Raw genomic sequence first — 72089 nt, 5'->3', positions numbered from 1 at the left:
TATGGTATTTAGCAATTTTGTGTGGTATTGTGCTAAATATGGGAAACTCGGAAAAGTATTTCTGTGCTTTTCTTTTGAATCTACTCTGAAAGTTGGGCTGGGTGACAGCTAAGAAAGAGACCCATCAGCTTGGGAAGGGGCAATCGAGTTATGTACTCTAGAGGCTTCATTTTATTTGAAAAGCTTTTCTTTAGAACATGCCTAAATCAACTTCTTTTTTGCTCATGAAATTACATTCATGTCTCCAAGTCTCAAAATACCTAACACATGGAGTTGAATTTCTGCTGTATGGGAAGAAAGGGTGTTCTGATAGCTATAATCTTCTCCAGGAAAGGGCAGAATTGAGGTTGGGAGTGAAGATAAAGGTGAGAAATGAGACCTCTTTGTCACTCCTGGAAGTTTAAGCACAGGATGCTGCCTCACTAGGTAGAGCCCTGACTGTGAAAGCACTTCCTACCTTGTATGAACCAAGGATATAAAACTGGGAGAATTTGGAGCCTTTGGTTCCAAGGTTTACTCTGTCACTTAGTGAGAAAGAATTTGAAGGAAAAACACCATTCAGTGATCTATCACGGTCATTGTAATGTTAAGGTTCAAAGGTGCAATTATAAGTTTGATATGAAATGTTTCTCATTTTTGATACCAAATACCACTCTTTCAATATCTATGGCATTATAGTAGTTACAAAACCAGTTATATTTTGTCTAAAATCACGCAAAAATCACGCAAAACATTCAATATATTCCTTCCAAGATCACAAAGTATAGTAAACCCCACCTCCCACCATTTTCACTATGTTTGATTCTAAAAAACTTTTAATTATCTTTAAAACACAAGTTATCCAGAAAGTTCAAAGATTCACTCCTAAGTCTTTAAATGTACTCATCAATGAGTGTAATTTAGGTTTTTAAAAAACCTCAAGAAATGTTTTGACTTAAAAAAAAAAAAAAAACAGAATAAGAGAAATAGGAGCTTTGGTCTCAGATTGGAGCTCCATTGCCCATGGGCACAGCCAACTCCTAAACCAGCTACAGCCAGTTGGAGGCAAGTTACTTAGTTTTCTCATTTGTAAAATCACAATTACAATGCTGACCTCCTAGGGATGCTGTGAGATTAATGACAAAGCCTTCCTAACATGGGCCAAAATGTAGTAAGCACTCAATAAATGATAACAAACAGAAATGGCACAATTACCGTAAGTATATAATTGCCTAAGGCAGAGACTTTGAAGAAAAAGCTATTTGTTTAAATATGTAAGTTGTAGCATTTTGAGTAGACAGTTTTATTTATTTATGGCTAAGTTGATCATGAACTCACAGAAGTTATGTATTATGAAGTTACTTATCATGAAGAAGGAATCTGTATCAGTCAATGGTAACTAGAAAAGCATTTAATATAAGATATATATATATATATACACATACATACGTGACGTGTATAGATGTATATAATGCATGTATATATTCAAGGTAGGTTTGCAACGGTAGTCTGCAGAGTCAGCAATGGAAGAGTGCAAAAGGCCTGTCTATGTGCTGGAGATCTGAAGGATGCATTCAAAGTCCAAGGTCCAGAGCTCACTGCAGGGTCCCATGCAGTTGTGAATCAGGAAGCCAAAGGTCCCTGCTGCAAGACTAAAGAATCTGCACTCGAAGCCAGAAGATGAATGTGCAAGGTGAAAGCGAAGCTCCTTCCAAGAAATCGAAGCGAGTCCTTCTTCCACCTTCCCTTTTATATTTTTTGGGCTACAAGCCTCTTGGTTGGTGCCCCTCATACCAAGCATGGGTGTTTTGTCTTCAGTAAATCTATTCAGCCATACCCAAAACCATGCTAATCCAACTGGTTGGACATTTATTATTCAAGGTGACACAATAGTCAGTGACCACAGAAATGCTTAAGAACATTTCCCAAGACGGCCTTCTTTTCCGGATCCTGTATGTCAGTTCAGCAACAGTGATCAGCAGACTCATCAGCTCAATTTAATGTCCTTACTGTAATTGGCTTCATAGAGTGCCACCAAGTTGGCATGGCTCTTCCACTCCCAACGAAACTACTGAGAATAATGGAAATGCCATACAGATGTTCTCTTGATGGAATAATAGAAATAGCTAATATAACAGTAGACAGTGACCCTTCCCTTTGCCTTCTCTACTCTAAAGTTTCTAACCTTGACAGTATGCGACCTGCTCGGAGGTTGGGGGACAAGTTGGGAGCTCCTTCCCTGGAGGTTTCTTGTGCCTATGGCTGCGGCCTGCCCGTGTCCTGTCCCCCGGGTTCTCAGGACATGGAAAGACTGCTGGCTGCCCTGCATCTGGCACCCACCCATCTTCCCTGAATTATAAGCAGGGCCCACTTATTCTCAAGTGGCAGGGTCTTTGCATGCTTTTATTTCTTGATAATGGTCATCATCACTTTCATGGTCACCATTTATTTTTCCTGTCACCTTTATGACATTTCCTTTGCTGGTCAGTCTGTCAGTTCCAGTCTTCCCTCTACTCACCCCGTTCAGCCTCTGCCCATTCCTCTGTCTGGTGGCACACACTAAAGCTGTGTTTCCTGTTCGCTCAATGTCCACCATGCCTTGTGCCTTGCGATGTGAGTAAGGAAATACAGAAGCTCTGGGATGCAAAAGAGGTGAGAAAATAATTAGTTTTACCTCTAAACAACTTGGCATATTTTACAAAGGAGCTAATATTTGATAGAAAAGGAGAGAAGTTTCAGGAAGAAAGAATTAAAAATATCAAAGTCAAGTTGGCAAGAAAAATGTTCACTGTGAGTGTGGGATTGAATTCATGGGGGAGAATCAAGTAACTGGAGATAGGGCTGGGAAGGCAGGTTGGAGTCAAGCTACAGGGAGCTAAATAAGCCTCTGTCTGTCTATCTATCATCTATCTATCTATCACTCTATCCATTCATCCATTTTTCTGCCAATATATATGCACATAATGTATGTGTGAAGAGAAAGAGCAGAGAGACAGTTGGTGGGTTCACATTTATATAGTTGGTAAAGGGATATGTTAGACATGAAAATGATAGATATGTTTTAGCAGCATGAGGGAAAATTAGAAAGGAGAGAGTTTCAAGACAAGGACTTAGTCTAGAGGCATTTGAAAGACCAAGATAGCATATGGGTGTCAGGGAGGAAAGAGGAAAAGATTAAATCAAGAGACACTACAAAGAAGTGGTATGCACAAGATGTTATTTGCAACTGTGAAAACAGAAAAGGATAGTCAAAGATAATTCTGAGACATTTTTAAATTCCTGTGCTTTCTTTCTGTCAAGACAGACACACAGGCAGATCTTTACTCTCATTGGAACCTTTGTTAAGTTCCAAACGCCCACCTATACTCCACTGTATGACAAAGCATTCAGTAAATGCACAAGTCTAGATGTGCTTCAAGAAGCTCACTGTTTTCTCAGAAAAACTGGGCATCTGGAATAGGTTACAGGGAGGTTATGGAATTTTCTTCCCTGGAGGTCTTTTAAAACAAGCTAGATACCCATCTGTCCATGATGGCTTAGGTGTGGCCCTTCTGTAGCCTGGGAGGTGGCCTCCTGAGTTCGCATGATCCCTTCCAGGCTTACAATTCTATGCTTCTACATCATTTTATGGCTTAACCCCAAGGTATATTATTCACTTGATAAAATAAATAATGAGACGAAGCTGGAATGTTTCATGGACACTGTCATGGAATGCGTCCTGGAAATTCTTAAAATTAAACAATGAGTCTTCTGAATAAATTATGAATAATATTATGCATCAAGATTTCCCAAAGTGTGTTTGAGAAAACTAGTGTGGTAATCTTGTTGCTCCCCAAAATGAAAAGTGGTAGAAATTAAAAATATTACTAGCATATAAAAGCCCAGAGATGTTCTACAAAAAAGGTTTTAAAAATTTTGCCTAGAGTTTCTTAGATGTGTTATGATATATTTTGTTTAGATCTAAAATGTCCCCCAAAGTCTTCAGAGATGGAGGTTTTGGAAGGTGAGTAGATCACATAGGTTCTAATTTTATCAGTGGATTAATCCACTGATGGGTTTATACTTTGATGGCCTTACTGAGAGGCGACAGGCTTAAGACATGGCCATCAGTTAAAGGAAGTAAGTCATGAGCGTGTGATCTTGTCCCTGGACCCTCTCTTTTTGGTCATTTTGCTCTTTTTTCTGCTTTCTGGCTGACATCAGTTGAGCAGTTTTATTATGCCATGCTGTTCCACCATGATGCTTCTGCCTCTCTACAGGCCTAAACGAATGGAGTCAGCTGACTATGGACCAATAGTTCGGTTCCTGGTTCTGAAACCAGGAACCAAAACAAATCTTTCCTCTAAATTTGTTTTTTCAGGTATTCACAGCAATGCAAAGGTGCCTAACATACTATCAATCTGTATCTGTCTACCCAGGTATTAACACCTTTCATCAATCAACCAACTGATTAATCATCTATTTTTTAACTTCTTGCAGAAGTAGGATTTCTTAAAATACATTTTGGTAAATATCTTTTTGACTTACTTTTCATATCATAAGAAAATCTAGATTAGGGATAACACCAGTAATAGCTAAACTTGCCCAAGGATGATCTTTGGTTAACTTGATAAAGTTACTTTAGAATTACGGTTTGTGAGCAGAAGCCATGCGGGGTCTGGGAGGAGCACTTTAAGAAGCCAGCTCACCCTTCTGATAAACTGCACAAACCATGCGGGGCCCAGGAAGAGAGAAGCTGGGCCTCCTGTGAGCCAGGGGCTGAGAATCAGGAATGGCTCCCACTCTAAGCTGGCTGGACTGAGCTGATAGCAACTAATGTACAAAAACAACAGAGTGGCTTGTGTTGTTTGATTGACTTTGCAGGCCTAAGGCTGGTAGTCTGAGCATCTATTAGAAGGATGGCAGTATGCAATATAACAAATATGGGGATTTCCTTCTGCCTTGTTTTTGAAACCCAATATTGTTCTCACTGTTTTATTTTATTCCAATTTATTGTTTTATTTTATTAAATGTTCTGTTTTAATTGATTTTATTCTATTTTGTTTTATTTGATTTTACTGTGTCTGATGGAATGGACAACTATTTTGATGCTAATAAAATATATTATGGTAGACATTGTAGATTTCTTATTATCCTGTTTCAAAGTTCTGTACCACTTTCACTGCTTTGTTTTGATTGGCTTTCCTCTGTTTTGTCTTGGGTTTTATTCTCTTTAAAATAACATAAAAATAAAATAAAATTACAATTTGCTTCTCTATAGAATGGAGATAATGACATCTACTTCACATGCTATTACAAGGATAAACTAAAATAAAATGTATAAAACACCGGGCATAGAGACCTGAGGCTTTGTACAGGTTCCAAAAATATCAGCTTCTACTGTCTGCTTTTCTATTAAGCTTTGGAATGTAATGCATTTTACAAATAAATTAAATAGTTTAGCTGCAGATGCTTAGGCAGTTAAAACCTTTGGTCTTTTCTAAGAAACATTCTCTTCTGTTAAATTAAAATGCAGAAGGTAGAGTGATCAGCCTTCAGGAATCACAACCACACACAAATACATATACATGTGCCCAAGAGCCACTAAAGAAAAATAAGCATATTTGTAGTAAGTGGTGGGATCTTAAGTACTTTGTTCCACTTGGAAAACAAATAGTCTTATTTATGAGCATGGTTTTGGATGGATAACGCAACTGAATGGAAGCATAGAGAGTTCCTGCCTCCTCCCTCCCTCCCTCCATCCACAGACCCAAGCACCAGCGCGGTGCATTTGTTACCATCAGTGAACCAACAATGGCACGTCATCATCAAGCAAAGTCCATGGTTGACCTTATCGTTCCTTCTGAGTACTGTGCATCCTGTGAGTTTGCGCAAATGTAGAATGACAGGTATCTACCATCGCATTGTAATCTGGAATTGCACAGAAGTGTTTCGCGGCCTCAAAAATCCCCCATGCTCCATCTATTCATTTCCCATGACCTCTGAACCCATCCCAGTGGCTGAGCATTTTATTGGCCCAACAGTTTCGTCTTTTGCAATAGTACATCTATTTGTATTTGTACACCATGTGGGATTTCAAACTGACTTCTTTCACTTCAGCAGGTACCCTTAAGCTGCCTCCATGTCTTTCTATAACTATCCTACTATGAAATACAGTATTGTAAATATGGAAAAATGTCTTGAGACCACATCAAGTGAAATGAATAGAACATAGAAAAGTTAAATATCACATGTTTTCTCACATATGAGAAACCCAAAGTCTGAAGAATTTAAAGAATCAAAAGATTAGGGAACAAGGAGATAGACTCTGTGGAGAAGGGCTTGTAGGGATGGGAGGTGGAGGAAAGGATTACGAAGTAAAATGAATCAAGATTGCCTCCTGTCGAGGAAGGGTCTGAGAATCCCAGGTACCAGAAGACACCAAGGGTGATATCAGCTTTTCTCCTCTCCCGGATCTTGTCTGTGGTTCTGACCACACTTCATCTCAGGAAAAAGTTGGAGAAGCTTGTGTACCCCTCTGTTTTATTCTCAGAGTAAAACTGTACTCAACATATTCTGAGAAACACAGAAGCTAAAAAATAGTATCAATGTTACATCTATATTGTGATTTTCTGAATTTGATATTTAAAATATAGGCTTTAAACATATTAGGCATTTTTTTATTGTTTGTCTCTTGTTTCTTGTTTTTCTTGTATTTTTGTTTTGTTTTGATTTTCCCTCTTTAAAATACAATTTTTAAAAACAGGTGTTTTTCAAAACAATTTGTGTATACTGAAATTTATCATTTTCATTTTAAAAATTCAGAAGAATTTTGAATGTGTTAATAGTCATGAATCTGCCATTATAATAAAGATATAAAATATTTCCATCAATTTTACAATTTTTTCCTAGTAATAATGTGACCTTTCAATGTCAAACATTTTCTCTCAGCATAGCAAACCAGTCCCTCAACATTTTTACATGCTGTGTTTTGATATGTAGCTTAATATTGTATTATGCTGTTTAATTCTATAAATTGTTATGCCTTATATATTAAATATATATAAAATTATGTACATTATATAGTATTTATTATTAGCAAAACACAGTTCAGTTCAAACAGTATACTATGTTTTCTAGTGTAACAACCTTTCAAAACATAGTTCCAATTTCCATATCCTGAAGAAACATAGTGTTATCAGATATTCTAATGCTACATGACATATTCTGCCATTATACATTTTTATTATTTTCTTTTAAATTTTAAATTGTATTTTAAAGAGATCAAAAATAAGGAGAAAGTATCTTGTTAAAAAATTTGTCTACATAATTCCTTTTTTATCCTTCTTCATTCTATTGTTTAAATCTAAACGCCCACATCATGTTGAGGTTTATAGAATGTATTTTAACATTTCTTCTAGTGCGGTCTGTTGTTGATTAAGTCCATTGTTATTTGTTTGACTTTTTTCTCCTAGATCTTCCAAAACCATTTTCCCTGGGTACAGAATTTGAGGTATATAGCTTATTTTTTCTAATGAGGAAGACATCATGCCATTGCTTTTCAGTCTTTGCAATTTATAAATGAGAAGTCTGCCTCAGTCCTTTTTCCACGCTGTATAACACATCCTCTTTCCTCTGGTAACTTGTAAGTTTTTAAAAATCGCTCTTTAATAACTTTGGTTATGATATGCCTTTATATTATTTTCTTTGTTTTTCCACTAGGTTATACTGAGATTCCAGTATCTCTAATTTATAGGTTATAACCCAAATAATTGTAATGGTCACTATTGCTTCAAATTTTTCTTCTTGTGTTCTCTGCTCCCTTGTCTTTATTCTCTTTCTTGGACTCCAGCTATTTGTTAGATCATTTGATTTTGGACTTCTAATCATAGGATAGAATAATATGTTTTCTTTCTTCATTTTTAGTAGTTTTTATTGCTGCTTTCATGTTGACTATTTAATTCTTCAGCATCAGTGTCGTACACTGATTCCATTGAGTGTATTTTGTAACTGTACATGTTATATTTTTATCTCTAAAATTTGCATTTGGATGTTTAAAGATATTATTTACAGTTGTTAATATCTTGTGTTTTCCTGTATATTCTTGAGTACATGTTTTAAAAATATAGCTTTTTAGACTTCCGAGAGAACATGGTGGATAGATAACAGCAGCTATGGAGGCTCTCTGAGACAGCCAGCAAAGAATCCAGGAATGGTGCGGTGTGAGGAGTCCTAAGCAAGGGGAGATATACCCTGCTGACCCAGGAACAAACTAAGCTGAGAGAAGCCAACTGGAAATGCAATCCTAGTGCTATAACCGGAAAAGATAAAATCTTAGTGCAGAAGCTGGAACCTGCACCCTAGAAATTGCGATTTGAATTTCCTGCTGCCGCTGCTGTGTATGAATCAGCACAACAGGGAAAGAGACGTGCCAAAGCTCTGAGAGCAAGAATTGTTGAAAGGAGTTGACAGCAGGACTAGCAGGGAGCTCTGCATCGACCTGCAGTGAGTGAGAGGAACGGGTACCCTTCCATAGACTAGGAGGCTCCAACAGAGGACATTCTGGGACTGGGCAGATTAGCTTGAACAGGGCGCTGCAGTGACTTTAGTCACATATTCTCCTCTCAAGCGGGATTGGTGGAGAGCACTTGGCCTGGGTAAAGCTGCAGACTAAGACCCAGTAAGCTAGCCCAAACCAGGTCCCAGCGCCTGGCAATGCAACCTAGCAATGAAACCTTTAGTAGGTTGACCTGAAAAGGCAGGCCCAGCAGAGGCTGCCCAGGTCTGTGTCTCCCTAGCACACTGCAGTGGGCGTGAACACGCCAGCACAATTTAAGCAGACTATAATTGACGAAGAAACTGGGCTTCCTATATATGCTTGTATGGAAGGAACAAAAAGTATGGGAAGAGGGAGCAACAAGAAAGGGTCCTCAGTCCCCAATCCTGAGAACACTGATCCAGGAAAGATAATTGGAAACGAGAATGAGGACAGAAAACATGCAATATCAGACACAACAACAATAGACATAAAGTGATATCTCCAGAGCCTTAGAGATGAGTTCAAAAGAGAAGTATTTAATGAAGTAAGGCAAGATATAAGTAGAATAGTTAGAGAAATGCTAAACTACCCAAGAAAAACAGATGGTGGAATGGAAGAACAGAAAAAAAGGGGAGAATTGTTTGATGGAGAAAATATAGAATACATGAAGTAGGTTCAAAGAGATTACCAGGAAACTAAAAACTCTATTGAAAGCTGGCATAACAGCCTGAAAGAAACTAAGGATAGATTATCTGAACTGGAGGACAGATTTGTAAAGTGGGAGCATGAGATGAAAAACTTCTTAAAAATAACAAGGAAACAAACAGCAATAATACAAAGGCTAGAAGATGATAAGAGGATCTATAATGTAATAATTAAGAACGTAAAAGAAGAAGTAGGGACACAAAATACAAAGGCTATTCACAGAAATAATCCAGGAGAATTTCCCTAATTTAGTGAAAGGTAAAGATACTCAGATGTATGAGGCACACAGGACCCCAGCCACCTACAACCCAAACAGAGCTACACCCAGGCATATAATAATCAAAATTCCAGAAATCCAATATAAGAACAGAATATTAAAAGCTGTCAGAGAAAAGAAACAGATCCCTTACAAGGGAACACCCATCAGAATTACAGCAGACTTCTCAGCACAAACCATCAAATCATGAAGAGCGGGGGGGGGGGAATAATTCAAGCTTTGAAAGATAATAATCTCCAGCCAAGATTGATATATCCTGCATGACTGTCCCTAGAACTCGATGGAAAAACAAGGTGCTTCCAGGATAAAGAGGAAATAGGGGAATTTGCAACCACCAATTCAACTCTACAGAGAATACTGCAAGATATTCTAAAAAAGAAAAACACCAGGATTCCAGAAACAAAGGCAGAGGGGCCACAATGAATGGAGTAGAAATTGAAATGAAGAAGACAAACTGACAACTAATGACAGAAAAAGAGCTCAACAGAAATAAGGCAGAGAAGGTTAGATGGTAGGAACAGCTATTTTGGAGAAGACAAGACATCATAATAGCTAGTGCTGATTTAGTATCATCTTGTTTTGAAGTCCCATCAAGCTTTTGTTCTTCTGTCTCCATCCGTCTTAACATGTTGTATCTTACTGGATTTATATGTAATAATATAAACAAATACTTTTATAGATAAGGAGATTATACAGAAACCATCATTCATTTTCTATTAGTACCCTGTAATACTGTCATTCTCTTAAACAGTTTTACATTGTCTTGATATGTTTGGTGCTACAGTATATGAAGCTATACTCAAAGATTTCAAGGAAAGAGACACTATGGTAACTACTTTTATGTGAAGATTATCTTGTGATGAAACACTATTTTGCTTAAATGGTTATGTTTTGACCTGTGTTGTTTTGTTGTTATGCCCTCTTTTGTCTGAATCTCCTTTTTTAAAATTATTTACTTTTTCATTTTTATCTTTTAATTAAGGGAAAAATAAAAAATAGCAGGATATATTATAGTAATCCACTTTGATTTCCTATTAACTTGATTTGAAACCTGTATTGCTCTCACCATCTTATTTTGACTGATTTTCCTCTATTCTGTTTTGCTTGATAGGACCAAGTTCAAAAGTATAGGCAACAACTGTGAAGACAATAAGATTCATTATGATGCCCATTCTGGCTGACTATTATCTTCTTTTGAAGTCCTGTAATGTCTCCAATGTTTTGGCTTTATTGGTTTTGTTCTTTACTGTTTTGTTCGATTTTATTATAACTGATGATATAGGCAATTCTTTTTAAGATAGCAAGAGGTGTTATGGTAACCATTGTTGATCACCTTGTATTTTGTTTTTACATTATGTATTATGTCCATTATGTATTATGTCCCTTATGTATTATGTCCAGTTGATTTGACTGACTTTGTTGTTATGTTACATTTGGTTTTACTGTCTTCAAAAACAGTAATAAGAAATGTGGGAATAATTAAACCCAAAATGTGCAATTGTCATTATAAAAAAGAGAGGAAAAGAAAGTGCTCTAAAGGATATAACTGCATGTATATTTAAGTGTATAAGATAGATAACCATATTACTGAGTTTTGTTGGATCATTGAACAGAACTGTTTGTAGCCTCACTGTTTGAATGTCCACTTTATATGCTTTAATTTTGTAATGTGAACAACTATTTCTAAGATGACAGTATGTAATCTATCAACTAGTGATTTCCTACTGTTTATTTTTTCTGAAATTCTATATAACTTGTACTCTTTTTCTGTTTTTTTTTCTTTTTCTCCTTACATAAAATTTAAAATATATATAGCTTTTTCATACTGGTTTATTATTCTATACTAATTTCATAGTCTCTATTTTTCTGTATTTCTTTCAGTTGGTTGGTTTTTCTTCTGGTTTTGGATTGTATTTCCCTACTTGTTTGCGTGCTTTTAATTATATCCTTAATATTTGGAATTTGACATTCATTTATTTTGGTAAAGAATGTTGAATTTGTTCTAGTTTATGTTACCTATGAGTCTATTTGACTCCTTTTAATCTTGTTTCTATGCTTTGCTATAGCACGTATAGATCAACCTTCATTATGGGAATATTTATCCCAAAATTAATGCCCAATGCTTATGATAACTCTATTCATGCCCCCATTTTTGTGAAATCTTCCCACTTTCATTGGTGAAATTGTACACTAATCCTGTCTGAGAACTGTCTGGCATATTGTGTCACACTGATTTTTTTTCTAGCCTTGAGTAGTTTGCCTCCATGGATGTGCAAATAGTTCTCAGCCATCAACTCAATAAAGGACCCCTACATAATAAATTTGACAACACCAGGTATGGTTTATGTCTGGATGTCCCCCCAAAGCCTCATGAGGTCATGGAGGATGAGTTTTTCCAAACAGCTGAATGCAGAGTTTCTTACTGATTCATGATCCAGTGACAGGATTAAGGATGTTAGTGACACAACCACCCTAGGACAGATAGCCTGCATACAATGTAAGGAACAGAAAGAGATTTCTTTCTCTGCTCTCTTGTTGCTTTTACTGTCTTCTGCTACCTGAACTTTTGCCTCTCTGCCATGTGCCACTCTGCCTTGGAGCCCCCTGATTATGGACTGAAAAATTCAAAAACTGTGAGCTAAATAGCGCTTTCCTCCTTTAACCTTGGGTGCCAGGTATTTTGTCTCAGCAATGAGAAAAAAGATGACCAAGACACGCTACCACGCTCTACTATTTTGTTCCCTCTCCTTTTAGATCTTGGGCCTGACTAAGGGAGTCATGTTAATACTTATCCTCTCTATTCTCCTTCTTTCAAGAATTGTCATCCTGTAATATCTGTCATTCAACATCTGAAATCTGTTATTTCACGTATTTTTCTGGTTTCTAAATGTTTATACTAGAAGCAAAATGCCTACAAAATCCTTCATGTAAGGAAACTGATGTTTATATTATTTAGCTGTTGAATAGGTTGCTTATATTGTTATTTTTGTAATAATTTACTTTTGATAGCTCGATGTATTTTACCCAACTGTTACTGAAAAAAAATAAACCTTTTTATAAGATACTAAAGGTACAATCCATTGAAGTCAGAATTGGTAACTTGAACTACATTAAAATTAGAAAAATATCTGCTTTATGACTGACATGGTTGGAAAAAAAACTGGAAAGGGAAGGCACAGACTGGAGAAAACTATTTACTAAAGACCCATCTGAAAAAGGACTCCCCTAAAATGCACAATGAAGCCCTATAACTCTAAATTTTAAAAAGTAGACCAAAAGCCATAAAAGGTACCCATCAAAGAAGATACACAGATAAGAAAAACACATACAAAATTATATTTTACAAAAATTGTCATCAAAAAAATGAAAAGACACTAATGAGATACTACCAGATACACCTATTAGAGTGATCTACATCCAGAACTCTGGTGATAGCAAATGCTGACAAGAATCAAAGTAACAGGAACTTTCATTCATTGTGGTGGGAATGAACAATGACACACAACTACTTTGGAGGACAGTTTGATGGTTTTTAAAAATCTAGACATATTCCAATCACATAGCCTGGTAATCTCATGCCTAGGTATTCATGCATAGGAGCTGAAACTTGTCTCTGTACAGAAATACCTACAATATGAAGCTTATATTCATAATTGACAACATTTGAAACCAAATATATCATCCTTCAGTAGGTAAATGAATGATAACAAAATGGGTAATAATAATAAATAATGGGTAATAATAAACAATAAAGTGTACATATGAGACTTTTACTCATTGTTCAAGAGAAATGAACTATGTAACCATGAAAAGAGATAGAGAAGGCACAAATGCATATTACTAAGCGAAATAAACCAACGTGAAAGAGATGCATACTACATAATTCCAAGTTTGTGACACTCTGTAAAAGACAAAAATGTGGAGATAATGAAAAGATCAGTAGTTGCCAGAAGTTAGAGGAGCGAGGAGGGTAAATAAGTGGAACACAGTGAAAATACTCTGCATGACAATATGGTAGTGATATGTGTCACAGAGTTATTTAAACCCATAGAGGCATAACAATTGTGACCTCTAATGTAAACTCTGGACTACAGATCATCTTGTGTCAGGTTCACCAGTTGTAATAGATGAACCTCTTTAGTGGGGATTTTTGATAGAAAAGCTATCCATAGGCAAGGCAGCAGTTATGAGAAATCTCTATATCTTACTCTCAATTCTCCTACAAATCTAAAAGTACTCATTAAAGAAAAACTTTAAAAACATCTTGATTCCTAGAATATACGATTTCTTTTTTTTAAAGCTATCTTCCTGAAACAACTGTGACAATCTATATAGATGGTATTTAATATTTTATGTGATAAGTTAAAATACTGAAAACACTATAAAAATTATTTGATATTTTACTTGCTTATTTTAAGTGGTTTTGCCCAAGTCTTAAATCCCAGTCACGCCTATACAAAGGCAAAAGATGATAACAAAAAAATATCGGTTTATCAATGTTTGGTCATGATGGATACCATAAAGTCAGTTTTAATCAATTTTCTTGTTGCTAGGACAAAATAGCCACCACTCATAACTTTATGAGCTTTCTTTTGGCTAATGTTTAGTTCATAATTGGCTGGCTCCAAGTTTGGAAGGCATGGTCAAAGAGCTGGGCAGGAGTAAACAGTTCACCTCATGGCAGACTGGAAGCAGAAAGGTTAAGGGAAAAGCAGGGAGGGGCAAGAACCTTTCCTGGTCCAGCAACCTCCCTCTTCCAACCTGATCTCACCTCCTACCAGCAAGTCAGCTATAGCACCTCCATAATCCAGTTATTTTCAAACACAAAGCCTGGGGGGCACTTTAGGTCTAAACCATAACAGAGTTAGTTCTGCTCTGCAGCTATATAAAAATGATATCAAAGTATCTACCAAAGCCAGACTTCTGCCAATTAACCACCATTAGGCTTTTTTTTTTTTTTCAGATTAGTTTCTCCAGAAAGCAGAAGCCAAGGTGGAGTTAAGAGTACAAGAGATTTGGGAGACGTAAAATCACAAGGGATAAAGAGAGTGTTCGCAGAAGTAAGTGAGGAAAGCCACAGTCTGTTTTGTGGACTAGGAATGAAGATGGGATGGGAAGCATTGAGTAGGAGGAGGCCCACGCTGTGCTGGAGCTCGGAGTCTCAGAGAGCACCACAGGGAGCCCCAGTGCAAAAACTCACAGGAGTCCTGCATAGGCAGACACGACCAAGACCATGGTGATTGGCCAGCGCTTCCCCCAGAAAGTGTGGTCTCTGGGCAAATGCTTCTTCAGACCTTACAGGCACAGCATCTGGTAGCTATCACCTAAGTGCATTTGAGGCAGGTTTGCTCTTGAAGGAAAGTAGAGGAAAGCTTCTGTTCTAATGCATACGTGATGGTCCTGAGAAGGAACTAGCTCATACCATAAGATACAACCTGTCTCTGTTAAAGTCAAGAGATTTTATAGAAAATCTATGTATTTATCAATTAACATGGTCATCTCCTCTCTCTACATTTGAGTTTGTAATTGTATATTGGTATTAGTTCTTTTCCAAAGTAAGAACAAATGGAACTACCTTCCTCCAAGTAATAAGAAATATTCACAGGGACTCCTTTCCTTTTATTTATTTATTTGTACCTGCCACTAAGTTAATTCTTACATTGTGCTGCGATAGAATTATTTGGATTGCTTGTGGCCGCACTGTTGAAGTGTCCTTGGACTTCCTGTTTATGGTTAGTTCTCCAATAAAAATTTGCATCATAAGTCGTCAGCTTCATTAGCACTTAAGGTTTGTTGCTCTTCAGGTAAAAAATAGCTCCATCAGTTTTTCTAAAAGTTCACACTTTGGGTGTTCTAAATGTAAGCATCTCAGCATAGATCTTACAGGAGGAAGAAAGGTAGAATACACTAGGATGCTGGCTCATATGAGCATACAACTCCGTTTCAATCCAGATATAATCCACATTAGGATTTTGCTAAACTTTCATTGCAGAGAGGAAAGTTATTAAGACAAGCAAAAATACTATCTGCATGCCACTGTCCCAAGCTGTGGTTTGACTCAGGAGCAGGGTGACTTGGATTAAAGTTCAGCTCCAATCTCAAACCATGTTAGATTCTTCTACTGTAGTTGGAGGAATGCCTCTTCATTCCTTGGATTTAGTCTTGCAGACTCAGCAGGATTTGTAGGCAGGAGAATGGTAAAAATTCCCTGATGTGCCTATAAGAAAGACTAAGCAGCAGAAGCACATGTAAAAGGAGCCACATCAAAAGATGTGAACATCAAAAGATGTGAATGTGAAGACAAATCTTTTGGGAGGGAAATAAATATTTCTTTGCTAATCTGGGAAGGGAGGCACACTAGAAAGGGCGTGGGTCCCCAGGCTCTACCTGCTTTTGTTTCATTTCTTCCTTCTCTTCTTTTCCAAGCCTTTCCTTTTTTCTAGGAAATGTAAGTAGGATAAGGTCAAGAAGGTGGCTGCTCCCTGAATTGTTCCTTTCATCAGGATTGTTCCTGGGACTCTAAGCAATGGTATTTTCATTTCATGGAAGTCAAGAGCAATAGAACATTGGTCAAAGCTCAAGACTATGTCTCGTATTATTTAAGAAATGGCATAATTCAAAGCAGAAGGCTTAGTCCCCGCCTTCAGATAGCTTACTGTCTAACAAAAAGATAAGGATAAAACACATTAGAAACAAGAGTAAATGAAGTAAATCATTGATTGCTCTGTGAAATGTATTCCATTTTATTTGCTTCTCACAACTTCCTTACACATTCTCCTTGCTACCTAAGTGGATGCTATTAAGAAGTGAAGGCCAAACTTCACGCTTGATTTTACTTTTCTGCACTGTGCACTTTGTTGGCATTATTATATTATATTGCATTCTATCATAAATACTACATATTTAAAGTGGAAAAGACAAAGAAGAGATCAATAAAGATGAGGTAGTAAAGAAATTTAAAGAAAAAACATCTTGATATTAGAATGCTAGGAATTGGTGCATAAGGGCCCTCGATATACATGTTATGAATGAATGGTTTGAAGACAAAGTATTTCATCATAGAAACAACATTAGCAAAGAGAGGCAAGAGAATACATATTGATGGATTTGAGAGAGATTTAGGCAAAGTGAGTTGATGTTTGGTGGCATGAAATAACAAAAAGTAGGGATCAACAAGGTGGAAAACTCAGAAGCCTAATTTGAATGCCTGGAAAGTGGAGCCCTTTGAAGGTCTGGGGAATGAGAGTCTGAGAAAGGCAGGGTAGGGATGGCTCAGGAGGGAGAGGGAGGTGGCTTCACCTAGTCCAGCTGTGATCCCCTGCCAGCCACTCAGGTGTGAAGTGATGTTGGGGGAGGGCAGTGACGGAGAGGAAGGGATGTGGATAAGAAGCATTTCAAAGGAATACTCAGGAGGATTTAATAAACACTTTTCAGCAGATCAAAATCTCCAGGCTTACTGAGGCCTCAAGAGAAGAGATAAGAAAATGACTAACATTTGCAGAAGAAGCAAAAGATAGAGGACCAAGGAAATAGAAGCCAGGCCTGAAGTCAGCACCCCGTGACCTTGCCCAAGGCACTTGTTAATTCATTCCTTAAAATCAAGAGATTGCCTCCCCATGATGGAAACTCATCTAGCGTCTTGCATTCGGCCATTGCACTGGAAGTTTAAGATGCAGAGAGAAGAGATAGACCCCCTCCTTTGTCAATAGCAGGCTATCTGGAATTTTTTTGAAACCTGCCATTTCTCAAAGCAGGCTTCTTTTTTCTTCACTCAATCCTGTTCACCTGGCCATGCACCCTCTGTGTCTGTGCATATAATAAAACAAACACCAAGGAATCCTTTCACTGACTGAAAAATTTAGGTCCATGGAGAATATTAGCAGGTGATAAAGTTTTTTTTTTTTTTTTTTAATTTCAGCATTTAGAATACTCGATGTTGTATTTTGAAAGAATGAACTCAGTTGATCAAATACATTCTAGCATATACACACAAGGAAGTCAATACAATAAAGTAGGGGCACATTAATGTATAATGAAACCTAAAGGTATCTGGAAGGGAAGGGAAGGTTGGAGAAGGAAACCCAGTGGGAATCTATATAAGGACTTCAACCGTATTTGAAATGACTTGAGAGTTTCGTATGCTACATGTCTATCATTATATAATCCCTTAAACTGTTCTGTAGCTTTGAAATATTTAACAATACACTTTTTAAAGTCTTCAGTTCATTGCCTAAAAGGGGAAAGCCCATCTGGTACTGATCCTTTTCTACCAGAGAAGATTCACCCCCCTTTCTCAGTATGAAAGGAACCCACATATCCAGCATGGAGATAAAAGAAAAAGAGGACCTTGCACAAAATAATTTAACTATTAAAGAGGCAAACAACTTCCATTCATCACTCAGCGGTAAGCTTGGGAAAGTCTCTTTTCCTGCACAGAAGTTCCACGCCAGTAGGAGAGGGGAGGAGGAGGTGCATCATTTTTTCACATTTGTGCTAGGGAAAAGACTTGCTCTCATTACAGTGCTCGGGAAGCTAGTGTGCGAGAATCACTGGAAACGCCCAGATGCCTGAACCTTGCTGGCCCAAGAAAGGGGATTAGCAAAGCAACATTAACCCCATAATAAAAACACATCAGTTTCGAGCTTCTTTCATCCTCAATCCAGTTTATAAACACAACCTTATCACAGAGAGAGTGTTTATCTCCATGTGTTATAAATAGATTCCCCAAAAGCAACAATAGATAATGAAATCAAATATGACACTGAAAATTATATTTGCTCCTTCTAGCCAAAATGACACAGAGACCAGGGAAGCGAGAAGGTTGAAATATCTTTTCTGATTAATTTAGAAGTTTCATTAATAAGTCGAAGAAGGCCAGAGGTTTGAATCAAGGAATCTCCTACTTTTGTAACTATTTAAACCAAATTTTCCAAAGCAAGTCAGGAGATCAAGTTTCCTTATGGCTTTGCAGTACCAAAAGTTAAGACACATTCTAGTAATTTATGATTGTTTTATCGTGGAAGAGGTTGATGACAAAGGAAGTTTAATTATGATTTCCCTCTCTGCCTTCCAATTCCCAGGAGGTTGGGGGCTTTCCTGTTTGTGTCATTTATTTGTAAACTTACAAGGGCTAATTTAACTGAAGGCACTAACTAACCATGACTTTAAAGTTTCCTAAAGGATTAATAATATGTTTCTACGCCTGTCATCATTTTTCACTGGAGGTCACATGTGTTATGCATAATTGCTAATGAAGTGATTAAAAAAAAAGCAGAGAAATTGTGCAGATTGCCTTCCCCCAAAATGCTACTGTGCAGACTTGAAAGTATCTCCATCCTCAAACATCATTGCATACGACACTTGAAATTCCTCGTACAGAATATGGTATTTAAAATTCTTAACAATGTAAGAATCACAACTCTAGAAGCTTGAAATCAAAATGTAACTCACCACTCACTCCCCGCTTCTGCCTTCAACACACACACACACTTGTCCAAGGGTATGGGACTGGGGCAAGTCAATAGCTAAGGGAAGCACTTTGTAGTTTCTAAACCACAGTGTGGCACACGTGGTCTCTGAAGAACTCCTGTAGTCAGACCCATTAAGGAGACTATTTGAAATTAAGGCTCTTTTGCAATGTTTGGTTTCCAATATATGGTTCCCAATCTACTTTCCCAGTTTCCAATCCATCCATGAGAGGCTGGGATTGAAAGGGGAAGATCTGAAGGAGTACCGTGAATATCTGGTCTTACTGAGATACAAAATTTTCCCATTCCACTCTGGCATACACAGTCCAGTCTAAAGGGTGTTAGCCCAATCTGGATATTATGATCTCAGGCACTATCTGTTGCATTTGGTTACAGATAACCAAGGCCCTTACCCTTTTTCCCCCCGCCCCCCCATCCACCTCTTTAGAGGTTATCTAACTTCCTGGCAGACTCACACATTGTCTGGCACTGAGAAGCAAATATGTAGCACTGCCTGGCCTCTGCTTTGGGTCTCTCATTTTGCTTGATCTCTGAGTAGCAGCTTCTTCCCTTGTCATGACCCCTGCAGTGTAGACTCAGCCTGGTGTTTGGGAGCTCTCTCCAACACCCAGACTTTTCCATTAGTCTTGCCTGTCTCAGTAACTCTGGAGTCCTGTCTCAGATTGTTCCTGGCCCACTTAAGCCTTTTTCTTCCTGCCCTCCTTCTGGGCCTGAGAATTTTCAACTAATTTTTACTACTGGTATATACTAAGTAGGGTGTTGGAGACCATCTAGACTTACCTCCAAAGAACTTCCCTGAGACATGTTTTACCACTCTGATCTAATGAGCTGCATTTCTCTGAATGGCTAGCAGGTTTGCAAAGAAACCCCAGAATAAGTCCTGACATTCTCAGATTCCTTTCAAATCTATGTGATATGAAAAGAATGAAGACAATTAGGCAAGAGCTTAAAGACAGTAGTTGAATCGGGAAAACAATTATGTAGAATAGAGGATATTGAAAAAAAATGTATTGGTTCAGTTGTTTATCAATTCATTTCAAATACATGTGTTAAACACTGTAATCATTTAAAAAGAAGCAAGATTTAGTTCATGATTTTAAGGAACCAGTCCAGTGAAGTGTAGGCATGTTACTAGGTATTTGTGGGTGTGCTAGAAACATAAAAAATGCTAATAGTTATCTGTACAGAACAGTAAATTTGTGTGAGGAGTCAAAAAACTTTTCTTAGAAATGCTGATGCTCCAGTTAAGTCTTGAAGGACGATTAAGCTGTCATAAACAGTGGGAAAGAGCATTTTTGTCCATGAGAACAGTAGAAATAAAAATATGGATGCAAAGAAGAACATTAAAGTTATGAGTACAGTATGACTTACTGGAGCTGAAGCAAAGTATGTGAAGAGGGGAATAGTAAAAAGCAAAAAGAGAAGATGGTCAGAATAATCATGCAACTAAGGAGCTGGAGCTGTATTCATAAACACTGGGAAACTACTATGGCTTTCAATCAAGAAAAAGACATGACCTCATTCACTTGCAGAAAGATCATCCTGGCTGCAGCATAAGGGAGGGTCTCGAGTGGTCAAGACTGCAAGCAGGGAGGCTAAAACAGGAAATGAAGAGGTGAAAGTGTATTGAAGGGAACAACTGTAAAGAAAAGGAGGGAATGGTTATAAGTAATAGTTCATAAACAGAACTGAGGAGATTTGATTCTTTGTTAGTATTGGGGATGAAGGAAAAAAGAATTTAACGATGAAGTTTGGTTGGTAGATAGTGGTATCCTTTGCTGAGAAGCATACCATAAAAGGGACAGATTTGTTTTTCAAGCATAGATTGTTTACCTCAGTCTCTATGATACAAACTTTAAACAGATTTGAGATATCCAGATAGAGTTATTCCAGATAGGCAGCTGAAATGGTTAGGATCTCAGAGTCAAAGTCTGGGCTAAATATGTAGACTTGGAAGTCAAAGCACACAGACTCTACTGTCTATGGTAATCTTTGCATGCTTGTACAGCCTTTGTATTACACATAATAATTTGGTTGGACCTCAGATTCTAAATGGAAATTATCTCAAAGTATTTAATTCATATTCTAACATATGGGCTTATCAGTGAGCTGTCTAATTTCTATGTTAGCCTTACTCTTTTATAGCCAACTTGATTTTTCTCCCACTTTTCAGTGAGAGCCCTGAAACTATAAAAGAGAGAACAAGTAAGAAAACTTGATAACAGCATCTTTTTAAGGGTTAAGAAAATAGCACAGAATTTCATAAAACATCTTGGGGAAAAGCAGTTGAAGAATGAGGAAAATATCTAATATTTGTTGACAGCATATGAATGATTTTCAATGAAGGAATGGTCAAAAACTTTAAAAAGCTGAACCATCAATAAAACCACCCCGAATGGACTAGGTGAATTTGGCAAGCTGTGTAGTACAGATGACTCTCGCCTGTGAGTACTGATTTGAAAACTGAACGGGTGATTCCAGTTCAAAATGGCAGAGTGAGCGGCTACATCTGTTTCCTTCTCTTCCTCTTGAAAAAGCTGGAAGAGTTACAAAAGGGAATAACTCCATAAGAGTTAAGAAAATAGGGAGGAAAGGTCACAAGAATTTCAAATATTTGAAACATTTCTGGAGGGCAGCAGGTAAACAGGCTTTTGCTCTGTGGCTAACCAGAGCAAAGCAAGTCCAAAACCACAATATGCACAGAAAGCTGCAGGAAGCTGCTCTTGCTACAGGACCTGGGAAGTCTCTGAGATTGGATCAGAAGGCCAATTGCCAGTAAAACTCAGAGACTGATGAAAAGTATTGTCAATATACAGGCAAAAATGTGGAATGATGTGTAAGGGTGGCTGTATAATTCTCTAGTGAGCCAGGCTTATAGACATGCAGATTCTGATCAGAAGAACAACACGTTAGAGTGACTTGGTATGGTTTAATTGTTTGTATCACTGAAGATCACAAATGTCCAAAATAAAACTTCTTAAAATACAAAAGTTCCTCAGAGTAACGTAGGAAAAGAAATTGAAAAATGCATGGAGAGGACTTACTATTGCAGACTATTTACTCACTTTTTTAAAAAAATACGTCCTCTGAGAGGATTTAGGAGATTATTCTTTTATCAAGTCATTGGGAGCTAAATGGGTGAATCTTTGAAAGGGGTTACTGACACTGTTTTCTGTGAGCTGCATAAACAGGCTGCCGGGAGACACTGAAGTGAGTTCCTGGTTTTGGGGGTCAGGAACTTGTATGTTCTGAATTTTGCTTTACTTACAAGTTAACTGGTCAGCACACTAGCTGGCTATGCTTTTTTGAATACTAGTTGATGATATGAGTCCTAAATCAAAGGCAAGTGATATTTTATTCATGGCAGGGCAAAGAGCAGAAGCATCAGCATGCATTCAGCCACAAGATAGTGACATTTTGGTCGGTGGTGTACACAGGTATGACGGCAGTCCCAGGAGGTGATAATGTAGCTAAAATTTCCTATTCCCTAGTGACAACACAGCTGTCACAACATGAGGCCACAATGTATTCTGTGTGTTGATGGTGATGGAGGGGTAAACAAACACTGCACTGTCAGTCAAGTGAAAGGAAAGTACATAATGTTATATATAGTAGATAAAAATTGATAGCAATAATAAATGACCATGTTACTAGTTTATGGATTTATTCTGTGCTTATTATTTCAGAGTGCACTCCTATATGTACACCTGCTGAATAACTCTACTATCAACAGGACCCTAAGCAGCAGGATGAAATGAATCTGCAGCATTGATTGCAATCATACCCTCCAGGATCCTAAATCCAACCAGATCTGGGGTAGGGGAGCCCCACAAACCATCAGGAACTAGTTTAGAAAACCAGGTATCTTTCACCTTAAGTTTCTGTGCCAACTTTTCCACTAGACCTGATGAATTAATTTAGGTACATTATTATCAATTGTGTATCCTCTGTTCAACCATAACCAGGAAATGGAAGGTAATTTTATCAAACATAATGCCCCTGACTTGAGTTGAGAATGCCCTGAATCCATCTGTTCACAGTTTTCCACAGGTCATGTCATTGACTAGTTAGGTTCAACTACCAGTCTAGTATCACCTTCCCTCATTAGATGACTCCTGTACTAGGGATAATTGCTGATGGAGTGCAAACAAATAGTGACTCAACTATCCTTTTAGAAATTGATTAAACAAAAGTTGCCTCATTTAGGAGAAACCTTTGCAGCTACACAAGGTCCACATGATCTATTGATGTGATTTTCTTAAATGCCTGAAAATCTTTTAAGTTACTCGTAGGAAGAATGCAACCCACTCTTTTGAGGAAGAAGGAAAAATAATGACCAATTTCTACAAAAGAATATACTCCTGGTGACACACTTGGCATCCTGAGGTCTATGTAAATGTCTGCCTTTACCTACAGTTTGGGTAAGTGGGACCTACATCAATTTAGATACAGATTGGCTACCTCTAACAGAGTCTCCAAGTCAGTTGCTATGCATGAGGATTCTTAGTTTAGTGCTAATAATTGGGTCCAATTTTTGATTTTGGAAAGTCTGACTTGGGGAAGCAAGTTTAACCTATCATATGAATGCACTTCACCACTGGGTAGCATTCATCCACCTCCCTGAATGGCTGAGCAATGGTTCTGGCACAGCAGGTATAGAAGATAATCAGAGATAAGGCTGGGGATTTAGCTCAGCGGCATAAGCGCCTGCCTTGCAAGCAGGCAGTCGTGAGTTCGATCCCCGGTACCGATAAAAAAGAAAAAGACAAAAGAAGAGAAGATATTTGGAGATGATGCTAGGAGATTTTCATGGGAAGTACAGACCATGGGGTCATATGATCCTACTTCTGATGTACTTTTCAGTAAGGTTAAAGATAATGATGATGAAGTAATGGTCAGACCCTTCTGAGAGGGATGGAAGACCCACTACTGGACAATTAGTTTTAAGCTACCTGCACAATTTTGGAGAACTACATCCAAAGATTTTTAATTTTTTTATATTCTTTTTTAAAAAATTTATTTAAGAAGAAAAAGAAACAAAACAGAAAAAGGGTACAGGTTATACAGACGTTCAGAAAAAAATAAACAGTAGGAAATCACTAGTTAATAGATTACATACTGTCATCTAAAAATAGTTGTTCAAGTTACAAAATTAAAACATATAAAGTGCACATTTAAACAGTGAGACTGCAAACAGTTCTGTTCAATGATCCAACAAAACTCATATGATTATCTATCTTATACACTTAAATATACATACAGTTATATACTTTAGAGCACTTTCTTTTTCTCTCTTTTGTATAATGACAATTACACATTTGGGGTTTTATTAGTCCCACAGTTCTTATTACTTTTTTTGAAGAGAGTAAAACCAAATGTGACATAACAAAACAGAGTCAGTCAAATCAAAAGGATGGACATAATAGATAATGTAAAAACAAAATACAAGGTGATCAACTATGGTTACCATAATGCCTCTTGCTATCTTAAAAAGAATTGCCTATATCATCAATTATAATAAATTGAACAAAACAGTAAAGAACAAAACCAATAAAGCCAAAACATTGGAGACATTACAGGACTTCAAAAGAAGATAATAGTCAACCAGAATGGGCATCACAATGAATCTTATTGTCTTCACAGTTGTTGCCTATACTTTCGAACTTGGTACTATCAAGCAAAACAAAATAGAGGAAAATCAGTCAAAATAAGATGGTGAGAGCAATACAGGGTTTCAAATCAAGGTAATAGGAAATCAAAGTGGGTTACTATAATATATCCTGCTATTTTTTATTTATTTTTCCCTTAATTAAAAAGATAAAAATAAAAAGTAAAGAATAAAAAAAGGAGATTGAGATAAAAAGAAGGCATAACAACAAAACAGCACAGATCAAAACATAATCATTTAAGCAAAATAGTGTTTCACCACAAGATATCCCGACATAAAAGTAGTTACCATAGTGTCTCTTTCCTTGAAATCTTTGAGTATAACTTCGTATACTGTAGCATCAGACATATCAAGACAATGTAAAACCATTCAAGAGAGTGACAGTATTACAGGGTTACAGAAAATGAACAATGGTTTCTGTATAATCTCCTTGTCTATAAAAATTTTTGTTTATATTATCACATATAATAAAATCCAATAAGATACAACATGTTAAGATCGATGGAGACAGAAGAACAAAAGCTTGATGGGACTTCAAAACAAGATCATATTAAGTCAGCACTAGCTATTATGATGTCTTGTCTTCTCCAAAATAGCTGTTCCTACCATCCAACCTTCTCTGTCTCATTTCTGTTGAGCTCTTTTTCTGTCATTAGTTGTCAGTTTGTCTTCTTCATTTTGGTTTCTGCTCCATTCATTGTGGCCTCTCTGCCACTGTTTCTGGAATCTTGGTGTTTTTCTTTTTTAGAATACCCTGCAGTATTCTCTGTAGAGTTGAATTGGTGGTTGCAAATTCCCCTAGTTCCTCTTTATCCTGGAAGCACCTTGTTTTTCCATCGATTTCTAGGGACAGTCATGCAGGATATATCAATCTTGGCTGGAGATTATTATCTTTCAAAGCTTGAATTATCCCCCCCCCCCATGCTCTTCATGATTTGATGGTTTGTGCTGAGAAGTCTGCTGTAATTCTGATGGGTGTTCCCTTGTAAGTGATCTGTTTCTTGTCTCTGACAGCTTTTAATATTCTGTTCTTATATTGGATTTCTGGAATTTTGAATATTATATGCCTGGGTGTAGCTCTGTTTGGGTTGTAGGTGGCTGGGGTCCTATATGCCTCATATATGTGAGTAGCTTTACCTTTTGCTAAATCAGGGAAATTCTCCTAGATTATTTCTGTGAATAGCCTTTGTAGTTCATTTGTTTGTGTCCCTACTTCTTCTTTTACATTCTTAATTCTTATGCTATAGATCCTCTTCTAGCCTTTGTATTATTGCTGTTTGTTTCCTTGTTATTTTTAAGAAGTTTTTCATTTCATGCTCCCACTTTACAAATCTGTTCTCCAGTTCAGATAATCTATCCTTAGTTTCTTTCAAGCTGTTGTGCCAGCTTTCAAAAGAGTTTTTAGTTTCCTGGTAATCTCTTTTAACCTACTTCACATATTCTATGTTTTCTATATTTTTTCCATCAAACAATTCTCTCCTTTTTTTCTGTTATTCCATTCCACCATCTGTTTTTTCTTGGGCGGTGCTTAGCATTTCTCTAACTATTCTACTTATATCTTGCTTTGCTTCATTAAATACTTCACTTTTGAACTCGTCTATGAGGCTCCGCAGATATGGCTTTATGTCTATTGGTGCTGTGTCTGATATTGCATATTTTCTGTCCTCATTCTCCTTTGCCTTTTCCTTTCTGGATCAGTGTTCTCAGGATTGGGGACTGAGGACCCTTTCTTGTTGCTCCCTCTTCCCATACTTTTTCTTCCTTCCATACAAGCATATATAGGAAGTTTCTTTCTTTGTCAGTTACAGTTTGTTTGAATCTGCCGGCTAGGTGTTCCTGCCCACTACAGTGTACTAGGGAGACACAGACCTGGGCAGCCTCTGCTGGGCCCACCCCTCCAGGTCAACCTACTGAAGGCTTCACTGCTAGGGTGCACTGCCAGGCACTGGGAACTGGTTTGGGCTAGCCTACTGCGTCTTAGTCCACAGCATTACCCAGGCCAAGTGCTCCCCACCAATCCTGCTTGAGAGGGGAATATGCAACTATAGTCATTGCAGCATCCTGTTCCGGCTAGTCTGCCTGGCTCCAAAATGTCCTCTGTTGGAGCCTTCTACTCTATAAAAGGGTCCCTGTTCCTCTCACTCACTGCAGGTCGATGTAGGGCTCCCCGCCAGTCCCACTCTCAACTCTGTTCACAGATTCCTGCTCTCAGAGCTTTCGCGCCTCTCTCTCCCTGCTGTGCCAATTCAGATGCAGCAGCAGTGGCAGAAAAATCTAATCATGGTTTCCAGAGGCGCGGGTTTTATCTGTGCCAGTTATAGCACTGAGATTGCATTTCCAGTTAGTCTCTCTCAACTTAGTTCATTGTTGGCTCGGCAGGGTATATCTCCCTTTGCTTAGGACTCCTCACACTGCACCATTCGTGGATTCTAAGCTGGCTATCTCAGAGAGCCTCGATAGCTGCTGTTGTCTGTTCACCATGTTCTCCCGAAAGTCTCACTAATTTATATTCTAATGATCTTATAATCTTCCAGTCATTCTCTGTCCTTGCACGACATCACCCAGCAGGCCCTCAGCAGCCTCAGCGGCAGCACCCCCAACATCCTACAAGTGCATGACGTGAAGAGCCCAAAAGGGCCAGGCCGAGACACCCTCGGCTGGGCCAAGATTTTTAATTTTGAGGCTCTTGGTGTGACTTTGTTACATAAACAGTATTTCATTCTGTCCTTCTTCTATGCCATGAGGGTCTGAGATATTTCTTTCCCACATGTAAGGAAAGAAATTCCTTCTTTCATTGCCAAAAACTGGTGTGTCCTTTTTCAGTAGCCATAGCAGAAACTTTCAATATTTTTCCACTTATAATCTACTCTTCCATTAGAAGTGTCAGATTCAAGATGGACCATAATGTTTTTTGTAATTTATAGAAATCCTCACAGAACATCTTAGGAGTATTGAGCATGCATTATACTCATTATGATAGAGGGTCATGTCAATCCAATGAGAGAATTTATGTAGTAGTAGACTCAGAACTAAGCCATGTTTTTATTGGGCTGTCACCTGCATAGTACACTAATCAGTCTGTCTTGAAGTGACTACTGAGAGAAGAGACATCACACCCTGGTATTTTCTGTGCACTGAAGTTCAGCTTTATTCTGTTGCATGAGGACATCAAATTTCCCCAGCATTGTTTGTTGTTAATACTCTTTCCCCTATTGAACGGTCATGCTTTCTTATTTAAAATCATTTGACTACTCATATGAAAATTTCCTTCCAAGCCCTCCATTCTATTCCATTGGTCTAGATGACTTCATGCCAATACCACTCTTGATTACCATAGCTTTGTAGTGAGTTTTCAATAAGAAAGTGTAAGTCCTTCAGCTTTAGCCTACACTTTTTATTTTTGTTTTTTGCAAAAAAGTCATTACTGTTTTGATGAGGTTTGTGTCAAATCTGTAGATTATTTTGGATAGTTCGGCATCTAAACAATACTGGCTCTTCCAATTCATGAACATATTTTGTCTATCTATTTGTTAGTTACTTTTAACAATATTTTACAGTTTTCATTGTATGAGTCTTTCACCTTATCTGTTAATACCTAGTTGTTTTATTTTGGGATGTTATTATAAATTGAATTGTTTTCGATCACAATCTTTATTCACAGAAATGCAACTGATTTCTGTATAGTGATTATATATCCTATTTACTGAATTTACTAGTGTAACATTTTGTGGAATCTTTAGCTTCTTCTATTTATAAAATCATCTATCTGCAAACAGATAAAATTTTATTTTTATTTTCTTTTCCAATTTAGATACTTCCTATTTCTATACCTTACTTAATTGCTCTGGCTAGATCTTGCCATACTATGTTGAATATACAGGCCGAAAGTGAGGATCTTAATCTTGTTTCTGATTATGGAGGGAAAGTTTTCCGTTATTAACATTGAACACGATGTTTACTATGGGGTTTTTTGTTTGTTTATAGTTTTATTATGTTGAAGTAGTTCCCCTCTGTTTCAAATTTGCTTTTTTTAAAAACATGAAAATGTGTTAAATGCTTCTGTACCAGTTGGGATGATCATTTCCATCATTCAGTTAATACAAAGAATCAAGCCTTACAATGACTAAGGCCTAGCCTTGAATCATTTTGGTCCCTGATAGCTTTAAGCTATTTGTTGCTATTGAAACTGTCTGCCAAATTCAAGGAAAACTGTCTTTGGAAAAAGATAACATCATACAGATCCACATTCTAATCAAATAAAAGTTGAATCAAGCAGAAAAGTATAGATAGCCAAGGGTCCAAATATTAAAGTTATGAGATATTGACATTAAACAAATTGTGACTAATATATAGTAGAAGATAAAGGGCAAGCAGTAAACTTTTTCCCAGATCCATCCTTGTTTTTTGAAAAAAGAAAATGGCATTAACAAATAGAAAAAATGAAATTATGAATATTATCAGTGGATATAACAATAGCAGGTAAAATATAGGAAAGAAAGAAAAGTAATGATGTAGTAAATCGGTCCTTTAAAATATTATCCATATTGAAACCGGGTATAAGAAAGAATGAACACTATGGTGGAGGGCAGAAAGATCTAACACATGTGCAATTAGAGTTGCTAAAGAGGAAAGAAAAAGTGTTGCAGATGAAATATTTGGATAACAGTAAAGAATTTTCCAAAGTGAACATAAATCACAGCTTTAGAGTCTCTATGAAATCCATGTAGGATAAACACAAAGAAAATCACAAGTTGATAAATCACAGTAAAGCTGCTAAAAAATAATCTAAAGGTAAGGAAACCTTCCAGGAAGCCAAAGAGGGATGAGAAGCTGTATTTACTACAAAGAGCAAAGGGAACAGAAATAATAAAAGCCAGAAAACAAAAGGATAACTTCTTTTAAAGTGTTTAAATAATAACCATCATCTGGGAATTCTATGCAGAGTGAGGATGTTCTTCAAAATTGAGCATCAAAGAAAAAGTTCCATAAAATAAAAGATGCAAGAATTTCTCACTCACATATTTCCAATGAAATGGGTTTTTAAGGAAAAGAAAATTCAGGAAAGCAAAATGCTTAAGAATATGGAAAGAAATAAAGAACAAGAAATGGGGAAATTATGTTGGTACATCTAAATTGAATATTGATTCTTTCAAACCAATAAACTAATAGTAAAATATAACCAATAAACTAATAGTAACCAACAAACTAATAGTAACCAACAAACTAATAGTAAAATATAATAATGAATTTTAAAAATACTGTGCTATCAAAAATGGAAAGATAGAAAAAAAGTTATGGAATGAACAGACTAGAAAACACATAGTACAATGTTAGATATAAACCCTAATATATAAGTAATTGCATTAAAAGTAAAATAACTCAGTAATCTAATTAAAGATAATAAGATTATAGTAAGTCAATAAAAGCCTAAATATGTTACTTTTAAAAGTATATTTCAAATATAAGAGAAGTATAATTGAAAGTAAAAGAATGAAAAAATAGAGATATAATGGTAACATTAAAGAAAGTTTTTATTGCTGTAGCACTTAGAAAATAGACAAGAAAAATGAATAATGATTACATAGATAAAATGGAAAACTCACTATATGATAAAATAGATCCACAAGTGTCTTAGTCACTTTCTTGCTACTGGACTAAATATATGACACCCACGAATTAAGGGAAGAAGTATTGATTTTGGCTCACGGTTTTGCAGTATGAGTCCATAGTTGGCTGGCTCCAGGGAAAAAGGCATGGCGAGAGGATCTGGTGAGGAAAGATACTCACATCATGATGGTCAAGAAGCAGAGAGAAGCACTCTTCTTCCATGTCAGGTCCCCAGTGACCCTCCTCTTCTTTCCTGACCCCACTCTTTATACCATGTTTTGCTCCAAAAAACTTCACTGCATGAATCCACTAATGAGTACACTGCATCCCAACATCCAGTCATCTCCCAAAAGTGTACCCTCTGCATACCTAAGGCTTTTGGTAGGTACTGTAGGTCTAAACCATAACATCAAGGAAGATATAACAGTTCCAGGTTTATTTGTGCATAAAACCACAGCTGCAAAATGTGTAAAGAAAAACATTCTAAAATTAAAAAACAAATAGACAAATTCACAATCATAGTGGCATATTTCAATATAACTGACTCAGTACTAAGAGTACAGAGGGTAAAGATTATTAAAAATGTAGAAAATCCAGAACAAATTCGATCTATAATATTGCATCTCATAGATCAAATGCATTTTTTGTTAAAACATGTGAAACATTTGCCAACACTGACAACTGCTGACAACTGTGACCACAAAACAAGTTCTAACATTTTTTGAAAGACTGAAATCAATAGAATATATTCTTTGATCAATTGTTAACTGGAATTGTCATAAGTCAGTAACAAAAAGATAACAGGAAATTAAGTTATGAAGTGAAATTAAGTTACGTTAGTAACAAATGTTTGGAAGTTGAGCAGTATACTTACAAATAACCTACAGATGCAATACTTTTAATTTAGTTCAAAATATTTTCTAATTTCCATAAGATAATAGGACCACAATGTAGTAGATGTATGAGGTATCTTGCGATGAAATGAAACTTGTAATCTTTATGTTGGCTTAATCTACAACAATAATACTATAAACATTAAAAAGATAATGTATTAATATAAACAAATATCGGAAAATCCATTTGAATACTAATTAAACATAGTTTCTTAGGGAAAAAGGTTATCCTACTAAACACAAGCAGAATTTCAAAAGTATAAATAGCTCTCATATACTGAAGTAGAATCTATATATTAAAATTTTATATTAATATATATTAAAATCTATATATTAAAATATATTAAAATTAAAATCTATATATTAAAATGAGACAAAAGTTACCAGGTCCAGATCTCATCCTTAATGAATTCTAATATTTAGGGAAGAAATAGCCTTAGTCTCCAAAGCTTAGATAATATACTATAGGGCCAGGGATTTAGCTCAGCAGCACAAGTGCCTGTCTGGCAAGTGCAAAGTTGTCAGTTTGATCCCCAGTACAAAAAAAAATCTAATAGATTATTGCAACATCTCTAAATAGACTAAGGAAACAATAAACACTGTTGCAAATAACGTAATATTGACTTGAATTTTATTTTTTCCTTACCACATTATGTGTACATTTCTATTTTCAAAACAATTTTTCTTGCCCTCTCTTTTCTCCTTCTACTACAGAGTAAATTGGTTGAAGTCACCTGGTAATCTGCAGATCACATGATGTACAAACAGGATCGTGGCAGCACAGAAAGCAGGCTTGTTGCTGAATACAACACAGTAGCTGAGGATCCACCGTGAAAGCAACTGAGTAGAAGGTAAATCCTGGCCCAGACACTGGATTCTTCACTGTTGGGTTTAAGTTCCTCTTCTTCTGTGATGCATCCAAAGCTCCATCGAAGGCCCATTGGGACCACTGGGTGCTAAGAGTCCAAACTGGAGACTTACATCACCATCATAGAGTAGTGGGTGATATCCACAGCAAGAGAAAATGGAGCCTAGAGCGAGCTCCCTCGGATCCCTGAGGTTCACACCCGGAGGCCACACATCTGAGTCATGCCTCCTGAATAAAGCACACAGCTCAGTGCTGTTGCTGGACTGCAGCCTACTAAAGATGTTGGATTTTGATAGTGATCACGATGACACATCGCAGATAACTGAGTGAACAAATGGATCAACATCACACTGCAAGCATGAGCCCAAAAACATGTTGGAAAACAGCTGCTGTGACAAGTGCTGGAACACAGCCATCACAGAATCACATATTCTGACTCCTAGGACAGGGCTGTCTGTTTGATGACCTTAATAAAAATGGTGTGCGTTCTGATCTTGCTGCTCCAACAAGCTCAAATCCCCCAAGAGCAGAGATGCTGAAAAATGAGCATCTCAGAACATCCTTCCTAAATCAAAAGGGAAGGCCAAGCCCAGGAAAGACAGGCCAAATATCAGTGTAGGGACATGAGTGGCTCCCCACATGCTGCCTGCAGTTTCATTATTTTCTGGGCTCAGCTCAAAAAGCAGCACTTGTGGTCACCTGTCATAAGCAGGAGATTTTCATCTCAACAAGAGAAGGTTTTCATGTACTTGGAAAATTCCCATCTTGTTACAAAATGTTATGAAATAACAATAGATAGCAGATTTCCTTTCTTTCAGAGAAGCTCAAGCAATATTTTGACATACATCTTATTTAAACTCCAAAAAGCCTCTTGGAGGTACCGGAAGTGGGGAATTAAATACATCAGCGTACGTAACACTCAAGGTTTCTAAGTGGCAGGAACGGCGGAGAGTCCAATGTCAGGCCTCCAGCTGCCAGTCCAGTGGCCCCTCTTACTCTTAGGCTTTTTCCTTTATTTTTCCTTCCATTCTTTCTTGTCTTCCTTGCCTCCCTCCCTTCATTCCCTTTCCTCCATTCTCCTCTCCCTTGTCCTCTTCCCTTTTCTTCTTTTCCTTCTCCTTCTCCCTTCCTCTCTCACGCTGGGCATTAAACCCGGGCTGAGAGATCACTGACCTACATCCCCCGCCACTGTATTTCATTTAATTCTTTTTATTCTGTGATAGGGTCTAACTAACTTACTTGCTGCATTTTTCCAGGTTGGGCTTGAACCTGCAATCTTTCTACCTCAGCCCTCCCAGAGTGCTGGAATCACACACCTACACCACCATGTCCTGTATAGCCTTACCCTTTCTTTGGTGATTTCTTGAACCTGGGTCTATCAATAGGAAATTCACTTTGCAGTTTAGCCTTGTCTTCAATTTCTGTGACATTCACTATGTAGCCTCCAAGGTTGGAATTCATAGGGGACCTGTGGTTGACTGGGCAACCCTCCTTCCACCTTTCCTCTCTTAAATGGCATCTTAGTCTAGGATGTGACACCAAAAATATGATAAATTGGGTGCCTTGTAAGCAAACATTCCTTACAAATCTAGGGGCTGCAAAGCCCAAGACTAAGGTGCTACTGGATTAGGTGTCTGGTGAGGTCTTTCTCCCTGCTGCATGGCAAGTACCTTCTTTGTGTACCCCTCACAGGGTAGAAGGAGCAAACAAGCCCCTTTGTGCTTCTTTTATAAAGGTACAGCTCCAGGACACTCATCCCCTTCCAATCCCCTTCCAATCTCTCACTACCATCACCCCGGAATAGGGCTTCAACATGGGCGCTTGGATGCCAGCAGATGGGTCCAAAGCTGTTAGAGGACATGCCTGTAGCTTAATGGGTAGCTCTGATGTATCGAAGGGGCTCTTCTGCCCCCCATGACAGTGACTGGTTTAGGAACAGGCATATGATCAAACAGAGACTTTGCAGAGGCTTCTGAGGAAGTGCGTTCTCACTCTTAAGAAAGCTACAGGAAAGCAGACACTCCCCTGCCGATTGCTACTGGCAGCCATCCCATGGCCCTGTGAGGACCTGCCTTGGATTCAACTGACACTGTGGACAGCAGTGTGGAAGATGAAAAGATGCTAAGTCCTTGCTGACATCACTGAACTTCTGGGCCCTCTAAAGCTGAAGCCCACCCCTCCTTTCATACGTAAACTAAAGGAAACACATGGATTTGGGTATGTGCTAGTTTCAGTTGGTTTTCCTTCAGCTCACAGTTGAAAACATTCTAATGCAAAATGATTCAGAGAAATACTTCCAAAGGATCCTACCTCTCCAGTTCCATATCCTCCTTTCCAGCTTCCACTGGACCCACCCAGGCCCCAGTACTCCTAACTCTGCTCTCCAGGGTACAGGCACCTCATTCTCAATCCCAGGATTTCTTCAGCTCTGTCTTCTTCTCACCACTCCTGACCCACACCACTGGTGGTCCATGTCACTAGATATCCAGGTTTATGGTAAGATTCACCCTCATCATAAAATCCTCCATGTGACTTTTGCCTAGGATCATGTTGGGGAAAGATGAGCTACTTGCTTTTTACATTTTATCCCTCTGTGTATCCCTCAAGCTATGCTTTTGTCTTTCCTGCTATTTGTTTCTAAGGAAAAATAGAAGAAGACAGGACTAAGCTCCACTGTCACTTTCTAGCTTCACCTAGTGATTTGCATTCTTGTTGAGCTTTCCTGTCTCCAGTGTACACAGAACTGCTTCCTAGGCTGCCCTGTGTCCAGGTGTCCATGACACAATGGTGCCCCAAGGAAGAGGCTGCAGATGTGCAGATCTGGGCTCACAAAAGGAGGTTTGTCAGCTGAGAACTAAAGGCTCCAGTGTGACTGAACTTGAACAAGGGATGTCCTAGTGAACATCATGGGAGCTGAAGTTTTGGGAAGTTGGGGCCAGAGTAAAAGATAGGGAAAGAAGTGCTCTTGGTAACTGCGTAGAACCCATCCAGGGACTGCGTTAGGGATGGCAGCCAGAGTGGCTTCACCATTCATGGGAAGGGAGCTATAGCTGAATTCATTGGTCACCTACCAAACTGACCAACATCATTACCTTTGACAATATCCTTACCTTTCCTTTCCTTGAGAGTGTGGGTCAGTGATCACTACTGCCTAGGGTTATTTTGAATTTTTTAAAATTTATAGATAATCATTGCATTTATACATGAGGCACAATGTAATGTTTTTATATATACATATAGTATGGAAATATTAAATCAAGCCAGTGAATATATCTACTACTTTACCATATGTATCATATTTTGTTGTTGTGAGGACATTTGTGACAGTTATACTTAACTGTCAACTTGACTGGGTTAAGAGATTCCTGAGGGATGGTTGGATCAGGGGAATGCTGGGGTGATGAGCAGATTAAACCACTGATGTTCACAGTTGGGTGTGTTGTTAGCAGATGGAGTCCAGCTGGAGGTGGGGCCCTGGTATCTTACTGGTGTCCTTTCCCCGCGCTCTGCTTGCTGATGCCATGAGGTGAGCAGTCTTCCTCCCCACCAGACCTTGCAGCCATACTGCTCCTGCCATGAATCCAACTTACCATGGACTAACCCCTCTGAGACAATGAGCCAAAATTAAGCCTTTCCTCCTTACATGGTGGCTGCCGGGTGTTTTGTCCCCACAATGGGAAAGTGATGAACATAGATCAAATCTACTCATAGTGACTTTGAAAAAAAAAATGCACAGTGTGTTGCTATTAATTGTGGCCACCATGATGTTTTGAAGGTAATGGAGACAAAGTGTCCTTCATCCATGGCACTTTTCAGGATCCTGAAACCTCTTCTCCTTGTGTGAAACCCAAGGCCACTCATGGGTACCCTGCATGTGAGAGGAGGCAAGAGTCTCACAGGATGCTATAAAGTGCATGCCCTATAAGAAAAGTGGCGGGGGGGGGGGGATCTAACAGTTAGCTTGGAGGCTTCCCAGTTACCCTCTATCAGCTCTTCACTACAACTCTGGGCTCTGCACTGCAACTCTGTGCTAGTCTCCTCTCTGCAAATGACATTGTTGGATCAAATCACCTCCAGGGACTCTTCTGGGGCCTTCTTCACAGGACCACCTCAGGGTTTAGGAGGAAAAGGTAACAACGTGAATATTCCAGGCTAGGGTCACAGGTGGGTGCAACTTCTTAGACACACAGCCCCTCTCTGGCTCCTCTGGCTCCTCCTGCAGGTTCCTTGCCCCACATGGCTCACACTCTCCTAGCTCCTGTTTCACACGCCTTTGAAGGTATGCAGTAGTCCTTGACATCCCCTTTTAAAGGGATCAAGCTTTTATTTGATCATTTATTCCCCTAATTCCTTAAGGGCCAAAAATACACTTAATTATTTCTTCTTTTTAATTCTGTCAGTTCCAAAAGAGGGAACTACAGTTTCAGAGTTGTTTTGGCTGGGAAACAGTGTCAAAATTTAACCAGTTGAGAATGGCCCTTTTTATTCCGTCCCTGCACATTTTCTGGGCATCTGATCTTCACAGCCTTCCAGAAAGCAGCTTCTCTGGGCTTCTGCCCATCTAGACACAAATACGCTCCTCAGTTTCATCATCACAAATACAAATGGCTCTTGATAACTGTGTCATAGGCTCTTTGCTCCCAACAGGCCGCCCAGGTCAAAGTCCCACTTTCTTGACTCATTTTCCAGTAGATTCCAGAACCAAGCTCTCTTTACAGCAGGAATAAATACTTGGGAGTGAGTGAGGGTGGGAAGCTCAGGCCATGTGTGTAGAGAAATCCCAGGTGAGGTGTGTTGAAAATGCAGATTTCTGACCCCGGGCTCGATGCCAGAAAGAAGTTTAATGTCCAAATGTTTTATGCTTCAAAGATAGGCCCTTGTGGTTGTTGGTTTAAACCTGCATACTACACAGGAAGCAATCTGATATCCCACCGACTGGAGTCTATACAGTAATTCAAAATCACATTGATCGAGGCCAACAACTTTGCTGGAGATTTGATACTCTCTGGGAGATATTGCCCAAAATAGGTGAGTAGCATAACAAGTTCCTCCAGGAGTCCTCCTTTCATGTAGTAGAGGCAAATTAAAGAATTTCAGTATTAGGATAACCAAAGAATTTAAGTATTAAGAAAACCAAGAATTAAGAATTAGGATTAGTCTTTATACCTAGTATTTCTTGGCATTTCATAGCTTTTCAAAAATTCCTGAACACTCCAATTAAAAAAGGTGAATACAATCTTCTAACCATTTGTTAACTGCAAAGCAAATAGATTTCTCTGGCAAAGAGGGGGTGCTGTCCCAAAGTGATCCCTTCATAGAACAGTATGACATTTATGATCCTCCTAAGAGATGGTTCCGTTCCTTAAGGGAGGAATGGTTCCACTACATTAAGATCATTTTTATTTATTTTATTTTATTATTTTATTTGTGTGTGTGCATGTGTGGTTGAACTCATGACCTTGTGCTTGCCAGGCAGGTGCTTTCACCACTGAGCTAAATCCCTGGCCTAAAATCATTTTTTAAAAAAAATCATTGACTTTTTGTGCATAGCACCAAGGAGATACCAAGATGAGTATCTCTTCTCTGATACCTACAGGGTTAAAAGACAGAAAGGGGGCAGGAATAAGGGAGAAGGTGAGGGAGAGATACACATGCAGGCAAATAGCTACATGAAAAATAAATAACAAGCAGTAGAAAGTAGTGTAGGAGGAAACTAACAACCCCAGGAGCCTCTGTCAAAGTCCTAGAAAGGAAATAGCTTTTGAGCTGAGTCCAATGGAGGTGGAGCATACCTTAGAGGTGATGGGAGAATGTGTCACATGAAGAAGACACCTGAGCCCTAGTTAAAGAAGGGGATGTAGACCCAGGTAAGAGACAAAATGTGGGAGCACAGTGTTGGTAGAGTCTAACAAGCCAGGTGGGAGGACAGTGAGCACCTGTCTGAGAAGCTGGCAGTTTTTCCCTCCCAGCTGTTCCCAGTTTCTCTCCACAGAATCAACCACCAACTTAGTGAGAGTAACACCCAGCAAACCCTGCAGGCAGTTGCCCCTAAGATAAACAGCTCCAGGGAAAATCAACATCTACTACACATCAGCCCTGCACTGTGGAGAACCAGCACTTATACACAGGATTTAGGCTTCTTTGTGTGCTGTAGATTTTGTTAGCTGTGTCACTTTCAAGCTGGGAGCCTTGCAGATTCCTCACACTTCCCTTCCAGCTGTTGGGAAGGTTAGTGACCTCTGTACCATTGAGATACTCTCCTGAGAGTCTTCAGGGGAATTTTATGCAGACCCTATAATGCTATAATTCAATCCTATCCTCCTAAACATATCCCTTACATTTAATGATAATCCTTCCATCCATTTTTGCATAATGCAGTAAAACTCAATAACAAAAACTTCATTTTAGTGCTAGTAGATGAATAAAAACCATCCGCAGGGTTGGTGGCACGCTCTAAAGGTACACACCAGCCTCAGCAAGGTTGAGGGATAATAGTGTGTGTCTGGGCTGTTAGGATTTCACAGTGCTCCAGGCAAGAGGTAACAAGAACCTGAATTAAAGCAGGAAAACTCAAAAGAAAGGGCAGAAACAGGAGGCGTTTGGGAGACAGGATCAAAAGAATTTGGCAGCTGAGTGAAGATGAAGAAGAGGAGGGCAGAATGCTGGCTTTCCAAGGTGTGACTGAGTTACTGGAGGTGGTAACACCGTTCTCCATACAAGGGTAAGCCCAGAAGAGCAGAAATTCTGGGAGTAGATAACTTAGTTTTAAAAGGACAACTTTTTGGCTTCTTTTCGCTGGATGAGTTATAAATGAGGGTGACATCTGAAGTTATCATCCAAACTGGCACACTATCAAGAAAAAATGGGTGCTGTCATGATTGTACCAGGAGAAGTGTAAACCAAGAATAATCCAAGCATATCCAGATGTTTGGTGTCCTTATCTATAATATCTTTCGATTTCCACTCATTTGAGAGCAAGTGTTAAATAAAGCTGGCTCATAGTTCAGTGAATCTTAGGATTGCAGAATTAATAGCTCAGAAATCTAGATAATGTAGCTTCTTGATGATTCTAGAAAGTTCTCTCCACTACCTTCTCCATGTCCAGCATCTGCTGGAACTGCCCCTGGGATAGGAGACAAACAAGAGCATTCAGAAGTCCAATCTGTTTCTGGACAATGTAAGTCTTCTTCATATTTAGATGAAATTGGCTTCCCTATTGACTCCACACATTGGTAATCATAACAGTTCTCATAATAATGATATCACCAGTATCAAGACAGCTCACATCTACGAAGCATCTACAAGACACCAGGCTTTACATGCATTATTTTCGAAGCTCTCTCGCAGATCTATTTAGATTGCCTTTACAGATGAAGTAGTGGTCACTGGGAGAGCGTGTTATTAGTAAGGACATATCACTAACAATTTGAATTAGATTCTGTCTTCCTATTCCCAAAGCCCATATTCTTTGTACTACAACACATCTCTGCATGTCAGGATAATTCGTCCTTGGAGAGATACAGCCTAAGTGCAATCTGTCTTCTGTACATCAACACTTATGATATTTGAAATAATTGTCATCTCTTCTTTCTTCCTTTGCTGACCCTAATTCATATTCCATCCTCCCTACATCTGCCTGGCCAACAGATACCAGTTTTTTCTTTCTTAAAATTTCTATAACACCTTTTCCCCCCTCAGTACTGGGGTTTGAATTTAGGGCCTTCTGACTGAACTACGTTGCCAGACCATTTTTCATTTTTTTGAGACATGGTCTCACTAAGTCATTACATTGTTCAGGTTGGTCTTGAACCTGTCATCCTCCTGTCAGCTCCTTAGAGTGCTGAGATTACAGGTATGTACCACTTTGCTCAGCACTGACTCCAAGGGTGGGTTTTGGTGGTGGTAGGTGCAGCAAACATCTGTCACTTTCTGCTCATCAAAACTTTTCTTCTGGTACAGTGTTCTATTTCTTTACCTTTCAGTCTGTATTCTAAAGGCAAGCCACTGATTTTTAGCAGCACAATTCACAATCTAGACTTAGCTAGTCATATTTCAACCTCCTGCCTTTGTGATTGGTATAGAAGTAGAGTGGATTAGTAACTGTATTAGTCATCAATATAATGTCATGCAACAAATTATTCCAAAACTCAATGGCTTATGACAAGAAGCTTCTTTAATTGTTGCTCACAATTCTTCAAGTGGCTGATATTTGACTAATAAAGTTTGGCTTGGATGGTATCAACTCCAAGCCAACAGTAATGCCCAGCGAGGGCCCATGTGTCTTTCATCTTCCTTGTACAACATTCTATGCAAGTCACGTTCTTCTTAGGATGAAAAGAAAAGATGTAGCAAGAGGGCAATCTCAACTTACATTCATCGAGATCTTTTTTGCGTTGCATTTAATAGCATCTTATTCACCAAACAAATCTCATAGATCAGTCTATGACCAAGAAGTAAGGTCACACTGCCCACCAGAAGGCCACATCCTACTGCTTCAAAAGAGTTCAGATTTCTGACCAAGAAACGAGGTTCCACAGCAACATAGGCAGATCAATGGAATTCAGTTTTGGACTTCATTTAAACCCTGCAAAAAGCAAATTCTGTTTCCAATGGACAGGATTCGACGACAGAGCAAGCCTAAAGTATGGGGCCAACAATTACAGGAAGAGCTGAGCCACTCCAGAGAGAGAGGAGAGCCTATTGGATGAACTTCCCCCTCAACAAAGTCAGGCTTTCTAGCTTTGGCAGACAAAGGACTCCTTACAGCTGTATTGGATGACTGAAACTGTCTTCAAATCTGAGCTATCACCCATGAGAGTAAGCCTGCGCCTACCCTGGCCAGCACTGGAGAGTGTAATTCAGGTCCAGTGTATCACTGTTGAAGCCCTTCTTAGATGGCAAGATGGTGGGCAACCCAGGACACCAGGCCATTTCATCTTGTTCTTTAGACATCTTTTAAGATAATATCAAATTAGTAGTAACCTAGGAAGATTTCAACTGATACTTTGTCCTGTTGGGAAACATTTTGCCTTACTTGATTTTGCGTATTTCTTCATGTGTGGAGGAAAAGCAACTGAATTTAATATTCCAGGATAAAAATCTCAAAAACAAGCAGAGTTAGTAATTTTCAGGGAAAACAGAAAAGGGTTTTATGATTACACTGCATTCCTGGACTGTGCAATTAATTTTTTTCCCTTTGGCTACTTAAGGAAGAAACAAGAAGTTATGGTCCAAACAACTTTCAACTTCAGAATCTACCAGCTTTGACCAGGCTTCTCACTTTGGTCTCTCTGAATCTCAGTGTCCCTATGTGTACAAAAAAAAAAAAAAGCTTCTGTTTCAAGATCTACAAGTTTGTTGTCGTAATCACTGAGCTAATGAATATAAGTAGGGTCTTTTAATTATTTTTCTTATAAAAATGATTTCGTAAGTGCAATTAGTTTGTAGAGAAACTTCTGGGATTTTTTCCTATATTGCTTTCTGCCATTTAAGTGAAGTTCAAATGTTTAGCTTCAAACATCTTGGTTTGAACTCCTTGGATTTTTTCTATGTTGATCTCTACCATTTAGCTCAAGGATTCTCAGTCTTACAGTAGTAACACTGGATAATAGGACTGGGGCCACATAACCTAGTGCCTTCTTGGGAATAAGAAAGCCTTTCTTACAATAGCCTAATCTTCCCTGCTGATTTATTGGTAAGAAGTGCCTCATATGTCAAATTATTAAGCCAAACACTGGCAAAGGGTGCAGGGGAGCTGGGACGGGTTCAGAGCAGAACTACCGGCACCCAATGCCACATGCAGGAGAGGCCAAGACCAGGGTTTATTCTATCGAAACAGGAAGGGTGCTGAGGTTCATGAATAACAGAGGCTGGAACAGCACTTACCAAAAACTTTCCTGTATACAGCCTGTTTACAGGAACCCCCTTGAAACTCTCCAACCCCTAGGATAACAGGGGTGACCTCTCACCACTGCAGCTCAGCAGAATGTCTGAAACACGTGGGAACTCGGTAAGCACTTACTGAATTTTATTATAGGGTTTGAAATCTATTTCAGCTCCCAAACTCTAATGGTAGACCGATCATCGTTCTCAGACTTTTCTCTGCCCTGGGTGAGGAGACACCCCCTGGTATGTGTAAAAACTCCTATTGGCCTTCTGTCTTTGATTTGTAGAATAATTTCATTCCCCTGCCCCCTTTACATTATTATCTAAAACCTTTAGAACTAATTAGAAGTGGGAGGATCAAAGATGATATATTTTAAATTTGCTTCCCGGCTCACCCACTTAAAGTAAAGAATCCTGCATAGCCCATTAAGCTGGAGGGACTCGCTGACAGGAAGGAAACCATCTGGTGAACAACTTCTGTTAATTATGTTGGAACATACTAACGAGAGTAAAGAACAGCCCTTAATGACCTGCCCCTTGGTGGCAGAATCCACTGCAGAGTAGACAGTCATGGCTCAGAGCCAAAAGCTAATGGTTAGTATTGGCACCAAACACTCGGCCTCACTAGGACCTCATAATCTGCTCTTGGTGGAGAAAGTATTTTAGGCATTCACAGTATAAATCCTCCTACCACCTGCATGTAACTGAGCTCCAGAAGAGTCATTTAGGGCATTATTTAGAATCCCATAGTAAGTGTGAGTCTGGGTGTTACCTTCTCTCGAATCTTTCTTTACTTTTGGATATGTCAGATGAGACTAGACAAAGGTCTGCATTTTGTTTCAACTAATAACAATATTTAAATACTACTTGGCAAAGAACTGATGTAATTATTGCGTATCCTAGGGGGATACAGATACACAAAAATAATTATCCTCATTATGACCTAGATGAGATAATTATTTATAATATTTCCAATTCCACTTGAACCTTTAAAGAACCCAGACAACTCTACATTGTGCATGCAGAAACGCAAAGTTAAAGCTTTGGTATTTATGAGATAATTATAGGTGTCAGAACATTCATTTTTAAATTTCATTTATTTCTTCCCTGCTCAGTTGGAGAAAGATTTTACACGGTGTGCTAAAAAACTATTTAAGATTTGAAATTTTAATGTTACACATTTTTAAATTTACAAAGGAAAAGAGGTAGGGAAATAAATTCAAAGCAGGAGTGAAGCTAGTGTACAAATATGCACATGATGAAATTCTGTATCTTCCTGGAAGTGGCCCACCAACTTGGCACAATTCTTCTTGGTAGCCCCCTTAGAAGATACAAATATTGAGTGGGCACTTGGCAAGCTAAAGGAAAATGTTTGAAAAATATCTCAAGCATACAAGTTGCACAGTATTTAAAGTACTTGAGAATGACTCTCTTACCTGACACATTCACAATACACAGTGCAGGAAAGAAGACAGAATAGAAAAAGAAAAGAAATAATCCTAGAGATTGCTGCTGCAAATCAGGTGCGAAATGCTAGTTTAACAAAAATCCTAAATAAAATTCTCTAACTACAAACTGTCAACATTTAGCACCTAAACTACAAGTCTGTAAAGAATATAAATCTGTAATATATTAAAGAAGAATAACTCTAGATATTAGCCAAGAAACTGCTTTATATGCAGTTTCTTGTTATATATTTAAGGTTTTCGTATGTACATCAAAAGCACAATTTTTATAAAGGCAGGTATAGCCAAGAGTTTGCACAGAAGTAACAAAATAAAAGTGCCTAAGTCATCCCATCTGCGTCTTTTGGACAATACTCAATCCCCCTCGCAGCTACATGTATCAAGCAATTGTCTAAATACCCTTGTAGACCGGCTGTCTCCTATCTTCCTTTGAAATAGTCTTCTGTTTAAAATGCAAATGCAATTAATTTGCATTATTTATTTAGCCTGTCTTTGCATACGGACGTCACAAAAACTGAAAATAAATATTAGGTTATTGTCAACATACTTTAAAATATCTTTCTGTTCAGAGATTTAAAAAAAAAAAAACTAACCTCAATTTTCTTTGAAGCTTTTGATGCTTCCCCACCTCCCACTCTGGTCTGTACCACCCACCACTATCTTTGAAGTTGGCTCATCTGGTAATAGACTTACTGAAAGCTGTCGTGTACACCTATCTACTACTTAAAGAATTAGATGTTGCCCACGTGACAGATTTAATCAGTCCCCTGGTTTCTCAGACATGCAGCTGGTGGTGAATTCTTTTTTGCTGGTGTAATATCGTGTCTTAAGTTAAAATTAAGGCTGCCATTAAATTTCCATCTTGTTCTTCTAGCAGACTGTTCTCTGGAGTAGCATATGTATACATTTTTATGTGGCAGTGCCAAAGAGATATTTTATACTACATCAAACCTTTGGTGTTCAGAAAGAATGGCTCAATTTAATAGAAAAGTCAGTAAATAATTCAAGTTGTTGGATCTAGGCAATAGCCAGCCGCCTAGAATTATTGTTAAAAATAAAAATATGACCCTCTTTGGCAGTTTAATGCTACAGATGCTGCATTTAGGATGACAGCACTGAAATACAGAAAAACATGTGGGATTTATAGAAATTCTCTCCTTGTCCAGATTGCCTGGCCTCTGCAAGTCAAAATGTCACTTCTGAAACACATCATTTACCGGTCCTTCAGCAAAACAAACAATCCTTAGAAAAGTCCCCCATGGAACCAAAGAGGGGAAGAGTGATAGAGTTGGAATGTCATCACAATCAGGAGAGAATGGAACTTCAGATCTTGCCAACTTTTTATAAAGCAATCAAAAGAAGGAAAGGAAGCTGCACTTGAATATCAGACAGAAAAAGACTTTGAAACAACCAAACCACTTCGGACAGTACCAACAAGTACGCATCCTCGGAGAGATGCTGAGTGTAGCTGGGGAGACAGAAGACACAGGGTAAGAGCAGAATACTTCATTCTGTGAAGAAAAATGAGAACTCCGGGGACCAGAGAAGCATCTTAAAGCTTGGTGCTTTGCCATGGCCTATTCCAGCCCTTTTGCAAAATTTGTATCTGGACCTAAAGTGAGAGTCACCTGACAAATCACTGCCACGTTGAGGAGGTTACAACTAATGGTGATTCTAGTTAATGGAGGATTAATTACAGAAGCAGATGGAGATGTCAGCCTCTATTATTCCAGGAAGGAATTCTAATGAGCTGTGTTGTGCTTAGAGTACAACATTCAGAAGAGTAGTTGGGTTCTGGGATTAAACAGTGTTGGGGTGACTTTCAGGCACTCTCACTTCCCAACTGTGCTATCCCTTCTGAGAAAGTTCCTTCTACCTATTTAATGTTCAAATTTCTCACTTGCCACGTGGGGGCATATTCACAGGAAAAGAAATAAATGAGAATTATGAGCCTTTTGCAAGGTGTGTGTCACATAATAAATACCCTATAAAATAGAATTGGTATTACTAACAAAAAAAAATACATAAAAGCCCTACCACCTACCAACTGTTACAGAATTATTGTCATCTAAAAGTACTCATCAGCAAAGCACTAAATTGAGAACAACCTACAAGACAGGAATCTAAATACTCGGTAGATTTAGAATACAGAGAATATTCTAAGTAATAACAATTACTTGCTCTTCTTTTTTTTTTTGTCTTTTTCGTTTTTATCGGCACCAGGGATCGAACTCACGACTGCCTGCTTTCAAGGCAGGCGCTTGTGCCGCTGAGCTAAATCCCCAGCCCCCTAGAGAGTGTGAGATAGTTATAAATTGGCTAAGGAGCAAAACACTATATCCAATAAATGATGAGGAGAAGTTATACATGTAAATATAAAGTTTTCCCTTTTTGAAAAATACTTTTTATTTTTGGATGATCTCTGGATTCTTGGGTTAGTTGCAAGTCAAAAATCACAATTTATTCTCTCACAATCATTTCAAAGGAATGAGAACAGGCTTTTATCTTGGTTTGGCAATTGCGATGCCTGTTCCAGGGGTAGAAATTTGACTTCCTTATCTGTGATATCTACAAACTAATTTTCTTATGGGCAAATTGCTTAATCTCCTTGTTAATCTCCTTCCCCATCCATAAAACAGCACAGTAATATTTATTTACCTCACAGGGTGTTGAGAATCTTTATTAATTAATGTCATGAGGATTAAGAGCCTTAGATGAAAGGAGCAGTAAGTGTAATTATCGGTTTCGTTTTTGCATGAGATGTGATGGAACAAGAATTCAAGATGCTATTGCTGTAGCAAAGGCCAACAAAGTTCTACACTTCTGACGGCCAACATCCTGTAAACTGAATTCCTCTGGAAACGGCATGAGAGTCTATGTGCAGCATCTCCAGCTGCATGAGTTAGCCAGTGGTGAAGGTGGGAAATTAAATATTTCCTCCATCATCTCAGCATTTTACCTTCCGTCTTTATCTGTCACTGAACCATAGATGTTCCTGCTGCACTGAGTTTAGTATTCCCTAAGTCACGTTCAGGGGAAGACATCTAAGGCTGCCAGGTAACCCTATGGTTCCTAGGAACTCATGAAAACATTTCTCTGTATTCATCTCTTCTTCTTTACCTTTTATATATCTTTTGCATCAACAATCCATCTTATTTCCTCTTTAAGGAAAATGTCACAAACCTTATAAGTGAATGTGAAATCTTCGTACCCGGAGGAGCACTTGTTTGAAAAACCCTAGTATATACCAACTGTCTCTCCTTACACTTTCAACGATTGAAAAGTTGTAGAGACTGTTGCAGGGTTTGATGGTGCTTGGAAAACAGTGTAGACTCCTGAAGCAAGCAGAAAGCAGACAAAAGGATTGCTAACCTGGTTAAGCACCCTACAGAATTCCTGGTTCACACACACACACACACACACACACACACACACAGATTTAATCACACTCCTGGTCTGCTTAAGCCACTCTCCCATGCCCTTCTCAGCCCATAGTGGAAGCTCATAATTTGGGGACTCTTTACCATCTATCACAAATTATTGTTACTATCTTTCTGCCTACTGTTTCTCACACTCCAAACCCTCACCCCAAATGCTTATTTCTCCAATCCCAAGACAGTCCTTCAAGACTTGGCTCAAAACTCCTCTCTCTCACCAGAGAGTTAGACCATGTTTTGGGTTCCCACAGTGTGCATAAGCACAGTTACATTCATATACATACATACATATGCACATACTGTAGATGTACATGTGACATATGTAAAATAATATACTTACTTAAATTAATTTAATATATCATATACATTTAAATTATTTGAATTATATTACATTTGTATATATTTATGCTTCTGTACTTTTATATAAAACACATAATTTTTTGTCTAATTTATATTTTGTCTATGTACTTTTAGTCATTAGGGAAGTATACTAATTAGTTAAATAAATTAAATATTTAAATATGTTTCTAGAAATGTAAATAGAAAATAGATACATATGATTATTATTAATAATCATTATTCATTTATTTGTTCTTATATTTAGACTTACTTATATCTATAGTATGTTTAATTAAATATTGCATCTAAAATAAACATGAATATCTAATTTCCTGTCAGCTCTAATCAGTGAACTGTGAACTCTCTTAGGTCAAGCATTAAGAATGAGATTCAAGGGCTGGGGATTTAGCTCAGTAGCATAAGCGCCTGCCTTGCAAGCAGGCAGTCGTGAGTTCGATCCCTGGTACCAATAAAAACGAAAAAGACAAAAAAAAAAAAAATGAGCAATCAAAGAATGAGATTCAGGTGCAGGTAGATATAATAATTAAATATGTTTATTTATTGAACACTTACTTCCTGTCAGACATACTGAGCTAGGTAGTTTATGTACATTACCTCATTTAATCCACACAATCCATACCATGAGTTCAATGCTGTAATTATTCACATTTATAGACAAAGAAATGAGAACTCAAACAAATGAGGAAAGTTGCCCCTCATCTTGAGAGTTTACTTGAGCTTCCAGTCCAGGTTTCCTGCCTGGGACAGCTTGGTGACAGGGAACAACATGAAGACCACACATCACAGTGGGTCAAAGGAAGATCCTGGGAACCAGGTGCAAGTGTGTGTCTGCTGTCTCTGGGTGGCATGCTCTACAACATTTTCTTGTCATTCACAGCCACGTCTAGTGGGAGACCCAGATCTGCAGTAAGTGCTGGAGAGGGAAGAGGAAATGCATGATCATTCAATGAAGAATATTTACATTTCATAAAATACTGACACTGTTATTCCCCAGTGACAAAACTATAAAGATAACTGGCTAAAAATTAAATTCTTATTTCTTCTGTATTCAGCTTCTATCCTTTAGATTCTCGCAACTCAAGTAAAAGACAGTGAGAAAGGTAGAATCTCAGGTACCACTCCACACTGCAGGTCAAAATCTGCACTTGGAAAAGGTCATTGTGTGGTCCTTGTATGCAAACAGCTTCAGAAACACTATGTTGTGATTCTCTTCTGCCATCCAGTATCGTTAATTGTGGTTCTACATAAAACTTATCCTTGTCCCCATTACTATTCCAGCGATTTATATTTAAAAGAGAAGTGAGGGTTCTTGGGGAGACATAGCAGGAGGTGGGAAAGAAACAAAAAATCAGATTCTGACATCAAGCTTGCTGCAAAGCGGGCAGTGTGACCTCAGCAAGGCACTGTCTCTATGACTTAAATTTCACCTTTCTAATGTTTGGGGATGAAGGAGAAAAAAAAGGAGATTGGAAGGAGAGAAATTAGCACAGGTTATTACAAATGTGAATGTTTTAATTCAAACATTTCTTATGTAAAACAGATCTGACTAAAAATTTAAAGCATTGCATTTGTGTTTTAAAAATCTTTGATTTTAGAGTAAACAGAGAAGCAACAGGACACATATCATCTAAAAAATAGGAAATTTAACATGATGAAAACTTTTCAAGTTTCTAAAACTTTGAATAGCACTTTCTTTTTGAAACCTCTGGTCGTTTAAAATTTTATCTTAGAATGTTAATAATTTCTATAGTAAATCAAAGTTTTGCCACCTTAAATTGGTTTTCCCTAACCTGGTATACATTTATAAATAAACATTTACTAATGAACTGGATGTTCTGGATACAGAAAATTGTAAAGTATTGTTTGAAATTGTTTGTTTTGCAACACAGCAATTATCCTATAAATAAGATGAATCAAAAATTAATGAACAACTTAACAACTCTTAGAAATATTTCTCAAACATAGCAGCACATTCTTCCATACTATTAATAATTTTTACATGCATTGACACTTAGGAAAATGTAATAATATTTTAAATAAAATAGAATTATCCATAATCTTGTCAACTAACAGTGTTTCTACAAAATTTCTTCAATAAGGATGTGTTTTACATGCCTAGCATCACAAATACATTGTTATGCAATCTGCATATTCCTTTATAATGCCACAGCATTGACACAGAATTCAATAAACATCTATTTGTACATTTTACGTGTACATAGCTCATGATTATTTTAGAACCGCATAATATTCCTTTAAATTAATGTGTCCAAGTTTTAAAATAAGATCCATAATGTTAGATGTTTTGGTTAGTTCTCTATTTTCGCCTTTACAAAGAAGAATACTACAGGGGACATCTCTAACAATGTATGTTTGGGTGACATTACTTTGACATTCTTGGGAGTGGATTCATTGCAACAAAAAATACGAGCATTGTTACAGTTTTTGCTACAAACCCCTAAATTTTCTTTCTGGCTCCAGAATTCCAGGATTTTGAGACCACATTCTTCGATGGCTACAACAAAGACCAGAAGCCAGCAATCAGCTGCTAGTGGCATCACAGTCCTTGAAAATGACAAGATAGATTTTACCACAGTTTTTTTCATAGACAATTAAGACAAAATCAAAATCTTGTGCCAGAGATTGAATATCCAATGAATGAAATATGTTACACAAATGACCAGAGACTACTCGGATAAACATGATAAACTCAGAATTGTACTCTTTCCCAGAATCTGAGGTAGCTCTTTTGGATCGTGGATTTACAATTCTGTTTCTAGACTGTTTTCAAAATATCAAAGAGAAGGACCAGATGTCACAACAAATTAATGTCCTGGACTGTCAAAGCTGAGGGCATCAGTTCAAATTCTCCCTAGTTGAAAGTAAAGATGAGTTTTGTCTGGCTTCTTGGAGATCCCCAATGGCTATTTCATTCAGCCCCAAATTTGACAGTTTGACAGGATAGTCCTGGTGTCTTGTTTTTCATCATCATCTGAGGGCTGCAGGCTTAGACCATGGGAGGCAGGTGCTATAACTCTGTAGAGGGAAAAGCATCTCCCATTCCCTTAGCACACATGCCACTAGGGATTCCAATCCACTAGTCAACAGTTCTTGATCAAGAGACACCAGATTTCACAGCTGTTGTTTAAGAGAGACAGAAAATATTGAAGAGGCCTGGTCCGTGGACTGACTGAATGAGGGAGAATCAAAGGTCATCAAAGTGCAGCTGCAGAATCCCCCAGTATGGCAATGACACTGCTGCACTCCATCCAAGTAGACTTAAAGGAGATACTCCCTGGACACGTCTACCTAACGACACACACCTTTGTTCCCTACTCAAGTCAGTTTCTGACATCTCATCACAGAGACCAAAGCATTTTCATTAACACTTTTAGGCCTTATCACCATTGCCTCTAGGAAGTCTTCCTGCTAAGTCATTTACTAGCCCAGCTTTGTGCATCTGCAGCATCCTTCTCATAATCCCAGCAATTTTCTCTCTGCCTGTGATAGGCTGGACCTTTATGCTTTCCTCATCTGGGCTCTACACTCCCCAGGAGCAGAGAATGTGCCTTCCCTGATTCACCTGCCTGCCCCCTGGTATCTAGCAGGGATATCCTCTCTCTATGCATTTCAGAAAGATTTTCAGGATCACCCCGCAAACTGCTGTGGGCTCCAAGATGTAGGAGAGGCTCACCATGTGCAGGAGAGGGTCAACCACTGCACCTGGAGTGGGGAAGGAGTTGCATCAGGCTTAACATCAGCCAAGTCTCAAACTCCAGGTAGTCAGATTCCCACCAGTAATCCCTGTGGGTCCTCACACAGGAAGTGTGACTGGCATGATGAAAAGAAAGGACAAACAATTTTACCCTCAAAAAGCCAAAGGATGAAGAGGCCACCAATAGATCACCCTTTACTCATCCAGCATCAGTAAGCGACCCTGAATAACATGACTTCAGGAAAACCAGGTCTTAAGGATTTTTGACTAAAAATCTACTTAAATGTACTTTAAATTGAAAACCCAGCTTAACTAGAAAGAAAAAGGAGACCCATATGTAATTTTTTTTTTCTTTCTAGTTAGGCTGGGTTTTCAATTTAAAGTATGTTTAAGTAGAATTTGAAAAGAGCAAAAGAGGAAGACTCTTTCACATATGTCCCCTGATGGTTTTGCCATGGAATCCCCGTGTGATGAAAGCCTGGCTGACCCTCGATTTCCATAGGTGGATTGTCCATGTCTTATCCCTCGTACAGACACTGATTTTATTTGAGTTCAGCTATATTAAACTATGAACATTATTAAAAAATTTATGACTTTTAAGGCACAGTAAAGACAGTTGAAACATTCCTTCTCCCTCTCCAGAAATCTAGGAATGAATTCCTCACCACTAATGCAAAGTCCAGGGGAAACTGTATCTGCCAGTCTAGAAGGAGCAGGGAACCCAGAGAGCCCTGTCTCTAGCAGATCCACAAAGATCAACCTGCAGGCCTGGAGCCTGCAGTCACAGGAACCTGTCTTTTTCCCATTTCCCTGTTGAATATTATCCAGAGCTCTTCCCCTGAGTTTCCCCCACCTTTATTTAGCCTAATAACATGCCACCTGTCTTGAGCTTGGATGACAAAATCTCCTGCCAGAATTAAGTTCTTAAAGGGAGCAGATTTTAAATGGTCAGTAAGAGAGGAGAGAAGGCCAAATTGTTCTCATGCTTGAGCCTTTGGCCAATCTGTTAGTAAGGGGATTGGTATGCAGGGAAGATAGAGCTGTCTGCAGGAAATGCTGCCCAACTCCCTTTAGCAGCCCATACCAGCCCCCTCTCCGGGAGAGGCTGGTTCAATTTGAGCACAGAAGAGAAGGGCTGGTCCTCTGTGCTCCTAGGATAAAAGAACAGCAGGGGCTGCTCAGGGAACAAGGGTAGGACACCGCACCACAATCCACCCAGGAATCAGAGCATAGGATTGCAAGGTCCGTGGCCAAAGTCAGGGAATGTGGGAAGGAGAAGGCTTCGATGAGAGAAAAGGAGGAGAGGATGAAGCCAAACAGGGCTCTGGCAGGAGTCTAACAGCAGCTGTTTACCTGGAACCTAAGGAAAACTCTTAAAAAAAAAATTAAATTGCTGCAACTTCCATGGCTTCTTCAGCTGAGTTCCCACAAGCCACCTACCAGACACATACCTCATCTTAAGGTTGACATAGGCTACAGAGGCTGAAAAACATCAGCCTGGGGAGAAACAAAGCTAGGTACTAATTATCTAGGTTCTGCTACATAGTGTTGATGAGCCTTTAAACAAGATGCCCTACCCAATCAGATCTCAGTTCTCCAATCTGTAAAGTGAAAATAACTCCCATGAGAGGGCCGACATAAGGGCTTCTTGAAGGTCTGAAGAGCTGTCCATATTCGGTATAACTCTTGGTCATGAACTTTACCTCAAGTCCTTTCTCTTCATATGCTTCTGGATGTAAGTTATGTTGGACAATAAGATTCATTTGTGGGATATTTTTAATATACAAGAGAGAAAAAGGTACCTCTTTCTGTGATGGTGGTGATGGTAGTGACTGTGACCTCTCATAGATGTAACTAATGTTGTGGCTGGCTGTACAGATTTCCCCACTGGGCACAATCTGCAGGGCTCTGAGCCAGCTGTCACTTCCTGCATCTTCCTGGTCTCAGGTGCAGCCTCTGTGGGATGATGACCTGAAGCTAGAAGCTTCCCACCTTCCTTTCTTGACTCCAGGCTTTCCCACAACATTGTAAGCACTATACCATTACTTGTGTTCTGCTGCTGTCCAGCAAATAACAAAACTTACCATTGCAAGAAATACTACTTGTTTATCTGTCACTTCTGTAGGTTGGTTAAGTGCAACTATGTTCAGTGTTCAGGGCTTCCCTGGGCTGAAATCAAGGAATGAAATAAAAGTGGGCCCTTCTCCAGGATGAATCTATTTCTAAGCTCACTCAAGTTGTCTGTAGACAGATACTTTATACATAGTAATCTATTTAGTCTTCACTCTGACTCTGACTTACTTTCCTGCTCTTAATCCAGAAAGCTCTTTGCTTTTAAGGGCCCATGTGATTAGATCAGGCCCATCTTCCTTTCTTAAAACAAATTGTGCTGTGTAATATCACATAAGCATAAGAGTGATGGCTCAGCATATTCACAGCTTCTGAGGTCACAGCAAAACATCTTTGAGGGACCATTTTGAAATTCTGTGTCTCATAATACCCCCTCCCCCCAGTCCTATATAATAAATCACACTGCTTTAAAAGAAATATTGGTTGACTTTCTACTCTGAGTCAGGTGTAGGCTTAGGCACTAGTAACTTAGAAAGAGTAGCTTTCTGGCCTGGGAAATCCCAAGGTCATTGAAAAACTCAGCTGTGCAACTACAATAAAATGCCACATGAAGATAACAATAACACATTTAAAATTTTTGTTATGTACCCCATACAATGCCAGATACTTTATATGTAGTAATCTATTTAGCCTTCACCTTTAGCCAGTGAGGTAAATGCCATTATTTTCTGAATTTCAGAGAGGAAGAATCTCCAAAACGGAAAACAGTTAAGTCACTTTTCTAAGAAAAGGTAGCTCTGGGTTTGTCACCCATAAAGATCCAATTCCAACACTTTCCCATGAGTGGATAACGTCAAATGCCTTGTGCCCTGTCCTGCCATGGAGAAGGTCCTGCAGGATTCTTCTTCACCACTTCTGTGGCTTGTACTCTACCCACCTCTGCTCCTCCATGCCCTTCCCACAGCCGGACCTGCACGCTCCCATTGCAGTGGTGAGATCAAAGTGCCTCCTGCAATCCCCTGGGGCGACCCTTCCCCACTGCCTGCTGGATTTGTGAATATGAGCACTCCACTTCCTTTGTCTTGGAGCAGAACGGTTGTGAGGCTTGAGTTATAGAGGGAATAAGCTTGCCCACAACCTTGGGCAAAACTTTGCCAGCAACTGCACACTCTTGGCTTCCACCCACTACTTTTCCTCCTACTCATTAGCTCCTCTGGGAATTTTCTTGTAAACATTTGCATACAGATACCTGAGGCTCAGCCCTGAGACCTGACATTTACACTGTACCACTCTGGAAACCAACAGAAGAGAGCATGGTCTCTCATCTAGGTGAGGTCATTGGGAAGACTTCCCAAAAGAAGTCTTTCCTACAGGGGGGTAAGCTGAGGTCCACTGAGGTGGACAACAAGAAAGAGCATTCCAGTCAAAGGACACAGAACACACAGCACAGAGCTGGGAGGGCTGAGTGCCATCAAGCACGGAGAAGCAAATTGGATCCATTGTAGCAGAGAACAGAGGCAGGCACCCAGGAGGAGCTGGAGCCCTTGGGAAGGAGAAGCAGCTGGGATTATTAATGGAGATGGAACTCAGCCGGATTTTTCTTTTTCATATGGCAAACTTTTATGAAACACTTACAAGCAAGCTAGGAAACCAACCTAGGTATTAAGTGGTATGTGGGCAAAAAGGATCCCTAAACATAGATCTGAATTTCCATTACCCAAGATTAAAATGTACTTTCACAGTCTCACAGCCGCAAATGCTTAGTAGCTACAGGTGATGAGTGGCTGTTACACCGGACAGTGCGGGTACCGAGCACTGGTATCACCGCGGACAGTTCTGACGGTGCCAGTCTGTCACACGGGCAGATAGCCAGCTAATCATTCATTTTACATGGCTGTTTCTTTCTTAGCCTTTTTCAAAAAATCGCTTCTCCTGCCATTCTCTATGTACAAAAGAATCTGAGGATTCTTTTGATTGCAAAACTGGCGGCTGTACAAACACCTGCATTTGGCAATCAAATCATAGCAGTGGCTGTCAAAAGCCCAGCGCTGCAGAGCTGCCTTTGAAATTGCACGCAGCCCTTTATGCACTGGCCGAGAGAGATAATCTCGCACCTGCCTCGAGCATCCTAGCGGCCAGGTCTGCCTGCCCCACTCTGTTTACCTTATGCATCCCTAATGTGGGTAACTCAGGGCACATCCTCTACCATCAAAAACAGTATTTGTGAAAAGGGCAAAAACTGAATTCCTCACCTGGCGTTCTGTCATTTCCAGTGCCACAAAAATGAAAGTAAACTAACCACTGGCAACGGTTATCTCCGAAATCTGCCAGGGAATTTAAAACTCGCTTTTCAAATGAATTTTACAGATAGAATATAGGATCTGTAATTTTTCTTGAAGAATCTTTTTTTCTACTTCTTCATCTTTTTTTAAAAATAAGAACCAATGAGCAACACATTTTTCTTTTACTGATAGTTTAAAATAAATGCATCATAGGCATGAAGATGAATTATGGTATCAAATATTTTCATGCAGGTGTCAGTGTAGAGAAATCAAAGCCGAAGAAAGATGAAGTGTGCAGTAGAAACCCTAATGACTGTGCATTGCCCTCAAGAAGCACTTTAATATTCCTTTAAGAAATGATTGTGTGTCCCATTATTCCCGGTGTGGGACGGCTCTCAAGATCCAGACACAGTTCGCTTCGTGAAAGTTTTCCTTTGTGAAAGAGAAATTATACAGAAGAGAAAAATGCTAGTTTTAAAATAAAATTTTAGTTTTCATTGACTGTAATAGCAGCATCAGAAGCTTCACGCAGTCAGCTTTGAATGATCACGCAGGCTTGATTTACATAAACACTAGTAGGCCAGTTTGTTCATTCATTCTTTCCTTATTCTTTCTTGCTTTCTTTATGAGAAAACTCAACACATTTTATTTATTTTCTTTTTAAATTATTAGGTTAGGTTTGCAATATGTAATCATAATTCTACTCATCTTGGGGGACCAGTACACACACTTTTCACATCTTGATCATTGTCACCCTCTTCCCCTTCCCCAGAGCAGCTGAACCAGAAGCAACATAGCAAAACAAACAACCTGTGCTATAATCAGGGCAGAGAAGATGGAGCTGATGGAATTTCTCTTACAGTTTTCTCTTCCCCCTCCTGCTTCCCTCTCTTTCTCTCTCTCTCTCTCTCTCTCTCTCTCTCTCTCTCTCTCTCCCTTTTCTCTCTTTCTTTCTTCCTTTCTTTCCTTTTTTCCTTCTCTCTGTGTGTGCTGTTTGTTTTGGTTCAGAGCAGGATTAGTTCTGTTATCCTCACACCTGCAAGCAAAAGGACACAGAACGCTCCCATCTGTCCTTTCCCTGCTTCTGTAAGACTAAGGAGGCCACAATGGCCAAGGTCTTGGAGTTTTCCAGCTGATTACAGAGAAGTGGATTGTGCTCCACATTACAGTCTTGCAGCCCTGCCTGCAGATAAAAGGAAAAGCATAAAAGCATCAGCAAAGCCTGGACTCTGCTGTTCCTGCTCTAACTTGCCATCAAATAGGGACGGGGCACTCGACTGATGTCGGCATTCTCTTGTTCCTGTCTGCCGGGTTCAGCTGAGAATGTCTGAGATCAACAGGTGGCCTCACTAATGGAACAGATTCACTCATTGTTTGTGTGTTTAATGAATCATTGAGTTACTGATCAGCGGTGAGCAATGGAAGCTGTTCAAACAGAAAGGAAACCCAGCCGTGAGGTGCAGCCGCCAACACACTCCTTTGAAGCGATGTTGGCCCCGTGGGGAGTGCAGGAGGCTTGAGGTTGACTCCCTACAGTTCCCAGAGAAATGGTAGCAAGAAGAAGGTGTTGTTTCTAGTTGGATGATGAAAGTCAACTCAGGGGGACACAGACTGTAAGAAGGGGAGGAAGTGCAAACATCTGAACCAAACTTGGAGGTAGCACTGAGGGACAGGTGTTTGCAGTGAACCATGAGATACTCTCATCTCGCCCCCCTGTCCTGCAGGAAGCAGCCAAGTGGCAAGGGACTGAAAGAAGGAAGAGAAAGAAGATTCTTACAGAGTTCATGGCACAGTGGAAATCCTCTGCCGTTCAGGAAGGCAAGGCTGGCCCTTCTTAATGGGATTCTTTCACATTACACCTCACACCTTTCCTGTAAGTAAGTTTTCACTTGTCACCATTAAATTCTGAATTTTAAACAGAACCCAATTGCTGGCTCATATCCACCACTCATTCCACTTGAGCACCCGCGTCACCTTCAGTGGCTTTTCCAGAGCAACTCTCACCATGATGTTCCGCACTTTTCCTTTTATAAGTAACACAAGCCTTCTTCACCACTTCCCCAATACTTTCCACCATCAATTAATTGGCCACTTTTCTCAAGATCTTAGTCTGCTCTTGGGCTATGATTTCTATCATCTTCTTTTCAGATTTGGCTGACCTAAAGAGGTTACATGTAAGAAGTCATTCAAGTGTGATTATTGCTTTTTCCCCAATAGAAACAACAGAGAACAGAGGAAACAACCATCAATCAATCATCCCCCATGGGCAGCCATCTTTTACCATGGAGTGTATTTTTTATGAATAAGATTCCTGCCATGCAACTTGGTCAGGCAACTTTTGCCCCAATTATCTTCAGTAATTAGCTTGCATTTTCTAATTCTGCCAGCATGCTGCAAACCAGTAAGGCCCATTTAAAAAACATCACCCTGACCACCATCAGGGTCTTTGAGTTTTTGCAACGAATGTTGTTCTGTAATTTTATATTGCGTATAACTAGTGCTTTCATACACTGCCATTTTGTGACAAAATGAACTATTCACTTTTTGTTGTTTGGACAATCTTTGTTAGCTATTTTTTTTAAAGGTAGGGACCCGTGAGAGATACAGCAGAGTATGGTTTGGGAATAAGGAAGCTGGTATGGGCTAAGCAGTGTACCTTAGGCACCATCTCTGGAGCACCATGTGTTATATACTGTCTGGGGCAGAAGCTGGCTAGTTGTTCACTAAATCTGTTTCCTTTCCTCCTGGACACACAATGCTCCCAGTCTTCCTTATAGACAGATATGTTCAGGAAACAAATTCTGACCCAAGGAATATGGACCCAAGATAAAGTACTTTGCAATTGGTCCTGAATCATAAAATACCGTGGGGGGCCTACCAGGCTTGTTTTCTCTCACTTTCAGCTGGCTCTTCGTCTGTCAGGCTAGCTTTTGCAATCACATAACTTCTGTCAAATCTGGGTGCCCTTGACTCTCACAGGGACTGGGAAGGGTCTGAAGGGGCTGGAGAGTCAGGGTAGGACCACAGGTATAAGAAATCTCCACATCATATCAAGCCCCGTGTAAGCCTCAACTCCTGTGTGCACCGTGAGAACTAAGCAATGCAGAAGTATTTCTGTGGACCCTCCTGCCCTTGAATTGAGGCCATCACCTTATTTCTACTCTCATCCACCCTGACAAAGACAGAAGAACACTCTTCCTATTCACTTGAGCTCTCTCAGTGGAAGGAGTGAGACTTTCCTTCTTTCCACCTTTCTTCAGAAATAGTAAGAAAGGAGGAGAATATAGAAGAGAAAGAAAACAGAATGTCTGATTCCACCAATCAATTAATGAAAGGAATCACTAGATCTAAAGGACAGCACCATAAAATCTGCACAAGCCCTCTGCCAGAGAATGAGGGTACAACTCGCCCCTGCATTTGACAGGTGGCAGATCTTTGGGCTATAAATCTGAAATGAAGGACAAAATAGGGACAAGAAGCTTCCATTTTACCAAGATTATCTTTCACTATTGGTTTGCACTTGATCAAGCTAGGCTCAAATCCTTTCTGAACTAAAGATCTCAGCTAATCCAAAATTAATCTCCTTCCATATGTCCTTCTTTGCAACTCAGAGAAGGATGTGAAATCTATTGCTCCCCTGGGAAATGTTAATGCTGTTCAAAAAAACAAAATGTATGGACACACATATGTCCAATGTATACAAAACTTACCATGCAATTTTCTAATTCTGAGTGTTTGTATGGAATGCTAACTCCTCCTAAACAGGGAAGCTGGATCATGTGTCCTGTGGTGGGAATGTGACCAAATCCCAGAACAGAAAGAATGCAATTGGTTGTGGTCTTAAATACTCAAAGTAAGCACTCAGGATTGAGACAGTCCAAAACTACTCTATGGGAGTATTTATCAGTCTTTTAAAAAATAAGAATAATCCTATGTTTTGTGTAAGGCTTTTAAAAAAATCTTCGAAACATTTGTATAGCATTTATTATGCCACAAATATTGTTTTAAATGTGTTTACAGATATTATCTTAATTCTGTATAGGAAAAAGTTATTGCTACCTCATGTATTGACAGAGTGTGAGGGGAAAAAGCAAGTCATTTGTCCAAATTCATGCAGCGTATGCCTGGTCTGTGTGCTATGTAACCTGACTGTTTAATAAGGAGCTCCATGTTTTCCTGGTACCCCTATTTGCTGCCCTACCCTCCTCACCTTGGAAAGACATATGATGATATTCACAGTTCTTTCTTTGGGTCCTACTCAAATCATATGGGTCAAACCCAAAGAGTTTGAGTTTAGTTCTATGAAAAGCTTTCATGACAAGGATGGTAGCTGAATAGAGGGTCTTATTAATCCGAAGCAAATGTTTAAACAATCCTACTCTGCAGAAAAGAAGAATCTACAAGATTGACTTTGACTCTACAATTTTTTAGGTGAAGAATATGAATCAGAAAGATAGTGTAAATGAGGCATGTACTGAAGACTAGTCTTATAAATGCTTGTGGACATTCTAGAGTCCAGTCTTTTCTTTGCTAGCATTCAGGAAAAGTGCAGTGGAAAATGGCAGGCTCATGACCAAAGCTTCTACTTCCATCACAGCAATAGCCCAACTGACTATTTGACCCAACAAAATTCACCTCCCTTTTCCCCATTTTGAAATGACAAGGGAAAATTATGCCACCCAAGTCTAATCCCATTCTGAGCCCATTTGAAATTCACCATGTCCCTGGTTCACAGACCCTTAGAGATCTGGCCTCTGACAACCTTTCCACCCTCACCTTATGTCCTGGGCTCTTTGCCGACTCAGCTCCAGCCACGTGTGCCTTTTTGATGTTTGCTACAAAACACTAAGTTCTCCACTTTAGGACCTCCCCACTGGCAGTTCACTCTGAGAATGCCTGGTCCCTGGATGTTGTAGTTAGAGGTTGTGCGGAGAACAATTAGAATCAGGACATGGAGTTTATATTATTATTTTTATAATGGTCACTGGAAATTAACACAAGAAAATGCAAAAAATCTATCTGCAATACCAAAAACATAGAATATTTAGTCAAGGGCCTAAATCCTACAGCAATGTTGCACATGAGTCCAGATAAAAACCCAGAGATCATGACAATGCCTCCCACGAGTCCAGTTGGAGTCCAGAGCTCACAAGAAGGCCTCACGCCAGTCTCTTTACGGATCCATGCTGGGAAGGCTCAAAGATCAGTGGTAGAAGCCAGAAGTGCATGCCAGCAGGGTGAAGGAACTGTGCTGGTAGATTGAGGGTTCTATGCTAAAGCTGAGAAGTCACACTTACAAAAAGACCAGGGCTGTCCTGAAAAGCACCACAGCCATCCTCAGCGACATGGAGGCCCTGAGCTCCTCCTCCAACAAGCACAGTCTAGTACCTGCCAGGAAACTAGCATGACGAGTTCATCCTGGAGACCAAGCAGCACACGTCTTCCTCTCCAGAGCCAGGAAGTAATGCTTGATGTGAGGACCAAATCTTCTCCAGGAGAACCAATGGCTCAAACAGCAACTCCTAGGAGAACCCACAGTGCCTCCATGCAATAAAGCATTAACGCATTAATGCATTCCTTTGCCTTCTCCACCTATTTATCCTGGCATCTTTCCTCAGGTGGAGGATCTTTGCTCAGTGCCATGCTGATGTAATCCAGCTGGCGTTAAGTTGACTACCAGTTCTTAATCCATAACACTGGATCATCATATGGTTCTTTTTTGTTATTCAAGGAGATGGTTAACTTTTTCAGCTCACCTCTTCAGTGAGCCTGTCGCTGACACTTCAGGTTAAATTATTCTCCCAACAGAATAACTAACTCTTGTGTTATGGCTTGTGTCTAGATGTACCTCAAAGTCTCGCATAGTCAGAATTTTTTCAGAAGGTGGCTGAATGTAGAGCTTGTAACTGCTTCATAGTGCAATGCTGGTATTAAGGGTGATCCTGGTTCAGTCCACTGATTGGATTGGCACAGCCCTAATTCTGGTAGGGGCTTGTCTTGCTCTCTCTTATGGTCTTTGCTATATTCCATCACCATGAACTGTTGCCCCTCTGCCATGTACCACCCTTCCTTGGACTGAAACATCCACAAACTCTGAGCTGAATAAAACTTCCCCTCTTGGATTTTGAATGTCAGGTATTTTATCTCAGCCACAAGAAAAGTAATTAAGACACTTTCTGTCAACCACTCTGATTTATGACTACCTATCACAGTATGCCATTTTGTTATTTATTTGCTTATTTGTTTATAGTCAGCTTACCCCCATTGGGTGTGAACCCATAGAGTGAGACATTATCTGTATCTCCAGTTTCTATGGAAGAGCATGAATGAACAAATTCAAGAAATCTAGGACTTTCTATGGAGGAAAAGCCACAGAGCCTAAAATGAGAGGCAGATGAGTTCTTCTCTGAAGAGGAGCTGAGTGAACAGAAAGGAACATTCTAGTTCCCCTTTCCTACTCAATTCAGTGGTTTCTGACTATACGCAAACCACCGCAGTAGCTTCGTTTATTCTTCCTGTTTTGCCAACCCTCAACCTCTCAGTGACAAGTTGTGAATCTTCAGTGACAGTCCATCTCATTGTACTATCTGCTTACCTAGAATATAACCAGGGCACTTCATTGCTGAGGGAGGCTTTGCACCTGTGTTTCTGCAGGTTCCAAGCTTTGAGATCTCTATGAGGCAGGTTCAAACCTAAGGGCCAGTCAGACTGGGCAAGGCTGATTGCCGACCCTATGAGAGGCTTCTTATAGGAAGAAAGGCTCCCAGACTGATGCTGTTGCTGCAGTGGCTGACGGGCTATTCCTAGAGGCAGAGGTCCCTTCTCTCCCAGTAGATGAACTGGATACTGCACTAGACCAAGTAAACCTTCTGTCTTGTGTTTTGGGTTAGACAGAGCAAAGCTTCTGAGGTTTTGAAGATGCACAGAATTTTAGAAGCTGCTCCTCCTGGCTCAAACGGAGAAGTGGCACTCAACTCACAGCTGCCTCCTTGGGACTATGGCGGTCTCCACCTGGGACTAACGTTAAATGAGGAGTAGCACAGGTTAGAAGACACAGTCAGAGTGTCACTACCTGGATTTCAGAAAGCAAAACTAGACTCTATGTGAGAAGCTGACCATCTTACCATCCCAGAACCTAGATCAAGAAATTCTCCCTTAAACACTATTAACACAGAGCTTGCTGCAATTTCAACCCATTTTCCCCCTTCAATACTGTGAAGAAATAAAATAATGAATATCAATATTCTTCATAATATTGAAACTGATAAAGTCAACCTCTCTCGGTAAATCCCATGAAAGGTCATGCACCCACCATTTTCATGTTTCTGGTAACCCTTTCCGGACCTGTAATTCTTTGCATAACTCAGAATACTACATCTTCCTCTCACAAGGTCTGTACCAAGTTTTGATACTGTCTTTCTGTCACTTCTGATCTGGAAATGCTCTTCTGATTTATGTTCAACTGAAATTTGGACCTGTGGGCTCTTGGGTCACATAGTCTCACCACATTATTCCCTAGACAGCATCACCTGTACTTGTCCCTGGCTTGACTGGGATTGTCCCATATTTATTTTCTTTGACACAGTTGGCTTCCGAAGCTCACCTAGCATTTATTTCTAAGTCACTGGAAGTTTCAGGTTACTCAGTCAACTAAGTAGACATGCCTGAACTTTGTTGAAAAGAACGCAGGACAACCCTTACCCTAAGACGATGGTGGCCAGGTTCCTGGCCTTGTTCCTTCAAGTGCATCCTAAGCCTTTGAGGACCAGAACTTCTTTCAGAGCTCTTGTTACCATGTGCCCAGCTGACATTGTCAGTCTGGGCCTCACCTGGGAAGAGCTGTCCATTCTCAGCTTTCTTAGTTCCCTGACAGCCTCACTCACACAGAACTTTCGCAAGGCTCTGCTCATCCAGGTACCTTTTAGCCTCTCCCCGTCATAGGTGCTTGACCAATTTTTAAAAAGTAATTAGCTGCATAGATTTCTGTCCCTGAGTATACTGTCCTTGTCTCATATTTGTCCTCTTTCAGACAATTATACCATACTTGTTGTGTTTGCTTACTTTTTTTTTTCTTGGTTTTAGCACACTCAGCTACCTAAGACTGCTGGAGGTCATCCCAGTTTAGATGTAAATCTCTGCAGAACTATCACAGTGTTCTCTCCTTATCCGTGGGGCATAATTTCCAGCACCCTCAGCAAACGCCAAAAATCACAGATAATTGTAATTCACTTACACACCAAGGATAAAGTTTAATTTATAAGTTAGGTACACTAGGTGATTAACAATAAATAATAACACAACAATTATAAAAATATTCTTCAGGTCAATTGCCAGCATTACTAGTCTTATTCTCTGGGGCCATTAAAAAGTAAAATAAGGGTTATTTCAACACAGCGCTATGACTTAGCTCGTATTCAAATCCAGGCAACATGATTCCAGGTGTGTGGTGTTTTATAAAAAGGAGATAGAGCCAAATAACTGAACGTGGTCCATGTGTCCTGGAACCTGTAAGTGAACAGTGGTCCTATGACTGTGCCGGTTAAAATATCTAATGAGCACAACCAGGGAAGATCATAAGGGCAGGTCTATCAAATTAATTTTAATAAGGTTGCAAGTTATTCATTTGGCTAAGTAAACACATTACAGAAGGCAGAGCTTTGCTGTCATTTCATAAAAGAAATTCTGACACCAAACAAATACACAAGACATAATCAGACTAAATTTGAAGGTCTCAAATATTCTCTTTCAAATATGGGTAAGTACCATATTCTTGTCATTAAAGTTTTTAAAAAGTCACCCTGCTTGCGGTTTGTGCTAGCACATAACAAATATACTTTGTTATTAATAATTAAAGAATTTTACTTTCAATGTTATCATATAATAACAGTCAATTTCATCAATTTCAGTTCTCTGATATTTAATTAGTATGTATGAGGCAACTGAAATATATATGCTTATGATTGCAAAAGTGAAGTGCTGAACTAATTAATCATGATTATAATAGCTAGTAATTGTGTAAAAATTAATTATAACTTTTTCATAGATGACTATAATAATGAATAAAGTTTGACAACTAACACAAATGATAAGAGAAAGTACATTTTTTGAGTAAATTAGGAAGAATACTGTATCTCTTTAAAACCTTTGTGTTTATAAAAATTTAAATGAGTGCAAACAGAATAATGGAGTTTTATTGTAATCCTCATCTTTATATAATTTTTTTAAAGTTTTGATTTTTTTTTATCGGTGGATCAAACTCACAACCATGCACTTGCAAGTCAAGCACTTATGCCCCTGAGCTAAATCCACAGCCCCCTATATAATTTTATAATGCACTACTGAATAAATTTTTCCTAAGTCATATTTCAAGGTTCACAAAAAGTGATGCTATTGAATGTGATTCTCTGATTCTTACACAGTAGACATTTAGGTGGAAACAACAGTAATTCTTATTTTTTAATTCAACAGAATTTTAGGATTAGGGAGGGATTTAAATGGGTTTCTGCTTTCCCTGATTCCTGAGGGACTTCTGAGCCTCAAACAGTGATCGCTGCAGTAAATTTTATCAACAAAGTATTTATAGAGTGGAAAATGTAGAGGGGCCAGGGATATAGCTCAGTGGCACAAGTGCCTGCCTAGCAAACACAAGCTTTGATTCCCAGTACCAAAAAAACAAAAGAAAAGAAAAAGTAGGAAAAAACGGTGCTACATGATTTTCTTCGTCAGTGGAACAAACATGAAGATGCTAAGAGTGGTTTAGAAATCACAAACCTGTAAATCTTTTTCTCACAGCACATACATACATGCAGAAAGAAATCACAAAGCAGAATAATGTAGCAGAGTAAGCATGATCAGCAGAAAGACAACGAGCAGGTTACCATGACCAGTCTTCAGGACCCCACATACCTCGATGGAAAAATGGAACAGCTAATACATGTTTTTAACAAAAATTTAAACAAAAGCTGGTCTCAGCTGTCAACTGGGGTGACACTTCCAACATCGGAGGACTGACCACCACCAAAGACGTACTCCCTGTCTGCAGGAAGGTCAGTTTCTGAGCTGAACCCTGCTAAAAGATTTTGTTTAAAACAAGAACTATAAACAGTGGGAAATTCTGCAATGGTTCTGCTACTTGGAAACCCAATTACATTGTCCCATCAACTCATTTCAATATCCAAATGTTCAGAACAATTTTTCCCCCAACTGTTTGTTGAAAGCAGCATAAGTATACAGAAAAATACTAGAAGTAAATTAAACAGAACAAAAATATTTAAGTAGATTTTGAAAAAGAAAATAACATCTTCAAGTGTCTTTTTTTTCTTTCATAATCATTTATTGAGTATCATAAAGCACTACACACCTGGAATCGTGTTGCTCAGATTCAAATACTAGCTGTGCTAATTGCTGTTTATATAATGATGAGTTAATTATCTGTGTCTCAATTTCCGCATCTGTAAAATGGGGCAAATAATAATATTAACCTCATTGGGATGCATTTAGCATTCTGAGAGCTAATATTAATAAAGTACTTGAAATATTGCCCTGCACACATTCTATAGTGTCTGTTAAATTAGAATATCAGGCACTGTTCTGGGCACTTGGGTTAAAATCATGCATGAAGTATTTCTTACATTGTTATTTCAAGGCCATTCCATCATCACAATCAACCAAATCTTAAAGTCCAGCTGTTGATGAAGACATAATTCACCATTCCTGCTAATTTTAGAAAGAAAAGAAAGCTTAATATTTGGTTGTCACACTGTCATATGCCAGACTGACAGAATTAGCAAAAGAAAAATAAGCTTTAAAAAAAATCAGCCTCAGCTGAGGAGTAATAAATAAATGCTGCTTGACTTAAATTACAGTAAAGAACAGTAAGACACAAACATGTAGCAGCATGGAAGGAAAAAGTAGAAATTCGGGAGACGCATGACAACTCACTTGCTTCAGGGAAGTTACAAGTATGTTTTTACTCTGTTGTTTCCCAGGCTGGATCAGCTACAGGGTGAAAATCCCTTTCTCCCTACTTGGTCTTCCAAGCCTGTTGCTACTGCGAGCCCTTCTGGAAAGTGGATCATTACTGGAAATTGTGTTTGGATCCATCTCAAATTCCTGCTATCTGATCTCTGTTGGTTGTCTGGGATTAATTGGTTATCCTGTTATTCATGCCACGATGCCTTATCAGATTTCTCATAGCAGGAATTCTAAATTTTTCTGTGTTCCTTAAGTGACTGAAGAAATGTCCCTTTCCTTACACGAATCTACTCTTTACCAGACAGATCGAGACATCAGATCTGAGTCCTCACACCCATTCTTTTCCATCTCACTATCACTGTGCTTGTGTTCCTAGTAGTAGCATCCTCTTTCACCACCTCTGAAATCTTTATCCACTGTGACCCTTATTTCCTGTGCATTTTCAATTTCTTCTTCTCCACCATCTTCCCTTTGATCCTTGGATTTCTTGTATAATAGAATTTTTTTTTTAGCACTGCTGACATTTCCAGGAATCATCTTTATTATTTTCTTCCAGTTTTCCTGATGAGCAGATTCCTTAACATCTGGTAATCTGGCTTTCCTCTTTCTACTGAAATTAGAAGCCACCTGACCTGTCAATATGTTCTCCTTTTCTTGGCTCATAACTTTTTCCATCTATGGGAAAATGGGAATCAGAGGATATAAGCTGATTTAGTCAGTATGAGACTGAATGACAGGCATCATTATAGGAAGAACATTTAGGGAGTGTGAGCAACTGGCGGTGCCAGAGAGAAGAGGACTAGGAATCTCGTCTTTTAAAATGTTCAAAAGAGAAGCAAGAAGGCAAATTAATACAGAAACTTCAAGAAGTTAACCATTAGAGAGGCAGAAAGACAAATGGAAAAATGTAATGGAGAGCAAGGATATCATATATTTATAAATAACAATCTTTACAATGTGCAGCGTTACGGAATACCAATTATTGAATGCTAGTTTTGAACAAAGCCCAGCACTAGCAGTTTCCCGGCAATTACCCTCCCAAAGTTTCTCAGCTACTCAATGAAACAAATTGGGATGGAGAAAAATGAAGCATAACCATGTGAAACAATGTATCCAAGGTGGTGCAAAATGAACTTCTGGCCCTGACCTTTTATCCTCCAATCATTTATTTCTACACTATATAAGACCACACCCTGAAGGAAACCACATAAATACTTGATTACATAATTAGCTGCAAATTTCCAGATATCCACTGTTATACAGGATAAAACACATAGAATTTATATTATATCACATTATATATTTTATTAAATTACATTACATTATTATTATTTTAAGATTCCACCATGAGAAATTACTTCCGATGATCATAGTGGGAAGATGTTCCATTCTAAAATCATGTCTTTTTTTGGTATCAGGAATTGAACTCATGACCTCATGTTGCCAGGCAGAGGTACTGTGCCACTCATAACCAGCCATGAGATTCATGTTCCTTTTTTAAAATTTATTTAATATGATCTAATTTTTATTTTATTTTAAAGAGGATAAAACCAAGGATAATAAAACAGAATAAAACCAATCAGAACACTTTGTTCTAGTCTTGGTTTGAGGTCCTATATCATTTTTATTATTGGGTTGAGTTGGGTTTTATTCTCTTTTGCTTTGTTTGATTATGTTAGATCTTGTGGCATGAGCAGCTATTTCAAAGATAGCAAGATATATTATGGTAGCAATTTTGGATTTACTCTTAGCTTGTTTTGAAGTCTTTTATTGCATTCATTGTTTTGTTTTTATTGTCTGTATTCTATTCTGTTCTGTTTGAGTTTTACTATGGCCAAAGTTATCTGCAGCTATTTTGAGGACAACAAAAGGCACGATGGTAACTATTGCTGATTCTGTACTGTTCTGAGCAACTTTCTGACTTTAGAAATTGAAGATCTCTTGTGAAACATTTCTAGTATTATTGCAATCATTGTTGCCAATATAGAATCATGTGCATGTATCATCTTTGTTTCATCTCAGGGCAGATAACAAGAATTTGAGGAAGTCATTGTTACAGAGACTTACCCAACAATAGACTGTGAGAAACTGGTGGATGAGCAGAGAGATGGGGATGTAGAGAGCACATTTCTGGGAAGCAGGGGCTTAGAGGGAGGGATTTTAGTAAATCAGTGTACAGAAGATGAGGTTGGAATGTGCCAGCTGGAATTTGGCACATTTGAATTAAATCCAGCTTGAGTCACTTAGGCAAGTTATTTCTCATTAACTAAGTTTTATTTTCCTCAGGTATAAAATGATATTAGGATCTACTTTGATAAGATTGGTCTGAAAATTAAGCGACGCAATCCCTATAAAACTTTTTGTGCCATGCTTGTCTTATAATACACATTCAATAATGTTATATTATGAAAATTGCATTATAATATGGCTAACTATATTGCAGTGATACTGACTTTCTTCTTAAAAATTTCTTTAACTTAGACACTCATGCTGTAGCCATGCCTCGGTTAATCTCCTATCATCTCTACTTGACTTAATGTAGCTCATATTACATTTCAGAGCACTTGTGTATATGTTTGTTTCTTAGGTAAAACTTTGCAAGCAAAATTAGCAAGTTTAGTTACCTTCTCTAGGGACCTCATTGTGTGCCCTGATTAAACAAACAATCTGCTTTATTGAGAATTACCATGTGCTGCTTGCAGTTAAGCATTTTTCAATCATTAATATGTGATAGAAAAAGTTTACTAAATCTTTGCTGCTCACCATATAAACACTTAGTGATTCAAAAGATCAATTTAGGATTGTGACTGCCTTCCTTTTTTTCTAGGAATCATCATTCTAAGCGTTATGTTCAGCTTCCCACAGAAATGCAGAACACCAGATGTAGGCCTCATAATACAAAATCCGACCTCTGAGAAAACAAATGTGTGTAACACAGACTTATATGTGCATTGGGTGCAAAAAGATGACTCCCTGAAAACACTAAAAACATAGTAGAAAGATAAGCTATACTCAAATCCAGGGCCAATATTTGGAATAAGGAGATACTTAGTCACCAGTAACTTTTGGGGACTACAATGACAACCTGCTAGGGTGTTCCTCTCAGTCCCGGAAGTGTGAGTTCACCTAGAAATGGGCAAAAGAGGGGTGACGTAGAAATGAAGTGCATCTGATACAGCCATGAAACATCAGGATTTAGGTTTTGGAATTAGAGACTGAGTTTTAGATAACCTCCATTTCAAAAAAACCCAACCCAAACCAAAACAAAACAAAAAGCAATCCTTGTTAAGGAGCTCTCCGCACAATAGTAAATTCTGCCCTTGGATTCCTCAACAAATCTGGGTCTGAAATCAATCTAGGCACTGTTATAAAGGGTTTGAGGATTGAATCACAGAACAGGATTTGGCTCCTAGGACACAAACCGCCCTACTAATCCCGGGGAAAGGATTTGCCCATTTAAAGGATTATAAATTTTTGAAAAGCATATTTTGTTGATAATACTTTTCATTTCCTGCAAATATAATTACTGAGGGATATTGTCATTGCAAATTGAATGGGACAATGCTTTTATTGTTGCTATTTTTGCTCTCCCCATTTCAAAATGTACCATATTTCATAATAATCAGACATGAATTTCATGGCCCCAAAGGCTACACAGCCAAAGGACTCAAGGAGATAAATTGGAAATAAAGCCAACCAGCAGACCTAAAAACAATAACATCTAAAAGAAAGTCTCCTTAATTTCTGATACTCATGCTTCTCAGAATAAAAAAAAAAATGTCTGCATCTTTAGGTGACGATGACACCAAAGAAAGATTTGGACAGGGAGGACAAGTCCAGTGGACTGGTTCAGGCTGTAAATAACGTTGAAAAGTAATGCTTCAGTAACTCCAATTCATCAATTCCTGAACTTCCTTCATGCAGTTCGCTGTCTGATCTTACTTGTTGGACTCAAAGGAGGAAAAAAAAGAGAGAAGGCAGTGAATCATCTGTGGTCAAGTAACACTTTGTCTCCAGTAGTCTCAAGGCCTCCCTCTGTGCACAGCCCTCCCTTCGAAATTACCACCAGCCATAGGCATAGAAAATCCATTCACCAAAGACCATGCCTAATTCTTGGCTCTAAAAGATACCGCAATGGTTTATCCAGAGAAGCAATCTTCATTTTATTTTATCATTATTATTATTATGAACACTAGCATGGTAGCACCAAAAATTTGACCCTTTGGGCTTCTGCCTGCCCTGAATTTGCTTCTGTTGCTCAGAGAAAAGCTTCAACATTTCTAAGATTGGGAAAAAAGAGATGAGGATATGGAAGGAGATGTCAAGGTCACAGCATAATGCTATTAGCCGGAACTCTCCCATGACCGAGCCCTTACTGGGAAACACAATTACAGCAAAAGGATGATAACCTCATGAGGCAGTAACCTCCTGAGAAATCCTGTGTCACCGTGGGCAGGTTATTAATTTGATTAACCTTTAGAGAAAGAGCCAAGCTTCAGGGGCCCTCTCAGAACCAAATCTACCCTTTCAAAGTTTGCCTATCTCGAATGATCTAGGTCTTTCCAGCAATCATCTAACCACATGGTTTCCTTAATTCTTAGCTGGTTGCATAACAGTGAAGATAGATGTAGCTTTCCCAGCTGCTTCCAAAATAAGTTCAAAACTGGATTAATATGAATGGGGATAGATTTTGTTAGTGTAAAGAGTTGGGAGAAGAAACCACACACATGGAACCTGCCAACACCTGCTGAAATATAAACTGTGTGTCCCACATTAAGAACACAAGAATGGAAGATAAGAGTGAATTACTGGAACCCAAAACTCCTAAGACAGGGAAATTCCAGTCAATTAAGAGTTCAAGGTTAGCAGGAATGACAATATTTTAAAATTCAAAAAATAGTTATCAAAGGAATCTTTTCAAAGTTCTAGAATCCTGTCATATATTCAATGAAATGTGACAACTCTGTTATTTCTTAAAACAAAGTTGAAATACGTTGGAATGTCATCTATCAATTTATGTTCTCATCAAGCTTTCATTTGTATTAAGAGTATAATGAGTAATGAAGGATGGAGAGTCTAAGATCAAACACCAAAGAATTAGACTACAAGGAAAAGGTTTTCATTAGAAAATGCACAGAAAAGTGAGCCAAATTCCGTGAGGCTCTTACCAGAAAATGAGGCTTGTCAATTAACTTTTGACCATGTACCATTAACCCATATTGGGAATACATTTAGAGTTACAAGATACTGTCCACTTACCTGTCATTTGTGTATTACATAATGGGAATTTAAAGACACATCCCAGACACTTGCCTTGCTGTTTTGCCACATTTATAAGGATTTCCTAATCAGATGGGTGGGAGATAGAAGGGCAGGTCACAGGAACACATGGGATCTCAAAGATGGCTGTGCCACGTGGAAACATACAACAGAGATGTCTTTTCCAGGGAAACTTGATATTTCTGTCAAATTTGACAGGGTAACATTGCTAGATGGAGAAGAGTAGGGAAGTGATTCCAATGAAAATAAAGTAAGTTAAGACACTGAATCACAGTCCATTTTATCTCTTTATTCTGTCCCTTTAATCTTAATTGCAACTCAAATCCCTCCTCCTCCTCCTTGGGAGTGAAGAGACAATAGATTAATTCTTCTATAGTTAATTTACAGAAATTAGTTGTGTCTGTTACGTACTGCAAAGTATTTTTCTATTAGTAAAAAGCAAATCAAATGAAATCCAATTGTTTAAACTCAGTCAGAACTCTTACAAAACAAGAAAATAGATTTGGATTTGGGGGAAAGGTTATTTGTTTTGTTTTTTCAACTTTCTTTGAGTCTCAACATATACATTTACTACCTAAGTCAGTGATTCTTTCCAATAAATAATAAATAAAAATAAT

Source organism: Cavia porcellus, unplaced genomic scaffold (genome assembly GCF_034190915.1).
Source record: "Cavia porcellus strain 051 isolate PalLab524CR breed Dunkin Hartley unplaced genomic scaffold, mCavPor4.1 scaffold_1, whole genome shotgun sequence".
Lineage (NCBI taxonomy): Eukaryota > Metazoa > Chordata > Mammalia > Rodentia > Caviidae > Cavia > Cavia porcellus.
The sequence above is the reverse complement of the archived record's forward strand: the minus strand, read 5'-3'. Positions refer to the sequence as shown.